Raw genomic sequence first — 72,089 nt, 5'->3', positions numbered from 1 at the left:
AAATAAGCAATTTTCAAAGGGGAGTATCGATACTCATTCATACAATATCGGTATTGGGGTCTCGATCTTTATATTGATCATATTGGTATCGTGATTGAAATTCCATAATGCAATTTTGGTATCGGTACTCACTTAAAGTATCGATACCAAGTCACGGGTATCGATACCAACAAGTGGGTATCAATACCAAGTGGCTCAGTATCAATATTGGGTTTCCATTATAGGTACTAACGAACATTTTTAATAACTAATTTAAGGGATTTTAGATCAGACCCGAGGTACCACAAACACCCGAGTAACAGTAAATAAGACTTCAAGCGATAACAATAAATAATATTAGAATAGTAGAAACAATAACATGTAGGTTTACATAAAACTAGCATTGGTTGACGCTCAGAAAACAATCAAGACACTTGAGTTCCCTTTAGCAGAATATGACAGTCAGTGGATCCTAGTCAGTGCTACAACACTTCTTCGCCGACTGGGCGCCAGATGCCCCAAGACTCGATGGAGTAAGTTGACGGGTGTATGTTTCCGATGCAGAATTTTAGACCTTACCCAAGTGTGCCCGTGGGTACATCGACAGTGCTAAAGGGGTGTACGAACTCCGAGATGCACAATCTCTTAGTCACACCTTGATGCCAGCCACAAATTAGTAGTTTAGTAGTTATATACTCAGGTTTGTGCCTTGTACCAAGTGAACACATATAGTGTCGTATAGTTATTAGTGAGGCACTGAGCTCATAAGCTACGCGTTCAAAATACATTTCTATGTGCAGGTTCTTAGGTGTAATTCGCGGGAAGTTATTGTCAGCAGACATTCTAGTACAACAGACTAGATTTCCAGAGACCTTCAGAGTACGTCTTGAGTCATCTTTAGAGGGCATATACTGTTATGAACCCTTTTTATGTATTTAGTCGTAACTCTTTTTGGAACTTGGTGTTTTGTATTATTTTGTTAATGTATTTTCGGAGCTTCTCATTATTTTCTAAACCCAACTTTTTACATTTTATTTTATCACTATGGATGATTTATTTTCAGTGATTATATACAATTATTAAAGAAAAAAAATTGGGTCACTATTTCAGTAGTCTCGTGTAACATTGTAATCTATGGATCTTTGGAGCAAACTGGATTAAGGTGTTACATTTAGTGGTATTAGAGCATCCAGGTTTAGTCGTTCCTTGGACCCGTGGGTTAGAGTCAATCATTATTTGTATTTATACATGCCTCTAGGGAGTTAAGATCACTATAGCAACTGGAATGATGACAATAACCCTTTTTTCTAATTTCAGAATAAAACCCATGACAGATGATTCAACCCATAGTTAGGAGGGCAGAGAAGAGAGTCACGCCTCACTAGCAGTAGATTCCGGTCACGAGTTCATCTCAGATACTGTTCAGAGATATGTACCAGTAGATGCGGGGATCGATGAGGTGTCATTTTTCAGGGACCTCACCTCCATACTTAGACAGATAACTAGGTCTCTCCCTAGCACTACAACTGCACCACCTACCATGCCAGTAACACCAACTCATCCAGTGAGCATACCCAAGGAGTCCTTAGTTGAGCAACTCCACAGATATAAGACCATCAAGTGCTTTGATTTAGAGGACGACGATCCCATAGGGACCGACTAGTGGCTCCGTAACACACTATGCACTCTCATGTTGTTGCATCTTACCCTAACAGGTAACCTTGAGTACTTCACTACCCTGCTAAAGGATGACGCGATAGAGTGGTAGAAGACTTTTGAGATGGCTATGGAGCTAGAGAGGCCGACGTGGGAGCAGTTCCTCTCTGATTTCAAAGATAAGTACACCGAATAGATCAATACCAATGATTTGGTGGAATAGATCTCGCACTTTAGTTAGGGTGATCGCTTAGTGTTGGAGTACGAACGAGAGTTTCTCTCCAGCTTAGCAAATATATCGCAGAGTTGATTTCGACCAAGGAAAGTCGTTGTTATCGGTTCAAAAAGGGCCTTAAGGGAGACATTTTAACTCACCTTGCAACTAATCCTCCCAAGGTCTTTGCTCAGTTGACCCGCTAGGCAAAGGCGATTGAGAGGGCATTGGATAGGCAGGCTAGACAGTCCAGTGAGGTGACAAGAGAGATTAAGAGAGCCATTGATTCAGTGAGGCCTTCACAGACTCTGACCAAGAGGGCCAAGGACAGTCAGGGTTCTTCAAGACCCCCAACAACAAAGTCCAGGAGGACCATATAGAGTTCAGATCATGGAGGTAGATCTAAATCAAGGTGGAGACCATTAAATTTAGCGTCGTGAAGTACTGCCAATGAGACGACTAGGGGGTTTACCTATATCACATGTTTAATACTCGGGATCGTGCCAACTAGGATTTGGAGGTTATTACAGTTGTGGCTCCATGAGTTATTTCTCCAGATACTGTATGTAGCTCAGGGTGCGGTATCAGCGGTGACTCAGCGTTCGGAACCATCAGTGCTTAGGGGCTGAGGGTCAACTAGGGGAAGTAGAATTGTGTCTGGATTGTAGAACTATAGGATTACTAGATTGGTAGCTGATGTAGAGTCAAGAGTGAGCTCCAAGTAGTATGCGGTGTGAACTCAAGATGAGGTTGACATGGCATATGTCATATCATGTACCTTTATAGTATTTTCCTTACCAGTTACCACTTTGATAGACCCTGGTTCTACCCATTCTTACATTTTCTCAAACCTAGTTCAAGAAATAAAAACCCCAGTAGAGAATCTTAGGATAAGTGTTTGGGTAACGAGCCCCTTAGGTCTATATGTCCTTCTGGACAAAGTCTTCAAACGCTGCCCAATGAGAATTCAGGATTACACCTTTCCAAAAAATTTGATCAAGTTACCTTTCAGGGAGTTTGACATGATATTGGGGATAGATTACCTAATCGAGCACGATACCAATTTAAGGTGCAAAGCTAGACAGGTTAAACTCAGGAGAGTTGACGGGACCAAGTTAGTAATGACCATCGAGAGATCCCTCTAGACAAGGATAATTTTAGCTTTGAAAGCCCAAAGGATGATCCACCGTGGGTGTGAGGCCTTATTGGCTCATGTGGTTGACAACCGAACCTTAGTCCCTATACTCGAGAATATCTGAACAGTACGATATTTTTTAATGTGTTTTTAGAGGAATTATCGGGTTTACCACCCGAGCGTGAGTTGGAGTTTGGCATTGAAGTAATGCTAGGTTTGGCTTCGGTGTCTATTTCTCCCTATCGAATGGCACCGATAGAACTAAAATAGTTAAAGGATCATATTCATGAGTTACTAGAGAAAGGTTTCATTCGACCGAGTATATCTCCTTGTGGAGCGTTGGTCTTGTTTATTAAAAAGAATGATGGGTCGATGAGCCTGTGCACCGACTACAGGCATTTGAATAAGTTAACCATTAAGAACCGTTACCCACTCCCTATGATAGAAGACCTCTTCGACTAGCTGAGAGGAGCATAAATCTTTTCCAAGATAGATCTATAGTCAGGCTACTACTAGTTAGAGGTCAAGGATGCAGATATGGTAAAGACAACTTTCATGACAAGGTACGATCATTATGAGTTCTTGGTAATGTTGTTTGGACTCACCAATGCCCCAATGGCATTCATGGACCTGATGAATCAAGTCTTATACCCATACTTAGATCAATTTGTGGTGGTGTTTATAGACGACATTTTGGTGTACTCTCTATTAGAGGACGAGCATGATCAACATCTTCGAATTGTTCTTCACACCCTCAGAGACAAACAGTTGTATACCAAACTTGGGAAGTATGAGTTTTGGTTATCATAGGTTTCCTTCTTGGGCCATGTCGTGTCAACGGACAACATTAGAGTCGAACCTCAGAAAATTCATGTTATAGTTGAGTGGGATCCTCCTAAGAATGTGTCAGAGGTGCGTAGTTTTCATGGGTTAGTTGGGTACTATCGTTGGTTTGTTCAGGACTTCTCGATGACAGCATCATCATTAACTAAATTTTTCTAAAAGGGAGTTCCTTTTGTTTGGAATGAGAGGCGACAGGAGAACTTCAAACAGTTGAAGATCATTTTGACCTAAGCCCCAGTGTTAACCCAACCAGAGTCATGTAAGGACTTCACAGTTTATAGCAATGCTTTAGTGAATGAGCTTGGATGCTTTTTGATGCATGAAGGTAAAGTTGTAGCCTACGTGTCCCATCATCTTAAGCCTTATAAGCGTAATTACCCTACTCATGACCTGGAGCTAGCAACAGTGGTATTCGCTTTGAAGATATAGAAATACTATCTTTTCGGTGAGAAGTGTCATATCTTCACCGATCACAAGAGCCTCAAGTATCTCCTCACTCAGTATGAGTTAAACCTCAGACAGCGCAGATGGGTCGAGTTGCTTAAAGACTACAACTATGTCATTGACTACCATACCGGAAAGGCTAATGTTGTAGACGACGCCTTAAGTATAAAGTCAATATCAAAGTTGTGAGCCCTTCTAGCACGGTTGAGTTTATCTAGTGATGGCGGGTTGTTAGCCAAGTTGTGAGTTAAACCATAATTGTTAGGTAAAACCAAGAGATTGTAGAGTTCGAATGACCAGTGGAAAACTCAAATTCAGTAGGTCATACCCGTAGACGCTCAGTTGCTCGGTAAGATTCTCCATAAGGTGCATTATAGTCCCCTTACAGTGCACCCAAGCAGTAACAAGATGTATCAGGAGCTTCGCAAATTATTCTTTTGGCCAAGCATGGAAAAGCAATTGTTAGAGTTTGTCGCTAGGTGCCTCGTGTGCCAATAGGTTAAGGCAACACACCAGGTTCCCTTAGGGTTTGCTTTAGCCTAAATAATTTCCTCAGTAGAAATGGGACAGGGTAACCATGGACTTTGTGACCGGGTTATCGATGACCAGACAGAGTCATGACAGTTTGGGTCATAATAGACTGCCTAAACAAATCAGCTCACTTCCTTTCAGTTAGGATGGACTACACCTTAAAGAGGATAGCTCAGTTGTACATCCGTGAGATAGTGAGATTATATGGTGAATCGATTTCCATCATTTTATACAGAGACCCTCAATTTACTTCTAGAATTTGGAAAACCCTACATGAACCCTTAGACACCAAACTACATGATAACTCCATAAAAGTACTATATTTTAGGTCTTTTTACTTAAGTTATTGATTTTCTAAAAGCCATTGACATAGCATTTTAGCTGCATATAGTTGCATTTAGGATATATTTTCATGTGGTGGATAAGTTTTACTAAGGAAAAGTTTATTTGATTAAACTGAGGAAAAGTTTTGCCGAGGTAAAATTTATCTTGCAAGTCTAACATGGATCTGACGAACTGCTAACGTCACCTGCCAGCTATCTGATTGACCTCACGTGTACATATGCCCTTTGACCACTTCTAGCTACTAAGTCAAGGAAAAAATGCGATTTGACTACAAGGATATTTAGGGAATTTTCAAGGACACGACCCTAGAAATTCCCACTACAAATACCCCATCATAAAGTATGTAGAATCATACAGAGAAAATACCCGAGGTTTGGAAAAAGACGGTCGTGGCGTCATTTTTTCCATCATTCCCTACTCGTATATCCTTGGTGCCATCCATAGACAGGCTTTGTCGGGGCAGCAACCAGGCCCTCGAGAGAGGCTCGTGCGCTGGAGCAATCATGGTGGTGGTCTGATGTGACGGCAAAGCTCCGTTCTGGGAGTTTTTCTTCCTCTTGTTCTTCATGTTTTATTTTTCTAAGGGCTTGTACTTAATGAATATTTTTGAGATGGTGTTAACCATACCATAAACTATTTTATTTGGTGTTGGGAATGCTTGGATGATATTTTATTTTACCGTTAATGAATGATTAAGTATGATTTTGTTAAGTGTTGTTTTGTTCACTATTTTAACCTTTTGCCTTGACATTGTAAGAGCTTTGAGAGATTATCTAGTGCCTAGGCGAAACATTTCTAGACCTTGTAAGAGCTTTCAAGATATTGTCATTTTCCTAGAAATTGATTCTTACCTGTCTGCCTTAGAGATTGTCTGGATCTACATGAGCAATGGAATAGATCCAGGATGGTGATTTTCTAACCTGTCTGTCTTAGAGATAAGGAGAGGGTTTCAATCGACTAAAATGGATAAACGCTTGAGTAGGATAGATAACAACTATAGTTCACGCTGAGGGGTATTGTCACAATAACAGTCTGACAAACCAAGGGTTTTAGCTCACGCCGAGTAGTATTGCCATAGCAACCGTATAAGAATACTCAGTAATCCTGTTAGGCAACCTAAGTATAGCATACCAAATCATTCTTAGAATAAAATAACTTCTCACCATAGCAAAACCAACCTAAGTACTCCGTTAGAAGTCTGATTGTGTGAGGTTTCCAGTCTATTTATAGTGTTTTGAGAACTTTAGCCTTACAACTTTTATTTGTTTACCTTTGCGTATTTCTCTTGCCTCGACAAAACTTTTATGCTCACTTCACTTTATAATTTTTCTTGCCTCGGCCATACTTTTTTTCATCTGTTCATACCATTTACCATTGCATATTTTCCTTGTTTATATCATTAGACTAATATACTTAGGATTAGTTAGTGACACCTATTCCTAGCTGTAGCAATCTTTTAAAAGACCTCTAATCCCTGTAGAGACGATAACTCGCTCTCTACTACATTACTTACATTGATTGTGTACACTTGCACAGATTTGCTTGCCTTAGCACATACATTTACAAGCGATCAAGTTTTTGGTGCCATTGCCGGGGATTGACAATTGGTGTTTTTAAAAGTTTTTGTTATAGCATTATCTTGTTTCTTTATTATTATATTGTTTATTTTATTTTTATGAATTTATTCACTATTTGTGTTTACCATTTTCAGGTGTTGTGTGATTGCATAACTTGTAGAAGTCCCAAGGAACCATTATCTCATTTTGAACATGAGATTGAAAAAAATTTCGACCGAAGAAGATATGTTCAAGGAACTCAAAAAAGCTATATAAGAAGTTCAAAATGAAGTGCAGGAACCTGAAGAATTAAATGCCATGTCAAATAAAAATGCGAATAATGTTGTGAGACCATAAACTATTAGAGATCACTTAGCTCCCACCTTGGATGACCTTAACCCTGCTATTGTAGCTCCCAAGATTCAGGCATACCACTTTAAGCTCAAACCGATTACGTTTAACATGTTGGACTTGATTAGACAGTTTGGTGGTTCTCCTCATGAGGATGCAAAGTAATAGTTTCGAGCATTTTTAGAGGTATGTGACTCTTTTCAACAACAAGGTGTGCATGAAGATGTGCTGAAATTGAAGTTATTTCCATATTCTTTTATAGATCATGCCAGGGCATAGCTTAATTGACTACCTTCCGGCTCGATAAGGTCTTGGGTAGACTTGTGCAAACAATTTTTGTTGCGGTTTAATCCACCCAATATGAACAGTCATTTTAGGAATATCATACCATCTTTTTACCAAGGCGATGAAGAGTCTATGTATGAGTGTTGGGATCGATACAAAAGTTTGCTTCGTAAGTGCACCAATCATGGATTCCACGACTGGACTCAAGTTGTGATGTTCTACAATGGAGTCAACGCACCCACTCGCATGATGTTGGATGCCTCGGCGAATGGCACTCTGCTTGAAAAATCACCCGAGGAAGCCTTTGATATCCTTGATAGAATAGCCAACAATGATTTTCAATTCCCATCTACAAGGCTAGGAATCGGAAGAAAAGTGTTTGTGGAATTTGAACTTGATGCCAAGGATTCAGTGTCTGCCCAACTTTCTGCCATAACAAATATGTTGAAAAATTTACAACGTTCCAGCGAGGTCAAAAAAGTCAAGTTAACCAGCTCAGCATGCAATTTTTGCCACGGTAACCATAATGAAAGTGAATGCCCAAAAAACTAGGAGTCCATCAATTTCGTGGGAAATTTTAATAGAAGCAACAACAACCCCTACTATAATACATAAAATCTTGGATGACGACAACATCCAATTTTTTTTTGTGGGGTAATCAAGGGACCAACAACAACCATGCATGTAACCTTAACATGCCACAAAAAAATATTTCTGAACTTACAAATTTTCAGCATCAACTGATGCCCTGGCAAAATATTAACAAGGGTTCAGCATTTGCCTCAAATTCTAATTCCCTCAAAGCTTCACTACAAGATTTTATGGCCTCGATAAAAGATTTCATGACTTCAACTAAGGCATTGTTATACGAACATTCTTCAACAATTAATAGCCAAGGCACACTGTTACAAAGTCATGTAGCTTTATTACAAAGTCATAGCTCATCTTTGAGAACATTGGAGAACCTAGTGGGACAAATTGGCACGACATTACATTCTCACCCGCAAGGAAGCCTCTCTAGTGATACTAAGGTCACCAAGCCTCATGAAAAAGAGCAATACAGTGCACTTAATCTGAGGAGTGGTACCCAAATTAATCTGTAACATAAGTTTGGGGGATGAAGCAAGAAATTTCTCATCACGACATTACACATGAAGAATTTGAAAGTCAAGTTGAAACTGTTGAACAAGACAAGTTGCATAAGGAGAAGAAAAATGATGAGGGTTCAACAAGTCATCCTACTGGTGGTGCAAAATTTATTGCTACAACAAAAGTTTTACCCCCACTTATAGCAGATGAAGTCAGGCCCCCCTCAACCCTTCCCTCAATGATTGAAGAATCATAACGAAGAGATCCTATTCCACTATAATTCAGGTTCAAACGGAGAGCACTTTAAAGGAGAGAGGACAACTAAAAAGGTCATAGGATTCAGATGTTAAAGACACAAACTGCCAGGGCAAAATATTTTGAAGGTTGAACTGTTATATGTGTGGGGAATTTTGGTATATACTGGTTCTCCAATCGAAGGCGACAAAAATGCCATATCAGTTCAGGATGTTTGGAGTTTGCATCCCTTCAACCCTATTTATTTTATTTGTCATGGTAAAATTATTTTTTTGTGTTTCTGCTTTTTCTTTACTTTATTTCTTTATTTCATTTTAATATTAGTTTTTAAAAGAACAAACTCTCAAGCATATGGATAAGGATAAAGCCCCTATAGATATTGCACCCAATTAGAAAGAAGACTAAATTGGTGTTGGCACAAATGATGACATTTCTGATGATGTCCACCTATTTGCACAAATGTCATGGCGAATTGCAATACCTCTGATCAAGCATCGCCTGAAGAGGAAAAATAATCAAGTTTGAACTTCTCCACCTAAGGAATCTGCGTAAAAAAAACCCCACCACCATAAAAGTAGATGTTAGTCAAGGTACCTTGCATTACATTTCATCTTTAGTTTAGTCTTCATGCATTGAGAACAATGCATCCCTCAAGTTTGGGGGAGGTATTGTTCATACTTAGTCATTTGCATTGATAATGTTTAGTAGAGAAATTTTTTATGGCATTAGTTAGGATTAGAATAGTTATTTGGAATATGTTAATGATGCCTGATGATGAAAATAATATATTGCCTAGGCCAGAATTATTGTACATGACTGTTGAGGAGGATAGAATCAACCTTATGACTTTATTTTTTGTAATTCTTTTAACACGAATGTATGTTTTCTATGCTTAAGGTACTTAGAAAATTTTTAGGATAGAACTTTTGCGAGTCGTGGCATTAAATTATTGAAAAGATTAAGTTGAACTCCTTAGTGTTATTAATTGCAAATAAATGCCTCGGCATAACTGTAGAGGGACACTCCTCTGTGCATCGGTATTACCCAGAGACCCCCTTAAATAAATGGTAGCCTTGGCATATGAGTGAATGGAAGCAGCCACAAGATGACTCTACCTGGCTAGCTCAGGGGTGGAATGTATGCTCCCTTTCACCAAGAGTGTGGGATGATAGGTGTGATAGGTTGACTCCCCTCGAAGCAGTGATAAAAAAAGAAGAAAAAAATCTCTCTAAAATTAAATGTTGAATAAACAGGAGTGACACTGTGCTTAATGAATAATTTTATACCTTGGCAAAATAAAAGAACTTACTTAGGAGTTTTCTAAATTCGTTAAGCATAGCTAGATACAATCATGCACACACACTGACAAAGGATCCTGACCTAGGGAAAGGTACTTGACTTCTCAGTTAGTCTATCATGTTGAGGCCAAACTTGTTGCTAAAGGCTGAAATTTTAAACCATGTGACTATCCTGATTTAGACTTTGCCATAGCATTTTATTTTTCTATTACTCATTATCCATTGCTTGAGGACAAGCAATAACTTAATTTTAGGGGTGTGATAACTCCATAAAAATACTATATTTTAGGTCTTTTTACTTAAGTTATCGATTGTCTAAAAGCCATTGACATAGCATTTTAGCTACATATAGTTGCATTTAGAACATATTTTCATGTGGTGGATAAGTTTTGCTGAAGCAAAGTTTATTTAATTAAATTGATGCTGCTGATAAGAAAGGTTGTTTGTTGATTGTGATGATGGAGGAAATGACTGAGGAAAAATTTATTTACCGAAACAAATTAACTTGTTAGGGTCTGTAGAACACAGAAGATGAAGACAATGAGGAACAAATTTTTCTTGCCGAGGCAAGATTTATCTTGTAAGTCTGACGCGGATCTGATGAACTGTTGACATCACCTGCCAGCTGTCTGATTGACCTCATGTGTACATATTCCCTTTGACCACTTCTAGCTGCTAAGTAAAGGAAAAAAGGGGTTTGAATTCAAAGATATTTAGGGAATTTTAAGGTCACAAAGCCCTTGAAATTTCCACTATAAATACCCCATCATAACTCTTCATAAAGTATGCAGAATCATACAGAGAAAATACCCTAGGTTTGGAAAAGGAAATCGCGATGTCCTTTTTTCCACTATTCTCCACTCGTCTATCCTTGGTCCCGTCCATAACCAGGCTTCATCGGGGTGGCGGCCAGGCCCTCGAGAGAGGCTGGTGCGCTGGAGCAGACATGGTGGTGGTCTGATGTCACGACAGAGCTATGTTCTGGGAGTTTTTCTTTCTCTTGTTCTTCATGTTTTATTTTTATAAGAGCCTGTACTTAATGAATATTTTGGGGATGATGTTAACCACACCATAAACTATTTTATTTGGTGTTGGGAATGCTTGGATGATATTTTATTTTTCCATTAATGAATGATTCAGTATAATTTTTTAAGTGTTGTTTTGTTCACTATTTTAACCTTTTTCCTTAACACTATAAGAGCTTCGAGAGATTGCCTGGTGCCAAGGTAAAACATTTCTAGACCTTGTCAGAGCTTTCGAGAGATATCCCTTTTTTCTAGAAATTGATTCTTAGATTCGAGAGAATTAAGATAGATTCGGGAAACAAAAGCTTACCTTGGGTTGAGCCATTACCTTTCCAGCAGCTTAGACAATCAGGTAACTCACTTGTAACTCAACTTTACTGTGTGTAACTCATTTAGATGAAATGAAGTAGAATTACATGAGCTTGAAGCATTTCCAAGGTAGATGCATGATTTGGGTGTTTCAACATGTTTTTAGACCTATTTATGACCCCTAATATCACATAAAAAACTTAATTATCAGTTGAGGACCTCACTAGGGTTTTGGGGTAGAAAGATAGGATCTTTTAAGCCAAAATAGGGCTTTTCATAGTATGGTTATCGATACTGTAAGAATAGTATCGATATTATTCTTCAACCAAGTTTAAAATAGGCTATTTTCAAATGAGAGTATTGATACTCATTCATAGAGTATCGATACTGGGGTCCCAATCTCGATACTAATCAAATTGGTATCAAGACTGAAATTCCATAATACAATTCTGGTATTGAACTCACATAGAGTATCGATACTAATTCAGGGTTATCGATATTGAAATTGAGGTCTCAGTATCGATACTAACAGACAGTTATAATAACTAATTCAAGGGATTTTAGATTAGACCCAAGGTACTCCAAACACATCTGAGTAACATCACTTCAAGTGATAACAGTAAATAATATCATAACAGTAAAAACTGTAATAGTTAAGTTTACATAAAACTGGCCTTGGTTGACGCTCAGGAAACAATCAAGAAATTCGAGTTCCTTCTAGCAAAATACGACACTCAGTGGATCCAAGTTAGTGCTACAACACTTCTTTGCCGGCTGGGTGCCAGATGCCCCAAGACTCAATGGAATAAGTTCGTGGGTCTATGTTTTTTATGCATAATTTTGAACCTTACCCAAGTGTGCCCATGGGTACATCGATAGTGCTAGAGGGGTGTGAGAGCTCCCAAATGGAGAATCTCTTAGCCGTACTATGATGCTGCCACATATTAGTAGTTTAGTAGTTGTATACTCAGGACTGTTCCATTTACCATTTCATTTAGTGAACACATATAGTATCGTATAGTTCCAAGTGAGGCACTGAGCTCGTAAGCTCAGCTTTTGGAATGTGTTTCCATGCACATGTTCTTAGGTGTTATTCGTGGGGAGTTATCGTTACTAGACATTCCAGTGCAACAGACAAAATTTCCAGAGACCTTCAGAGTACGTATTAAATCATCTTTAGAGGGCATGTACTGTTAAGGACCCTTACCATGTATTCATTTGTAACTCTTTTCAAACTTAGTGTTTTGCATTATTTTTTGGATGTATTTTGGGAGCTCCCCATTATTTTGTAAACCCAGTTTATTATGTTTTATTTTATCACTATGCATGAATTATTTTCAGTGATTATATATAGTTCTTAAAGAAAGAAAAGTTGGGTCATTATTTTGTTAGTCCCATGTAACATAATAATAAATAGATTTTTGGGTCAAACTGGATTAGGGTGTTACAATGCCCTCACAAATTTCCCGTGTTTTTACACTACCCAAAGAACAATATTAGTATTGTTCTTCCAGTACCAATATTCACGACCTGAAATGCCCTGTTCTGAGCACAAAATTGTATTTTAAACTTACTCATTCACTTCTCTGAGGCAAGTCAATCTTATTAGAGTCTTATTTAAGGTCTTAGAGTTCAAAAGAAGTCACATTTCATGCTTACAAACATCAAATGTATAATTTACCATGGATTTATTCTAGCATGCTTCATGAACTTAACTAACCATTTATGTATATTTAATGATCTACATGTGGTATGGATATGTTAGAAACATGTTACCTGATGCTAGGTTGGTCAAAATCGTCCTTGAATTACCCAAGGGTTAGCTTTTCCTTGCCCTTGCATTAGAGCTTTCATATTTTTCTTTCACTAATCAAAATAAGGAAAACAAGTTTGTTAACTCATTTAAGAACTTCGGATGATGGTAAAATGATTTATACAACTCAAGACTCTTAAAAAACAAATCGAAATCCTATTGTTTCATAAACCCCACTAAACCTACTTTTCGCTAACTCAACAAAAACTTTCAAAGGAGGGAATGAATTAAAGCTTGGGGGAGTAAAAGGTGGTTCTTACCATAGAATTAAAAAAGGATTCTTGAATTTCTTAAAGCTTCCACCTTTCCTTGGCTTGAATACGAAGAAGGAAGATGAAGAGAATGGTGAGAATGGGAAACTGTGGGATGAAAAAGAGAAAAAATGTTGTCAAAAGTGATATCATCCCATTTATTGGGTTTTCAGCTTTTATTTGAATAAATGGGTTAATTACTCGTCTAGTCCTCCTCATTTTAGTTCATAGTTAAAAGCATCCCTATTTAACTCTTATTGGGCTCATCTCAAGCCCAAATTAAATCCACTTAGGTCAAACTTTTCATAAGCTTAGGGAATTTATTCTAAGGCCCGATTGGATAGACCCGAAACTGCTAACCCATAATTCAGGGCATTATCTATAACACCATCTCTCGTATACCCGTCCGTACACGAGATATGGATGTCACATCACTTTAAAATAATGTTTTTCCTTTGAAAACCCGTAAAAATTTGTTTCAATTTGATGAACCATAAAATAAGATATTTTATTAAAAGCAACATATTAAAATTTTCACTTAATTACATTACAAAATGTTTACCATAGTTTAATTACATGCCAAATAAGTTCTTAATTCGAATAAGATTGTCCTACTGTTACTGATGAGAGTCAATTATAATTGATGATACCCGATGCTACTGCTACACTCCTTACTTAATTATCTCCGTCTTTACCTACGCGTGGAAACAACACACGTTAAGTATTTACTTAGTGAGACATATTATTATAAAATAACTTTTGTGTATACATAAGTACGTTCTTTTTATTTATTTTGTACTAAATCGTATATTCCTTAAGGATTCTATGATCCTCTTCATTTAAACTATATTTCATTCACAATTATTTTAAGTATTTTAGTATGCCTAACATACCTATCTTCCTCTATATTTTTCTACTCCATTTATCTCCTTAGTCCTAAAACTTTATTTTCATTGATAACATCTCATCATGCTTATAATACACCATTATACCATTTCCACTATGACATCCTTTTATGTTTTTATATACTATTATACATTTCATTTATGGCATTCTTCCATACCATTTATGTGTGGTTATACATTATATATATATATATATATATATATATATATATATAATCCCTTCATATCAGTTCTGCTCCACTCATTTCACAATACATTAAAATTCCTTTATTCTCTTACCCAACAGTGTTTAACCATTTATCTAACTGGAATAATTGACACTTTTCTGCCAATTGCATAGTTAAGCATTCACATCTTTTATTTTGGAATAATTTCTATTCTAATACTTATTTTTAATATCCATTAAATCACTTTTTAATTTATTATAAACCTTATACATTCGCACCCTTAGTGCTCACATGGTAATTTACAAACTTCTTATTTTTGTTCATTTATTAAGATGAACATGTAGTGCTTATACCGTTATTCCTCAACCATTTCTATAATCTATATGGTTAGCATACCCCTTACCAATATAAAGATCTATTTCATTATTATATATTTCTTATGTGTATACCCTTATGTTTCTCATACGAAAATTCATACACATAATATGAATTTCTTGTCCTTTAGCACCCAAAATGTCCAATACAGAAATTCATACACTTAGTATGAATTTCTTATCTTGTTAGAACACGAAGTGCCCTATCTAGAAATTCATACGCTTAGTATGATTTCTTAACATTTTAGCGTATGAATCGCCCTATTTGAAATTCATACACTTAGTATGATTTCTTAACATTTTAGCGTACGAAACACCCTATCTGAAATTCATACACTTAGTATGATTTCTTAACATTTTAGCGTACGAAACGCCTTATCTTAAATTCATACACTTAGTATGATTTCTTAACATTTTAGCGTACGAAACGCCCTATTTGAAATTCATACACTTAGTATGATTTCTTAATATTTTAGCGTACGAAATGCCCTATCCAAAATTCAGACACTTAGTATGATTTATTTATATTTTAGCATACAAAACGCCTTATCTGAAATTCATACACTTAGTATGATTTCTTAACATTTTAGCATACGAAACGCCCTATCTGAAATTCATAAACTTGGTATGATTTCTTAACATTTTAGCGTACGAAACGCCCTATCTGAAATTCATACACTTAGTATGATTTCTTATATTTTGCACACTTAGTACCCTTTGGAAATCACCAATTTACATTAATAAGTCATACAAATAAGTCCATCCTAACATATATGTACATATTTAAATGTACTCACCTGGTCTCAATGAACACTCTTAAGCTCTTGTTCTTTCTTGCGTATCTTACTCTACCGACCTATTCGAACTTTGCTTTCGATCAATGTCTACACAAACATGTATTGATACTTATCAGTATCCAATTGATATACTCTAATCTATCATTTCTTAAACTAAAAGAAATATTTATTTCCAAATACCCATAAATGCCCTTTTAAATCTTTCCTCACTACAATTTAGTCTAGCCTATTATTCTCATTCATTCTCATCTTTTTCAATTAATCAATTTAGTTCTCCATAATTTTAAATTCTTTCAATAAAGTCCTTAATTCAAAATTTTGGGTATTACATTACCTGCCCAATAGAGATTCAATGATATACTTTTCTAGCATACTTAATGGAATTACCCTTTAGGGAATTTGATATGATTTCGGGTATAGATTGATTATCCGAGCATGACGTTAGTTTCAAGTGCAAGGCCAGACAACGTAAGCTTAGAGTAGACCATGGGACCAAGTTAGTGATGACCAGTGAGAAATTTAGCCAGCAAGCTTAGTTTTAGCCATAAAAGCTTAGAGATTGATCGATAGTGGATGTGAGGCCTTCTTGGCTCATGTGGTCGACACCCGAATTTCAGTTCCAACACTCAAAGATATCCTAGCAGTACGAGATTTCCCTGATGTGTTCCCTGAAGAATTACCGGGTATATCACCCGAGTGTGAATTAAAGTTTAGCAGTGAGGTAATACTAGGTTCAACTCTAGTATTCATTACTCCTTATTGCATTGCACCGAAAGAACTAAAGGAGTTAAAACCTCAGATTTAAGAATTTTTAGAGAAGGGGTTCATCTAACCGAGCATCTTTATATAGAGAGCGTTGATCTTGTTCATTAGAAAGAAGGGTGGGTCGATGTGGCTGTGCATCGACTACAGGTAGTTGAACAAGTTAACCATCAAGAACCGTTATCCACTTCCTAGGATAGACAATCTCTTCGACCAACTTAGAAGATCGTGTGTATTATATAAAATTAACTTGTGGTCAGGCTACTACCAGTTGAAAGTCAATGATGCGGATATGGAGAAGACAACTTTCAGAACAAGATACAATCATTATGAGTTCCTAGTAATGCCATTTGGACTTACCAACTCCCCAGCGGTAGTCGTGGACTTGATGAACTGAGTCTTCCACCCAGACCTAGATCAGTTTGTAGTGGTATTCATTAATGACATCCTAGTGTACTCTCGATCAGAGGAGGATCATGATCAACATATTTGTATCGCCCTTCAAATACTAAGAGATAGATAGTTTTATGTTAAGTTTGGGAAGTCTGAGTTTTGGCTATCGCAGGTTTAATTCTTAGGTCATGTCGTGTCAGCAGACGACATCCAAGTCGATCCCCGAAAAATTCAAGCCATAATTAAGTGGAGCCACTTAAGAAAATATCGGAGGTGTACAATTTCTTTGGTTTATCTTGGTACTATTGTTAATTCATTCAAGGCTTCTAGATGATAGATGTCCCCCTAATCAAATTGCTCCAGAAAAAGAGTTTCTTTATGTTGGGATGAGAAGTGACAGAGAGACTTCAAATAGTTGAAGGTGATCCTATCTCAAGCTCCAGTGTTGACAAAACTAGAGTCGAGTAAAGATTTTATAGCTTTCAGTTATGTCTCATTAAATGGTCTGGGATGTATGTTGATGCATGAGGGTAAGGTTATAGCTTACGCATCCCGCCAGCTGAAACCTCACAAGCGAAACTACCCAACCCATGACTTTGAGCTAGTAGCAGTGGTGTTTGCCTTAAAGATTTGGCAGGACTACCTTTTTGGTGAGAAGTGTCACATTTTCACCGTAACAAAAGTCTCAAGTATCTACTCACTCAAAAAGGAGTTGAACCTCTGATAGCGCATATGGTTTAATTGCTTAATGATTGCGACTGTGTGATAGATTACCACCCAGAAAAGGCTAATGTAGTAATATAAGCCTTGAGTAGAAATTCAGTGACAGAGTTACGAGCTCTCTTAAAATGTTAAGTTTAATCGGTGAAGGTAAATTATTTTTAGGGGGTCGATCGTGAGTATCTATAGATGCTCAGTTTTGTAGTAAGATTCTCCATGAGGTACACTACAATCCACTTTTAATTCACCTAGGAAGTAATAAGATGTACTAGGAGCTTCATCAGTTATTTTGGTGGTCGGGCATGAAATGGGATGTGTCAGAGTCGCTAGGTGTCTAGTGTGTCAGCACGTTAAAGCGAAACCCCAGGTTCCTTCAGGATTACTCCATTATATTCAAATACCTCAGTGGAAATGAGATAATGTAACCATGGACTTTGTGACCTGGTTACCAATGACCAGACGAAAACAAGACACAGTTTGGGTCATAGTAGACCGCTTAACCAAGGTGCCCATTTCCTTCTAGTTTGGATGGACTATACCTTAGAGAGGTTAGCTTAGTTGTAAATCTGTGAGATAATGAGGTTGTAGGGTAACTGACTTCCATTATATCAAATAGAGATCCTCGATTCACTTCATGCTTCTGAAAAGCCCTTCATGAATCCTTAGGCACCAAACTACACTTCAGCATAGCTTTTCATCCTCAGATAGATGGCCAATCAGAGCGAGTTATTAGATTCTAAAGGACATGCTCCAGTGTATCATTATAGATCTAGATGGTAGCTAGGAAGACCACTTGCCTTTAGTGAAGTTTTCCTATAAATAACAGTTTCCAGTCAAGCATTAAGATGGCTCCTCTTGAGGCCTTGTATGTGAGAAAATGTAGGACTTCGCTATGTTGAGCAGAACTCGGTAAGGGTAAGATGATAGGTCTAGACTCAATCAAAAAACGTTTTGTTGATCCAGAACCGACTAAAAGAGGCTTCAAACAGACAGAGGTCTTACGTAGACCTGAAACACAAGGATATAGACTTCACAGTAGGGGACAAGGTGTTCCTTAAGATTTCCCTATGGAAGAAATTTCTTAATTTCGAGCGCAAGGGAAAGTTGACCCGGTGCTTCATTCAACTTTACGAGGTACTAAAGAGGGTCGGACCAGTGGCTTATAGGTTAGCCTTACCACCAGAACTAGAGCAGATCTATAACGTGTTCCATGTATCTATGCTTAGGAGATACCGTTATGATCCTTCTCATATCATACCCCTAGAGCAGATCGAGGTCAACCTAGACATGACCTATAAAGAAGAGCTAGTAAGAGTTTTAGCAAGGAATATGAATGAGGTAAGGAACAAGATGATCCCTTTAGTGAATGTGTGGTAGAGGAACCATGGTGTTGAGGAAGCAGCTTGAGAAACCGAGGAGAACATGCAGCTTCAATATCCTCACCTCTTATATACATATAAATTTAGAAGATAAAATTTCTAATTGGGAGGGGAGAGTTATAGCGCCTCAAATATCGGGTAAGTAGTTTAAGGTAACCCGAAATTATTTAGACAGACCTATTAGCTTTGTAAGGCAGGTTGGTCTATTTGGGATTTGATTTTGGCTTGGATTGAGCCCAATTGACCTATAAAGGATGACTTTGAATTGTAACCAAAGATTGAGGGACCAAGGAACTAATTATACCATTTTTGTTTTCAAAAGATGAAAACCATTAAGATTTGATGATATCACATCTGAAGCATTCCTCATATCTCTTTTTTACCATTCTCCTTGTCTTCTTCTTTTTCCCTTTAAAAGCCTCTCCAGTTTCCTTAACATCTCAAAAGAAGATAGAAACTTTATAATATTTCAAACCCAATTTAACAACCTAAAGGTAAGAACTTCAATCCCCTCGTTCCAAGCTTCAATTCAAGTTCTCTCTTGCAAGATTTGGCCTTAGTTTTCAAAAATGGGTTTTGTGGGGGTTTAAGGAACATGTAGATTTTGATCCATTTCCAAAGATATTTAGCCTTGAGAAGTGTTTTTAAACTCTTTTTAAACTCAAAATTTAGTTAGTAAATCAAGTGTTTTATTTCTTGCTTAGTGAGAAAAGTTAGAGAAAGAACCAAAGCTAGAAGGAAAGATAAACTTGTCCTGGGTTGAGCCTTTGACATTTTCAGCAGCTTAGAAATCAAAGGTTACACACTTCTACTTATCTCTACCACACATAGATCATTAGGTGTATTTTGGTAGGTTGCATGAGCTATGAAGCATGTCCATAGTAGATTGCATCATTTGACGTTTTAGCATGTTAAAAAGCCTTTTTATGATCCCCTTAATCATCTATAAGACTTAAATAACAAATGAGAACCAAAGTACGACGTTCGGGATGAAAGTTAGTATTTTTCATGCTCAAAATAGGGTATTTTTGGCACAAGTATCGATACTGGAAGAATATTATCATTATTTTTCTTCATATGTTAAAACAAAGGGGTTTTGGGCTTGAGGTATTGAAACTAATGTAATTAGTTATAGGTCAGGTATCGATTCTCTTGGGGTGGTATCGATACCAAAGTTACAAATCAGATTCCAATAGCCATTTTTGGTATCGGTACTCAAGGGAGTATCGATACCCAAGGTAGAGTATATATACTTTCAGTAGGGGTATCGATACTAAGATATTTTTCAAAACATCAAACCTAGTTTTGGTATCGATACTCAGGCTAGTATCGATACCCCATCACTAGAGTATCGATACTCAGCCAAGAGTATCGATACTACATTTCCCAAATCAGCCATATCAGTTAGTAGGTATCGATACCAAAAGGTGGGTATCGATACTCAGGGTTTAGTATCGAATACTGAAGGGATAGTATCACTACTAGCGGATAGTTTTGGACAAGTAATATAAAGATTAAGGGATTTGGCTCGAGGGGACTAATAACATCAGAATATCAGTAAATAAAACTACAAGTGAGAACAATAATTAATATCAGAACAGCTAGAAATAGTAACATCTAGGATTACATAAAACTAACCTTGTTTGATACTTGGGAAACAACCAGGACACCCGAGTCTCTTTAGCAGAACATGATAGTCAGTTGGATATCCAGTCAGTTCCAAGGCACTTCAGTAGCTGACTTGGTGCAGATGGACCAAGACTAGATGTAGTAAGTTAGTGGGTATACATTTACGATGCAGCTCCAGACCTCACCCTAGATACCTGAGGGTATCTCAGAAAGGCTAGAGGAGTATGTGAGCGTCGAGATGCAGAACCCTCAACTACACCATGATGCCTACTTCAACATGTTAGATCAGTATTAGCATGTCTTCATACCTATGCCACTTGCATTCTCATCTAGTGAATGTATTTAGTATAGTACAGTTATTAGCGTGGCACTGAACTCGTAAGTTCAGCATTCGGAATGTGTTTTCGTGTGTAGGTTCATAGGTAACTAGTAGCGAAGCATTATCGTTGAAAACAGTTCCAGACCTACTGAGGCATTTAGAGTGCGTCTTGAGTTATTCTTAGAGGGCATATACTCTTTATAGACCCTTAGGTATTCCATCGTAACTCTTTTAATTTAAACTCAGTATTGTACTATTTTGGTTATATTTTGGGAGCTCTCTATATTTTGTAAACTCATATTATTATCATGTTTTATTTTATTTACTATGGATAGATTTTATCAATTGGTTTTAATCATATATTTTAAAGAAAGTTTTTGGTTAGTCACTTTAGCGGTCCCGTGTGTCATCGTAATCCATGAATCTTTGGGTCGAACTAGATTAGGGTGCTACAGTTTATGGATGGTTAATAGTTTTGATTAGCCAAAATGGTCGGTTAACTGTTATAATCCGGTTATGAAAATTTTGTAACCGTAACCTAATTGTTAAAATGGGTTCACTGCTAACGGTTAATCGTTATTAACAGTTTGGTTACAGGTTTATCGTAGGTTAACCTATTATGATTATCATTCAAATTTATTTTTATAATTCATGCTACAAAAAATGTTTAACACTTAACATACACTAACACCGGTGTAAGTGAATAAAAAAAAGTGCAGCACTTAACACATACTTACACTGATGTAAGTGAATAAAATAAAAGGGTGTAGCACTTAACACATACTTACACTGGTGTAAATATATACATCTCCCAATATCTTAGTAACTAACAATAAACACATAATTATATTGGTGTAAATATGTTTCTATATTTTCAAAGAAATAAAAAATATATATTAAGTTATTTATATACAAATTTTATTAAAAATATATATATAAATTATGTACATCTCCCAATATCTTAGTACCTAAAAATAAACACATAATTATATTGGTGTATGTATGTGTAATACCTGATTTTTGTCCGGCCTAGTTTTCTTTTCCAAAGCCCAAACATTTTATTGAAGTAGATTTCGAAGCCAAAGACATCAACCGAACTGCAACAAATTTTCAAGCAAGATCCAAATATTTTTAGGACATTATATCTTCTTGAGATAGAACCTCCTTTCCGTCATCTTTCTAATGCATTTTGAAACACCTCAATCGTACATCAGAAACTCAAGATATGCTAATTTTAGCAAAGATAGTGCATGCAGAAAATTAGATACGGGTCCAATACGGGAATTTTTAATTTATTTCAAAATTTCAATTATTTTATTGATTATTTGTGAATAAATTCAGCTCTGTACTTTCCTTAATTTATTTAGGGTAATTTAGTATATTTCATTATGCTAATATTACTTTTCTTAATTAATGTATTTAACATTAATGAAAAGATTTTAGGGTTTTTTGCTATTAGGATTTTTCGGAACCTATAAATAGGCACTCTTATTTTTGAAATGGGGGGAGACGATAACCGGAAAAATACAAGCAATAAAAGAAAAACTTTGACGAAAGGCAATTCGTTCGCTTTATTTTTGTTTTTTCACTTTGTTCAATTTCGATCTTGTTTTTATTATCTTCTTTTTTTAAATTTTTTTTAGGAGAAAAACCAAAGAACAAGGAAAAAAGGTCTTTTAAAGTAACCTTTATAGATTTATCCTTACTTGAGCTTTATTAGTGAAAACCGATAATCTTTCCATTTTTTTACCTTTATTTTTTTCTTTTTATTTCAATCGATCACGTCCTTGATTTTACTTAAAAACTCCGTGGGACTAGAGAAAACCGAGGAATGAAGAACAAAGGCTTTTAAATCATCTTTATAGATTTATCATTCCTTGAGGTTTTTCGATGAAAATTAATGGTGGAACTTAAATGATTATTTATTTATTTATTTTGATCGAATTTTAATTTTTTTGGATTTTATATTCGATTAAATGACATGATCTGTTACCCTTAGAGGATTCACACTCTTTAAACGGGTAGGAGATATTTATGATCATAGTCCCTCGAAGCGTCCTTAAAATATCATTTTGATCCTTTTCTTTATATCTTAGTTTGTTTTAATTTGAATCTTTGATTTTGTTTTGTTTTATTCTAACCCCTTTGCTACTTTTAGTTTAATTTTTTGTTTTAATTTAAATCATAGAGTAGTTATTGTTTTACATTTCATAAATTTATGCGGGATTTCTTTTTGGTTTATTTCTTTCCTTTATTTTCTTTTTAAGTAATTTCTGTTTAATTTTAATGTTTTGTTTGGTTGCCGTATTATACATACATAACTCATGCATTTGTTCGTTTCCTGTTTTCTATTATGCTATGTTTTTTTTTTTTATTATGTTTCAATTCATGCCATGTTTTATTTTATTGTCATTTTAATTTAATTATTTTATTGTTAATTTTTTATTGTATGCTATCTGTTTTGATTTTGACACTTTGTTTTAATTTGTTAATTGCTCTACTTATTATGTTTTAATACAATTTGTCTTATTCTGATTCTTTGATTTTGATTTGTTTCTTTACTTTATAATTCATTTAGTTTCAACATTTTCCTTTTTTTCAGATTTCAAGTTTAGTCGAAATTATTTTGTTTAAATCACATTATTTATCATTTATATAATGGTACCCGTGACTCGTCTAGCTCATGTGTGCAGATCATATCCAAGTTTTCTCTCTCTTTATTTTATAAACCACTTAACTTATTTTATTTTAGAATAACCAATTCGTCATGGTAAATAATTTGAATCGAATTTAATTTTTTTATTTAAAGTTATTAATTTTCGTAATTAAAATGAACGGATAATCTTGTGGTACTGAAAGAGCGATTTGGGGGTGCTCATCATTTCCCGATCGTAAATGACTCCCAAATTCGACAAAATCACTGGTAAGACGCAGATTCGGTAAACAGACAAAATCAAGGTGTCCGATCCACCAAACTCCAAAGTGATCAGTAGCGACTCCATCATAATTCCAAGCAAAGGTGCGAACACAGGACCACCTGAAGGACCGTTACGACAGTATGTTTCTATATTTTCAAAGTAATAAATATATATATATATATATATATATATATATATATATATATATATTAAGCTATTTGTATACAAATTTTATTAAATATATCTATATATATTATAAATAATAAAAAATTATATTAAATTATTTGTGTAAAAATAAGAAAATAGAAATATAATTATAAATTTAATTTATTAACGGTTAACCATTTATCAAAATTCGTAACCGTTAACAATCATTTTTAGTTAACCGAAACATTTTAGTATTAACAGTTTGGTTAATTAATCTGTTAAATATAACGGTTATATCGATTAACGGTTACGAGTTTTTTTTTTTTTTGCACACTATAGTGGACATTAGCTTTTTCTAAAGCTGATTACTAATTGAATATAATAAAAAATTTTGATGATTATGTGATAAGTTAATATATAAATATGTAATTACTGGTAAAAAAAAGTAAAAAATAATTTAATATATCGTTAATTTTTTTGTAATTTTTTTATTTAATATATCGCAAACATAATGACAACAAATTATAATATAATTCTGCTTATAAAATAGTTCTTTTACGTTGTTAGTAAAAAAAATGTCTTTGATTAATGATATGATATTTACATAATTAAAACAATAAAATAAATATTCTTATTATAACATATAAAATAATGATTATTTAATCTCAGATAATATTATTCGAACATGAATCATCTAAAAAACATTCAAAACATAAACCTTTTATTGCCTGAACATTTATTTTTTTTTTCTCTCGAAATCAAAGAAATTTAAACCAAATTTTTAATTTTACCTTGGATCAACCCACAATCTTCAACGTTTAATTAACCTAAAAATTGAGATATATTACTTTTCATCGATATATCCATCATTCGAATTTGATTAAAAATATGGATGTGAGAAGAAAGTTTTAGGAGTCTCTTTGCATAAACTTACCAAAAAATGAACTTCATTAAAGACTTATAATAAAGTAAAATTTGATAGTTTAATGATAAAATTAAAAAATTTAAAAGTTGATGAAATAGGATCTGAAAATCAAATGACTATATGCGTAGTTTACCCAAAAGAAAATTTGCGTTTACTCTCTTCAAAATCAATATAGTGGTAAAATTATACTTTAATCGACACAAAAGAGTGCGTTCATTTTGACCCTGAAGGAAATTTCCAGCTTAGCCCCGGTTCCAAAGTTCTGGTTGTTGGGGTCTTCAGTTTCCACGCCACACCTCTCTAGTGGAGCTAAAAGCAAGAGGATTAATTATTCTTAGTTTCGCCAAGTTTTTGGGTTGGTAGTTTGGAGTGGACGGACGGCACTGGAATTTTCATCTCCGGTGGTCTCCTTGTTCTCCCTCGTCTGCTCTCAGGTCATCTCACTTTAAAGAGATCGAGATGGAAGTTATTGTGTCAAGTGTTGCTGATGCTGCGCTCTCCGCTTGCTTCCGCTCCCTATGCGAAACTCTGTCGTCCCCCGACTTCCTCAAATTCACACGCGACGAGCAGCTCGCAGCCGAAATGAACAAGTGGCAGAAGCTCTTGCGTCAAATGAATGCCTCGCTCGAGGATGCCGAAGAGAAGCAAATCACGAGCCTTGCCGTCGAACACTGGCTCGACGAATTACAGCATGTTGCTTTTGATGTCGAGGATGTCGTCGACGACCTCGCCACCGAGACTTTGCGGCGGAAATTAACGGAGCACACTCGGCAGCCTTCGGCAAGCACTAATAAGGTATGGAAGTTTATCGTCCCATCGTGTTTCCGTGCTATCAATATGAATATTATTAAGTTTGATGCCGAGATCAAACCGAAAATACAAGAAATTACTGCAAGATTGGATGAGTTGGTGGTACAAAAGAGGATTTTGAAGTTAGAAGAGATTGTTAAAGGTGGGTCTGAGAAGGTGCTTCAGAGAGTCACTACTTCTCTTGTTGATGAGTCTCGTGTTTATGGTAGGGAAAGTGATGCAGATGCCGTTGTGAACTTGTTGATGATGGATGGCGGAGAAATTGGTGAAGGCAAAATCGGTGTGGTTTCGATTTTAGGTATGGGAGGGTTAGGGAAAACTACTCTTGCTCAGTTAGTTTACAAGGATGTTCGAATCGAGGCTTCATTCGAGTTGAGAGCCTGGGTGTGTGTCTCCGAGGAATTCGATGTTCTTAAGGTGACAAAGACCTTGATTCATGCTGTTGCTTCCGATATCGATGAGTCGAAGGATTGGAATTCACTTCAAGTGCAGCTCGAGGAGGAGTTGCGGGGAAGAAAATTTCTGATTGTTTTAGATGGCATGTGGAATGAGAATTATGACCATTGGGATCTTCTATGCAGACCCTTTGCTGCAGGGGCTGCCGGGAGTAAAATACTTGTCACGACTCGGAATGAATCGGTTGCGGCTAGCTGTGGGGGATGCCGGCACCATTTGAAGAAACTGTCGAATGATGATTGTCTCTTGATATTAACCTGTCATGCTCTCAGAGCCAAGAATTTCGATGAATACTTGAATTTAAAAGCCGTTGGCGAGCGGATAGTGGAAAGGTGCAAAGGGTTGCCACTTGCCGCTAAGACCTTGGGAGGACTACTTAGGACTAAAGTGAATCAGGGTGAATGGGAGGACATTCTGACGAGCAAGATATGGGATTTGCCTGACAAAAGAACTGGCATAATGCCGGCTCTGAGATTGAGCTACCTTCATCTTCCTTCCCTTTTGAAACGATGCTTTGCTTATTGCGCCATATTCCCAAAGGATAACGAATTCGACAAGGACGAGCTGGTTCTCTTGTGGATGGCGGAGGGTTTCTTACAACAGCCAAGAGGAGGTGCACGAATGGAGGATTTAGGTTCAAAATGTTTTAACGAGTTACTCTCGCGATCGTTTTTCCAACAATCGAGCAGCAACCAAACGCAATTTGTGTGCATGACCTCATAAATGACTTGGCTAAATCCGTTTCCAGAGATATATGCTTTAATCTCGAGGACATGGATATGCTTGAGGGTGATAAGTTATGCATCGCTGTTGAAAGGATTCGTTATTTAGCATTCACTCGTAAACAATACGATGTCGCAAAAAGATTCGAAGTCCTCTGTCAGACGAAGAAATTGAGAACGTTGGCTGCATTACCTACTTGTATGCCGACTTGGGGAGCTTGTTGCTATTTGAGTGCTGATGTCTTGCAGAATATGCTGTCAAGGTTGAGATGCTTAAGAGTACTATGTCTGAGTGGTTATTCCATTGGTGAGCTACCGAATTCCATCGGTCATTTGAAGCAATTATGCTACCTGAACTTGTCTCGCAGTCGAATTAAACAGTTACCTCAATCTGCGGGTTCGCTTATCAACTTGCAAATGTTGAAGTTGCACGGCTGCACAGAACTTACTAATTTGCCACGAGTTATCGAAAATCTGGTGAACCTTCATGTTCTTGATCTTGCCGGTACTAGTAATTTACAGGATATGCCGTTTAAGATCGGAAAATTGAAGAATCTTCAGATTTTATCCAAATTAATTGTTGGCAAGGGCATTGGATCTGCTGTTAGTGAATTGAGGGGCTTGTTGAATTTGCGGGGGAAGCTTTCCATTTCGGGGTTGGAAAATGTTGCAGATTTCCGAGATGCTAGCAATGGGAACCTCAAGGACAAGGATGGCTTAACCGAGTTGGATCTGCAATGGAGTGACGAGTCCCTTAATTCTGAAAACGAGGAAGGTCAAATGCATGTTCTCGAAAGTCTGATGCCTGGTAAGAATATGGAAAAACTGAGAATTCTGTTCTATGGTGGTAAAATGTTTCCTTCTTGGTTAGGTGATCCTTCATTGACTAACATAGTGTGGTTAGAACTCCTTAATTGCAGAAACAGCATATTACTTCCATCACTTGGGAGATTACCCTCACTAAAAATATTGTCCATAGTAGGAATGGATAGAGTCCAGAAGGTGGATTTGACGTTTTATGGACATGGTTTTACATGTGTTAATCCTTTTCCATTTTTTGGAAATTCTACGATTTAAGGATATGTTGGAATGACGTGCTGGTCTTCTCCTAGCCGAGCTAATGAAGACTCGGGGGAAGAATTCCCTTGTCTCCGCGAGCTCACGGTAGAGAATTGTCCCAAGTTGATTGGAAAGTTACCTGGTCGTCTTCTTTCTCTCGTGAAACTTGTAATTAAGCATTGCCCGAAATTAGAATCTTCATCGATGAGTTTACCGTCTCTTAACGAGTTAAATGTAGAAGATTCCAATGAAGAGTTGCTGGGTAGTGTAAACACCAATTTTTCATTTTACTTAAATTATTATTAAAATTATTATTATTATTATTAAATATTATTATTATATATATATATATTATATTATTATTAAATAATTATTATTTATAAATAGGCCCAATGAAAACTGGACCGGCCCAGTTACAAACAAAACAGAACCGGCCCAGACCAACCAGAAACCCTAAAACATTTAGAGTTTCAGCTAGGATTTCTAAACCCTAGCTCCAACCGCCGCCTCAAGCTTCCAGAAGCCACAGCCGCCGCTCATTGCCATCTCCACGTTGACGCTTCAGCTATCGCCACGCCTCGCCACAGAGGATTCCAGAAGGCCAGCTGCCCCCCCCCCCACACGTCGCGGCTATGGGGTGAGTCGCCACATAGCTCGGTGACTCACTGAACTTCCCCCTCTGGACCGGTCCGAGCATGGCTCCGTGGTGGCTATAAAAGCCACCGGATCCTGCAAAACGAAAAAAAAGAGGACAACAAACAGAAACGGAAAAACAGAGAGCAAGAGTCCACAAAAAAACAACAAGCAACAACCACACAACCAGCAGCAAAACCAAAACGAAGAAAAAGCAGAGAAAAAGAAGAACTCACCTTAGAGGTTCCGCTCATCACTGGAAATCAAACGTCGCCGGAATCGTCACTAAATCGAAGGTAAAAAAACCTTCGGGTTTTTTTTAGATCTAAGACGATCTAGGTATGTTTAGGTAAAAAGAAGGCCATATCTGGCCTTAGGATCGAAAAAGGGATATTTGGGAGTGATTTCTCGAATTCCGGCCACTGTTCACGGTGACCGGCGGCGGCGATCGGAGCTGGAATACGGTGGTCGGCCGGGACTGGCTTCCCTCCGATGAGGGAAGCTAGAGAGAAGGCAGAGAATTCTAGTTCTCTCGTTAGAGAGAGAACCAGAAGAGAGAAAATGAGAAGTCGGCCCTTAAGGGCCGGCCTTTTGGGGATTTTAAACCCCTCCCCAAACGACACCGTTTTGGGGAGGGGTATATCTGTAATTTCTCGCGTGGGTAAACCATACCCGCTGCCACCACAGTTTTGTAACTTTTCATTTTGGTCACTAAAATCAAATCATGAACCTTTTAATTCGGTCTTTCGATTTTATTTAGTTTATAATTTAGTCCTAGCCTGTATACTTATATATATTTAGGGTAAATACCGTATTTAGTCCTTATAACTTTAATAACTTTTATTTTGACCTCTAATTAATTAATTAAGGATTAATTACATTAGTAACACCTAGTTTTTATAATATTTCAAACTAGAGCATTTAATCTTGATATGTCATAATTTAGTCACTAATTTTAATTATAAGTTTTATTACTTTTTATATTTAATTTTATTATTTATATTATAATTTTATATGTTTAAATTATTATTTTCATAATTATTTTATTATTATCTTATTCATATAAATATATACCTATATTCTTTTAAATAATAATGTTTATTTATTTTCAATATCAAAGAAAAGGGCAGTCTTAAAACAAGTGGATGTCATATTCTGGTATTTTAAATAATTAAACATTATAAAAATTATAATTTAGTTTTATTTAAATTATTAAAATTTTAATATTTATTTTTATTTATTAATATTGAAGAAAAGAGCTGTCTTAAGGTACCTAGAAGCTCTTTTCTTATATTTTTGAATAAATAAATATCTTACTATATTAAAATAAATTTTTATTATCTTAAGAAAATGTTTTAGTCATTTATTTATTTTTTAATATCGAAGAAAAGAGCAGTCTTAAAGCACCTATAAGTCATTTTCTGATATTTCTAAATAAATAAATATTTTTATAAATATATTTAAATTAATATATTCTTAAAAAATATAGTAATAAAATTTGAAATAATATAATTAAATATATCTTTGAATTTTTAAATTTCCAATAATAGAGATAATTTATAATTAAAAAGTATCAATTTTGGGCGTTGTATGGGTGCTAATCCTTTCCTAAACGTAACCGACCACGAATCCCTTTTTATTTCTAAAAAGAATGAATTTTTGGTTAAAACGCAGATCAGTTTATCTTTTAACTGATGTTTACTTAAAAACTCTTTTAAAAAATAATTTTTTAGGTATTCGACCTACCTGACCCAAAAGGCCGATGGCGACTCCCAAATTATTTTAAACCATTTATTCACATCACTTTTCCCGCCAAGTAAAAAAAATCGTGCCCGGACGAAAACCGGTTACGACAGCTTGGTGACTCCGCTGGGGATTCTTTCAAGCTTTTAAAATCAATTATAAATTGTCTCTATTAATTATAAATTAAAAATTCATATATTTAATTTATAATTCTTTCTTTTCAAATTTTTTTATATTTTTTTATTATTTTCATAGTATTTATATATATTATTTCATTTTATTTGCAAGCATTTTATTTCATTATTTATTTATCTGTTAGAGGTTTGAACATTTCTCCTCACACACAACACTTGCGTTACATAAAGCTCTATAATTGAGTTTGTCCCTTTTAAGTGGGAGTGAAAGCGACGTCTTCGTGAGAATTTATTCTCCGTGTCAGACCTAGCAAGTAACTTTCGGGGTTTATATGCTCTATGTCTTCGTGAGAATTTATTCTCCGTGTCAGTTATAGAGAAATGTGTCCCCTCGAATTGAACTCGTTCCGCTTAAAGTTTGTAATGGACTAGGATTGAGGGTTTTGACAGCCCAAGGGGGCATCAACAAGGACAGTTCGAGTACCTTTACTCCTATAACTGAAAACCTGCATATAATAAATCCTAGAAACTCTCCCGATCTGAAACCATTTCAGTAGGTATACACAAAGGAGAAATACGCTCTATCTTTTAATTTATTTTATTTCCTTTTCTTTTTCCTGAATAAATGCATGCGAACTAGAAATCATGCGGTTAGGTTAAATTTTCCAAACAAAACATGGAACTAGAAAGCATGAGGTTAGGATTTATTATATACCATGATAAATAAATTTTTTTCTTTCAATTAGTTGGTATTAACCATTTTATTTTTTCTTATTTTCCCATGCATGTTATTTTTGCTCTAATTTGTTTATATTGTTTTCTTTTGTTTGCATTGCATGATCATGACCAAAAGGTGTTAACTGAAAAGACTGTTCATCATATTGGAAAGAAATCGTAAATGGACAAAAAGTTTTATGATCAAACAAAATATGATGCGGCCAAGGAAAGACATCCTGAGGGAACTCTGAAGATAGAGAAGAGCTATGCACCCAAAGATCGTATGCCCATTGAAGAGCAAAAGGAGATACGAGAAATAAGAGAGCAGATGTCCAAGATGATGGATAGAATATCTGTTTTGGCCAAAAGAGAAGAGATTCCTGCACAGAAAGAGAGAAAGCTTAATGAAGATAATCCTGCAATTTCATATATGCAAGGGACTTCTGATCCTAACCAATTTGAAAAGTTGCAGACAATCATCATTTGTATTCACAAATCGTCTGGAGATACTAAAGAAATGGTGACCACTGTAAAAGCTCCCAGAGATGAGAAGAAATCATGTAATCAGAAATCATCAAAGTTTGGTCTGCTCCCGACGTCTAAAACTCAGGTTCAATCCAAGTCAAAAGGTGGTTCTCATTTTGATACTATCCCCATATCATATAAAGAGTTGTATGAGAAGCTACTTGAAGCACGAGAAGTGGATCCATATTTATATAAAACCGTTCCAACCTCCGTATCCGAATTGGTATAACATCAACGTTTATTGTAAATATCATGCCGGAGCTCAAGGACATACCATTGAGAATTGTCTTGCCTTCAAACGTCGAGTCCAAAGTCTTTTGGATCAGGGAATCTTGCAGTTTATGATAAATGATCAACCTAGTTTGGTAATTGAAGATCCTGCCAGATCAACACCAAATGTATTCAAAGGTAATAACATCAGTAGGGACGTCCAGAAGGAAGAAGATTTGCTGAGATTCGAAGCCCAAATATGTCATTTGAAGGATCAAAACAAGGAATTGAGCACCAAAATGAAAAACATGCATGAAGATTTCCAAAAGATCAGTCAAGCCTTTCGAAATGCTGGCATAGGAAACACCCTAGAAGAGTGGATCACAGGGGTCACCAAGCTAAAAAATAACTGTAACATATATGAAGGTCGAGTCAAGAAGTTTTCTCATGATTTACGATTTGCAGAAGAAAGACTCAATACAACTGTCATGAAATCGAGAAAATATCAAGTCGACAATCAAATGTTGAATAGTGCTATGACCAACATGGAAGCATCATATCAGATTCATCAGCATGAAATGGATACTGAATTAAAAGCCACTATCAACAAGAACAAGACATTAAAGAAATGTTTAGATAATTATGGAAATCTTGTACGAGAACTCTGTAACCATAAAGATTCCCTTACAAGGGAAAATGAGCAGCAGTGCCTACAGCTCCGGGAATTGATACAGAATATTAAGAAAAAAAAACACTATCATGAAGGAAGCTGCTGTTCAAGCAAACAATGTGGATCATAAGCTGGTGGACTTAGCTGGCTTCACAAGAGAATTAAAGCAGATGGATAACTCCACACCTGAGTATGAGTGGAAGTTAGTTTGGCTTTTAAGTGAAATAGAGAAATTAGGAGTGAAAGCTATTCCCTACATGTAAAAGTTTTGTTTGATGTACCGAAACTTTTGTGTTCAATGAAATCTGTTCTAAGATGATCACTCTTGAGTAACACCTTTTCATACATGCATTTACATTTTTGTATTTGTGCATTTCCATTTTGTATTCTTACTTTTTACATCTTTGTATTACACAGTTTGCATTCTTATTTTTGCATTTATGCATTTTCGCATTTACGTTACATTTTTTTAGTATTGTTATATACATTAATTATAAAAACATGTAAATAATTAATGAAAGGTTTTGTAACAGTAAAACCAAGATCATTCATTCATATTACTTTACTATCATCATGAAAACAATGGAGCAATCTTATAAGGGACTACAAGACCAGTGGCCAGAACAATTGATAGAGTTACCTCGGGATACAAGGAAAGAAGCGTCAGATTCAGTACCTGATGGATCAGATCAAATTATTCAGGGAATGGAATCTGATAAAGAAGAGATAACTGCTAAAGAGAAATCGTACTATCAGATTGAAGAGTCGAGAAAGATAACATACCCTGGGGCATCCCACTCAAACCCAAAGAATAGCCTCATTAATTATTCACAATATGAGGAGAGAGTCAAGAGGACAGAGAAAGCAATCAGAAACATGAAAGATGTTGATACTTCCCACAAAGAACTAGAAGCAAGAGAACTCAGCCTGGTTCCAGATTTGGTTATTCCCCATGATTTCAAAATGCCTGATTTTGAAAAAATATGATGGCACCAGTTGTCCCTTAATCCATTTGAGAATGTTTTGCAGAAAAATGGAAGGATATTTAAGTTCTGATGATCTGTTAATTCACTCTTTCCATGATAGCCTTATTGGCTCAGCAGTAGTCTGGTATAATCAGTTAACACAAGAACAGATCAAGAGATGGGTTGATCTAGCTTATGCATTTTTTTTGGATGATATCGGTATGTTAAAGGCTTAACTCCAATACGTATGGATCTTCGAAGAGTAAAGAAGAAAACCAATGAAAGATTTCAAGAATATGCCTTAAGATGGAGAGGAGTGACAGCACAAGTTCAACCTCCCATATTAGAAGAAGAAATATCACGTATGTTTCGTGATTCCCTTCCAGCGCCTTTCTTCGAGTTAATGCATGCAAATCTGACAAAGGAATTCGGGAATCTTGTGACAAGTGGAGATTTAATTGAGAATGTAATCAGTGAAGAAAACTCAAAAGTCACATCCAGGAGCCCGACGGATCAAAAAGCAAAAGCTGATCATGTGAATGAGTGTCGCATCCAGAGTCCTCGCAATTGCAAAAGAAAAAGAGCAAGTAACTGTTCGAATCGACCAAAGAAAGTCATGAGATCAAGAAAAACTTTGGAAGTGTTCCAAACTTCCATTTCAGACTTGTATCCTCATTTGATTAAAGGTCAATACATCACACCAAGACCAACGAAAGTGACACCAAACCCTTCTGCTCATAGCTATGATCAAGATAGTGTTTATAATTTCCACTTGGGGGTATCTGGACACTCTACTGGCAATTGTAGGCCACTGTTGAAAGAAATTGAGATGCTTGTTGAGAAAAGGGGTTTTGGCACAAGAAATGATCAAGGAATGGGGGGAAAATAAGGATAAAAATCATGGGCCAAGTACACACCCAACAATAGAGGAGTAATGATGCATAAACAAGTGGAAGTGTTATCTATCACTATAGTACTTTCTATTTTCAGCATCCTGTTTAAACTTGTTTTTGTTCATTTCTCCGCCTTTTGTGCAATAAATAAATTTGTTTTGCTTATTAAGGTTATGAGCATTGAGTCAATTTTGCAATCTTGCAGTTCTTTGAATATCAACTGGATTAAAAAGTTCTTCATGATTAGAGTTATAATCTTTGACAGAATATTAGGATTGAAAGCCAGAAAAACAAGGACCATTGACCTTACCTCAAAAGAAATACACCCAAACACTATCATATTACAAATATGAGATAGCCCACTCCTATTGAAAGGAATTACAAAAAGGCTTGGTATTTATATATAGGAGCGTACAACATGGGGCATCATTGATGTATTACATTACAAAACCGACTAGAGTATTTTTCTATTGATGACATTCGATGATGAACATAATTTTTACAAATAGGTAAATCTAGTTTAAGTAAGTTGCTTGAGAATTGAACTCTAACAAAAGAGATTTTATGAATTCCACCAAAACACCTAGACTATAACAGGTTAACAAGATTAAGAAATTGGATTTGGATAGCCATGTTATATTATTATATACAATAAAGCTTGAGTTGTCCCACTAGAGCAAATGGTTAATCGCCTCGGCTTTATGGATAATATTCAGCCAACCCATTATATTATTATATATATAATAAAGTTGTCCCTCTAGAGCAATTGGTTAATAGCCCCGGATTTATGGATAAGTTTCAATTAACCTGATAAAGGTGATTATATTATTATATACAATAAAGCTGAATTCAGCTAGCCAAAATGTCAAATGTGTTAACAAATGGACTAAGGGAGTTGTGAAACACCTGTTATAGTCAACTTCACACAAGCACTCAGAAATTTCATTTTTAGACCGATATTTTCGCACTGCTTTGATTAGATGATTCTAAATGAAAGATTCCAGAGAATTGAAATGGAAGAATTCTAGAAGGTCTAGTGATTGGCAATCCTAGTTGCGTCATTTTGTACGCATCTGGTTAAAATACCAAGTCCTTAAAGTGAGGCATGTGACAAAGTTCACAAAGAGATAGAGAGGAGTGACATCTTAAATAGATGTAAACATAGAAAATAGGAAAGCCATCCTGAAATCAAACCAAATCTTGATACTTGTCAAAGAATTATAATTCTCAAACATTATAGAGTTGTTGATTCTTTTGATATTATTTGAATTCATGCTTATGATTTGATTATATTGTGAACCTGAAAGGGGTAATACTTTACAAAATTCTTTCATTCTTCAATAAAGAAAGGAGAAAAAACATTTTCAAACAGGACAGTCTCAAATGAGGAAGGTCTTTAAAGCAATTGTTGCTTATTCTACCTCTGTTGTAGAAAAAGAATGAACGAGGCCAGAATGATGAAACACTTCACATTTTTGAAGGCAAGTGGTCCAAGAAGCCAGAAAGTATGGATAATTAAACTTGTGACACTCTCCTATGACATTATTAGTAGCTCATCAAGAAAGATTATCGTTTATCTCATGCTGAGGGCGATAAGCATCACCAGACAGATTATTTTCCCCAACCATCAATTCATGTTCTCTAGAAGATTACATCATAGAACCATGAACAAGTCACTACCTGCACTCTGGTTATACCGTGATGCTGGCTCAAGTCTTGATACATCATTGCTACTTCTTTCATGCCGATCATTTTCTTTGTCAAGATGATATCCATTATGCCCTTCAGAAGATTGCTGAATTTGAGATTGAGAACTTATGGCACAGAATAAGACATTGAAACAGATTCTACATTTGTATGCCTTTCATATTGGGTAACATTGGTTACATGATTCCAAAAGATGAGATAACCAGTTTTACTATTAGCCAAACCTTTCTATGGTTCGGGAAGAGTGAGATATTGCAGTACATATTTGGAGCATTAGAAAGACAGTCGTTATAGCAGTCATTGCAAGAAAATGCACCCAAAAAAATCTTCTATTTCATCCTGATGATGTTTATTTCTTCCAGTAAGGTTGTTACGCTGGATGCCATCGACAACAAGGTCGAATCCGCCAAATCTACTCATCAATTGCTCCAACTGATCACTATTCAGTTCTTGCACATCTGTTTTCAAAGGTATGCCAAGACAGTAGAAGGCAACCTCTGCATCATTGATTTTAGAGAAAAGAGACAGGACATTGATACCACTGGGGAACATGTCTCTAGTAGATCCTCCTCCTCGTGTATGGTTTTTAGGGAAAACTAGATGCATTTCCACCTCATCAGGTTCAAGTGGAACAACTTTATTCCTTTCAACCCATACCAGATTCCATTTTCAGCACTCATCAAGAACATACTTCTGGACACTCGAAGGTGGCTCATCGTCATAAGCTTCAAGATCCTTACAGATCCTTTCTGTCAATTTGGCACTTCCTGTACATGTTTGTAAACAGTTCAACTTTGTTCTTGGATCCCAGGAAGGCCATCATTTCTTTGTCAATGGAAAATATCATGTATAGTGTGTGGAGAAAACAAAGTAAGAGGAAAATTATTCTCAATTGGTAGATTATGAATATAGCCCCTTTCCAGTGTAGCAGCATGAAAATGTTTCGATTCTACAAATTCTGGCTCTACATCGAATAAGTACTGTGATATTCCAGTCCAAACATTAACTGGAGTAAGTGCCACGTTCTCGTAGTAGAAATAAGGAGACCTAATAGCATCTTCTGGAAGTGTTCTTTGAGTTATCTGATCTGATTTGGTATGAGCCCCAAAACCAAATCATTGGATTTGAAAGATGAGTTTGCTTATAGTATAAATAAGGAGACCCAATAGCATCTTCTGGAAGTGTTCTTTGAGTTATCTGATCTGATTTGGTAGGAACCACAGAACCAATCATTGGATTTGAAAGATGAATTTGCTCATAGTAGAAATAAGGAGACCCAATAGCATCTTCTGGAAGTGTTCTTTGAGTTATCTGATCTGGTTCGGTAGGAACCCCAGAACCAATCATTGGAATTAAAAGATGAACTGCATGATCGCTTTCATTAAGAAGCTTCTTTTCAAGCTTCCTCTGTTTCTTCCTTTTCAAAAATCATAGCCCAAGTTTCGCCTTTGCTTGTAATTGGGATCATTGCATAATGACTTCCTACCTTCTACCATAAGAAGTGCGTCAGTAGCCTTAGCCATTTGATCAGCACATATAAAATCTGTCAAATCTGCAATTGATTAATTTAGACCACATCTCTCCATGGCTATTGAAGCCTCAGCCTCTGAGAATATCATTTTTGTCAAGCATAACAGTTTACTCTCCTCATCAGAATCAGAATTCATGATTTCCTCGATATCAGAAGAACTATCAATATCTGTGAAATCATCCTGAAAGATCGCTTCATAATCAGATGAGTTGTTATCAGAATCAACATGTAGCATGAGTGCGGATTTTTGATGAGCTTGTACCATTGTATATGTAGTCTTGCCATTGCATCAGATTATTGTTCGCGTAAATTGTTTTCTCTCCCACAGAAAAGTATATTTCAGAGATGGCCTTCACTGAAAGATGATAAGCCACTGTGTCAGCCTGGAACGGATTACCAAGCTGTTTTTACTACTCTGTCTGATTAAATCCCTCCATATACAGAAAATGGTCACTTCATTCAAAAGAGGCACATATCTCAGACGTTTCTGTCAAAATGATTGATTGTTTCTTAAGTCTGTGACAAGGTGAAGAGAATTCCTCCAGTTACTTGACAACACTGCTTTTTAGTGACACCATAATGAGAGCATTCAAGATAAATAGATTTGGGGCACGAATAAATCCACATGTACCCATAACAATGCAATGTCAAAATTATACCTCATAGGGATCATGAGATTCAAGTCAAAACAGACATTGAAAATAAACCAGAATTAGAATGTTGGGGGCATTTTGAAGGTCCAAGTCAGACAGATCCATGTGGGACATCTTGAGGGCCAATTTCAACCAGTATGAATATTTGGGCATTTTTGAAGGCTCATCTCAACAAGAAGTAACGATTGAGCACGCTTTTAATATCTGTATCAGCAAATGTTGGGGCATTTTAAAGGTTCCTTCAGACAGATCCATGTGGGGCATTTTGAAGGCTCAGATTAACAAGAAACAAATGTTGGGGCATGCTGAAAACCCTTTTCAATCAGAATCATGAATGTTGATGTATCCTGAATATTTATGTCAGCAAAATGCTGGGACATGCTGAAGGCCCATATCATCATGTGTTAAAGATCATTGATTTGAGAAAATATTTCCAATGAGACATAAAGATATGAAGAATGAAAATGGTGAAACAGTGACAGTCGAGCTGACTATACATAATTGCTTCGTTCATCAGGCAGTTACATTATGATCATGTTGTTGAACAAATATCTAGTTAGCAAGTATGGTTTCAAATACCCAATCTTCTTGAACCATGTGTCACATGACAGTGTGTTCTTTGTTAAGCTACATCATAGTTGCATGAATAAAGAAGATGATCCCTTTTTAGACCATTCGATCCAAGGATCAGTTCCTCGAGACCTCGAACTCTGAATTTGGCCTTTTGTGTGTCGGTGATAATTGGAAATATTTCTTTGAGATTCCTGTCAGTTAGTTTCAACCATACTGTTGAGGTTACGAAGCTGTTTTTCACATCAGTTTTGTTTACTTGATGACATTGAAGAGAGAAACTCATGTATATTGCTCTTTCCCGTAGTTATTGGGGTTATCATGCAAGCCAGGAGGAATTGAGTTTTCATCTATTTTGGTTTTTATCATATGCGTTTCATCCCCAGCAGCAAGAATTCCATGGATATCTTTCTATGCATATATCCTATAGCTGAAGTGTTTCTACTTTCTACCATGCTCATTACAGAAGAAAATGTGATCAGTATTACACTTGCCCTTGCCAGAGATGATATCGAAATCAATTAGTGTCTCCTATTCAATTCGACACCAGCACATTTGGCGAATTTGACCAACTTTTTGGTCATACCAACATCACACTTGAATCCCCATTAAGTTTTATTCTCAAGTGATCTTGTGACATCATACAAAAACTTTGAACACCATGCAAAGAGATTCAATGATTGAGAAATTTTGGCATAAGCCACAAAAAAGGATGAATATGTTGTCAAATGCTTTACGAACATTTGAGCTGAAACCACATGAGATGAAGAATGTGTTGTCAAAGTGTTTTACGAACTATTTATTCTGATGTTGAACCAATGTTGTGATCATATGGTTTCCATTTTTGATCCAAGATGAAGTTTGTCTTCTTCAACTTCAAGATTATAAGTTGAGATATGATGAAGATTTCTTTCCGCAAAAGGAGAGCTGAAATTTTAACAACAAGAAACTAGTTGAACGACAGGTTGTTGTTAAGCATCTCGACATGATATGGTCCAAGTTGCCTTATTCGATATCTGATTAGATGTAAAGACGTGAAAGGAATTGAGATAAATTTTCCTTATGATGTGTTTCAAGAGTCAAATCAGAACAGACTCTACTCCCCTAATTAATCCTCGCTAAGTCACATATCTACATCTACACTCTTCAAAGATGATAGATTCTCTTTTTAAAGATGATAGATTCTCTTTTCAAAAATGAAAGCTTTATGGGATTTCTACACAAAGTCCAAGCAAACAAAGTTGGTTTTATCCAAGACAAAATGGAGCATCAGGGTCATAATTTTGACTATGACAAGAGTTCCACAAGTGAAACATTTCTTCTGAGACTTAAATGAAGCAAAGAAAATGCAAAGATACAAGTTGATCAGATGATTCTGTAGAAATGCAAGCTTGACAGCATAAGTTTCTACACTGATATCCAGAGGTAACCATGGCAATAAATGATGAAGTGAAGGAAGACCAAGTTCACCACTTTGAAGTCAAATGAAGATTGCATCAACATTCATGCATTCATAAGAATATCATTTACACAATAGAAAATGCATTACATTGATACATCTGAGTGCATTCAAACATAAAGTTTTACAGATCTTCGGAAGAACAAGAAGATTCATGGTAAAAAATACCTTACACAAAGAAGGTATTCAAAACCACAAATACAAGAATCATGCAAACATCTGAAGAAGAGATGGACGTAATCCACAAAAATGAGCATTATCTTCAGATTGGGTCATGTTACCCAATCAACATGTTATTTCAAAAAACAGAATGAGAAAACGATTTTCATAGTTTCTCATTTTATCTTTTCTAAAATGAAATTGTTGAAAAGTAAGAAAACGATTTTCTTAGTTTGTTTACTTAGTAAACTATTTCTAACAGCCTTATCTTGAGATTGGGGGATGTTACCCAATCAACATGTTATTTTGAAAAAATATGAGAAAACGATTTCCATAGTTTCTCATTCAATCTTTTCTAAAAATGAAATTGTTGAAAAGTAAGAAAACGATTTTCATAGTTTCTTACTTAGTAAACTATTTCCCACATCTGTAAGTCATGCAGTGCATGATGTTTCCAAAAAGCCTTCGGGAGCTTTTTGATGTTTTCAAAGCCTTAGGGTCATCTGTAAGTCCTGCAGTGCATGATGTTTCCAAAAAGCCTTCAGGAGCTTTTTGATGTTTTCAAAGCCTTAGGGTCATCTGTAAGTCCTGCAGTGCATGATGTTTCCAAAAAGCCTTCGGGAGCTTTTTGATGTTTTCAAACCTTCGGGTCATCTGTAAGTCCTGCAGTGCATGATGTTTCCAAAAAGCCTTCGGGAGCTTTTTGATATTTTCAAAGCCTTAGGGTCATCTGTAAGTCCTGCAGTGCATGATGTTTCCAAAAAGCCTTCGGGAGCTTTTTGATGTTTTCAAACCTTCGGGTCATCTGTAAGTCCTGCAGTGCATGATGTTTCCAAAAAGCCTTCGGGAGCTTTTTGATGTTTTTAAAGCCTTAAGGTCATCTGTAAGTCCTGCAGTGCATGATGTTTCCAAAAAGCCTTCGGGAGCTTTTTGATGTTTTCAAAGCCTTAGGGTCATCTGTAAGTCCTGCAGTGCATGATGTTTCCAAAAAGCCTTTGGGAGCTTTTTGATGTTTTCAAAACCTTAGGGTCATCTGTAAGTCCTGCAGTGCATGATGTTTCCAAAAAGCCTTCGGGAGCTTTTTAATGTTTTCAAAATCTTAGGGTCATCTGTAAGTCCTGCAGTGCATGATGTTTTTAAGACCTCTGGAATGATGTTTTCAACATTTCAGTTTTACTTAAAAGAAGTCAAATGAAAAATTATTGTTTTTTCTTCTTTGCTATATTCTTGTTAAAACAAGAATGAGCAAAGAGGGGCAGTTGTAAACACCAATTTTTTATTTTACTTAAATTATTATTAAAATTATTATTATTATTATTAAATATTATTATTATATATATATATTATATTATTATTAAATAATTATTATTTACAAACAGGCCCAATGAAAACTAGACCAGCCCAGTTACAAACAAAACAGAACCGGCCCAAACCAACCAGAAACCCTAAAACATTTAGGGTTCAGCTAGGGTTTCTAAACCCTAGCTCCAACCCCTGCCTCAAGCTTCCAGAAGCCACAGTCGCCGCTCATTGCCATCTCCACGTTGACGCTGCAGCTACCGCCACGCCTCGCCAACAGAGGATTCCAGAAGGCCAGCTGCCCCCCACACGTCGCGGCTATGGGGTGAGTCACCTCATAGCTCGGTGACTCACCGAACTTCCCCCTCTGGACCGGTCCGAGCATGGCTCCGTGGTGGCTATAAAAGCCACCGGATCCTGCAAAACGAAAAAAGAGAGGACAACAAACAGAAACGGAAAAACAGAGAGCAAGAGTCCACAAAAAAACAACAAGCAACAACCACACAACCAGCAGCAAAACCAAAACGAAGAAAAAGCAGAGAAAAAGAAGAACTCACCTTAGAGGTTCCGCTCATCACTGGAAATCAAACGTCGCCGGAATCGTCACTAAATCGAAGGTAAAAAAACCTTCGGGTTTTTTTTAGATCTAAGACGATCTAGGTATGTTTAGGTAAAAAAGAAGGCCATATCTGGCCTTAGGATCGAAAAAGGGATATTTGGGAGTGATTTCTCGAATTCCGGCCACCGTTCACGGTGATCGGCGGCGGCGATCGGAGCCGGAATACAGTGACCGGTCGGGAATAGCTTCCCTCCGATGAGGGAAGCTAGAGAGAAGGCAGAGAATTCTGGTTCTCTCGTTAGAGAGAGAACCAGAAGAGAGAAAATGAGAAGCCGACCCTTAAGGGTCGGCCTTTTGGGGATTTTAAACCATTCCCCAAACGATGCCGTTTTGGGGGAGGGATATATCTGTAATTTCTCACGTGGGTAAACCATACCCGCTGCCACCACATTTTTGTAACTTTTCATTTTGGTCACTGAAATCAAATCATGAACCTTTTGATTCGGTCTTTCGATTTTATTTAGTTTATAATTTAGTCCTAGACTGTATACTTATATATATTTAGGGTAAATACCGTATTTAGTCCTTATAACTTTAATAACTTTTATTTTGACCTCTAATTAATTAATTAAGGATTAATTACATTAGTAACACCTAGTTTTTATAATATTTCAAACTAGAGCATTTAATCTTGATATGTCATAATTTAGTCACTAATTTTAATTATAAGTTTTATTACTTTTTATATTTAATTTTATTATTTATATTTTAATTTTATATGTTTAAATTATTATTTTCATAATTATTTTATTATTATCTTATTCATATAAATATATACCTATATTCTTTTAAATAATAATGTTTATTTATTTTCAATATCAAAGAAAATGGCAGTCTTAAAACAACTGGATGTCCTATTCTGGTATTTTAAATAATTAAACATTATGAAAATTATAATTTAGTTTTATTTAAATTATTAAATTATTAAATTATTAAAATTTTAATATTTATTTTTATTTATTAATATTGAAGAAGAGAGCTGTCTTAAGGTACCTAGAAGCCATTTTCTTATATTTTTAAATAAAGAAATATCTTACTATATTAAAATAAATTTTTATTATCTTAAGAAAATGTTTTAGTCATTTATTTATTTTTTAATATCGAATAAAAGAGCTGTCTTAAAGCACATAGAAGTCCTTTTTTGATATTTCTAAATAAATAAATATTTTTATAAATATATTTAAATTAATATATTCTTAAAAATTATAGTAATAAAATTTGAAATAATATAATTAAATATATCTTTGAATTTTTAAATTTCCAATAATAGAGACAATTTATAATTAAAATGTACCAATTTTGGGCGTTGTAGGGGTGCTAATCATTCCCTAAACGTAACCGACCACGAATCCCTTTTTATTTCTAAAAAGAATGAATTTTTGGTTAAAACGCAGATCAGTTTATCTTTTAACTAATGTTTTCTTAAAAACTCTTTTAAAAGATAATTTTTTAGGTATTCGACCTACCTGACCCAAAAGGCCGATGGCGACTCCCAAATTATTTTAAACTATTTATTCACATCACTTTTCCCGTCAAGTAAAAAAAATTCGTGCCCGGACGAAAACCGGTTACGACAGGTAGCATTCTCGGCCCATCCTCTTTAACAGCTGTCACAACCAAGGGTCTGCCTGTACTTCTGCATCTTCAGAATGGGGTTGTCCGGTCTTCGGGAGCACTTAGAGTTCTTTCCATTTCCAGTTGCATCGGATTGACATCATTACAGGCGGCGGGTGATATTTTGTTGAATATTACTGCTATAGAGCATCTGAAAATTAAGAACTGTTCACGGTTTTCTGAGACAGGGTTCTTTCCCATGCTGAAACATCTTACGCTCAAAGATTGCCAGAGTCTAAAGTTTCTGCCTAGTGCAATTACGATGATTAGTTGTCCTCTCGAAGAATTGAAGATCGAAGATTGTCCGGCTCTCACATTTTTTGCAAATGGCAGGTTACCGACTGTACTTCGACGTTTGAAAATCAGGTTCTGTGAAGCTCTAGTTTCTCTACCACAGGGACTGATGCAGATCGATAACAGCACAAGCAACGTATCTCATCTCGAGAACTTGGAGATCGTCGGTTGCCCTTCTCTTATTTCATTTCCAGAAGGCAAATTTCCCAGCAGCCTTAAAATACTTAAGATATGGAGATGCTTTCGATTGGAACCCCTTTCTGATACGATGCTGCCCAAAAATGGGTCACTCGAGCTCATTAGTGTCTTTAATTGCTCGAAAATGACATGCTTGCCCGGGTGCATAAACTGTCTCACGCATCTGACTGAATTGAACTTACACAAGTGTACTGCTCTAAAATACTTCCCAGAAACCGGCTTGCAATTTCCCAACCTGAGAAAACTTGATATCTACGAGTGCAGCAGTCTCAATTCCCTTCCTGATCAGATGTTAAGTCGCACCTCCCTTCATTATTTAACAATCGGTGAGTGTCCTGGTCTTGTGTCATTTCCCAAAGCTGGCTGGCCTCCTAACCTATTGGCACTCAAGATCTGAAACTGTGAAAATCTTAAGCAACCGTTGTCGTAATGGAACCTGCACGATCTGGCCTCTCTCAGCGATTTGACCATTGCCGGTGCACCTGATATAGTTTCCTTTCCAGATGAAATGTGCCTGCTTCCCACAAGTCTAATGTCTATGTATATATCAAGACTTCATAATTTGCGATCTCTGTCCGTGCGGCTCTGTGATCTGACCTTGCTTAAAGAGCTGGAAATCTCCGAGTGTCCTAAACTTCAGTGCTTACCGAAGGAAGGCTTACCTGCAGACCTTGGAAGATTTTGCATCAGGGACTGTCAACTTCTGAAACTACATTGTTTGGATTGTAAAGGGGCATACTGGCCTATGATATCTCACATCCCATGTCTGGAAATAGAATCCACTGATGATTAAGGGTCAGATGTTCTAGTTTTGTATTTTTCTGAAATAGAACTGAAACTGTTCCCGGTCAACCACCGTGCATGGAGACCTTGTTTATCCAAACTCGGAGACGACCTCACCAACATCTCCCTCGGACTCCCAAATCTACCGGGTGGCTACCCTGTGAACCATTCTCAACCCCCCCCCCCCTTTCTTTGCATCGAGAATATTATATGATTGTATTTTTTAATTCTACTGCTTGGACTCATCCAAGTGTTTCTTTTTCATTTACTTTTGATATAGAAAGTAACAGTAGTGTTCTTGGGAGCGGAAAAAAAAGTATTGATTTCCATACAAAATTAACAACATTTTTCCTACGACAGACAGCAATCTAAGATTAAAAGTAGATCAAAGGTGATGGTTTCATGGGACGCCTTAACTATGAAACTAAAACATCATAGTTCAGCCCAATGATGCAAACTGTCGAATCGACACCCTTGGAACCAAAAAAGCTTATTGAAAAACTAAAACAGAAAAAGTGCAAAGGGGGACAAGAATGACCGGAGTTACTTGCATGTCAGACGACAATAGGTTGCTCACCTTCAAGCTCGGATATGACTATCAGTAAATCAGTCTTTTCTATGGAGAGAGGTTCTGTCTTTGGAGTTGGGTTAATAACCTGTGGTGCAACGAAGACCCGATTAAGCATTGAAGTAAAACATGTTTAGAATCGAGCAAGAGCCTTGGGCACCTATCGATTGTCCTTCACGTATCCTATCGCAACTTCTTGAGCATGCTCTCTTGGTTAGCTCAGAGAACGATGGGTTCTGTCCTTTCATGTAAAGACCAATATCCTGTCAAGAAACATAGGTAAGTAGCACCTCCACAACGTTTTTCTAAGGTCATTTTTACATGTATGAAGGATTAATTTATCGTTAAGTAACATTGTAGCAGATTACTTTAACGGAAAGTTGCCATTACCTTCACGTATATTTCATTACCTTCAGCATTCAAAATGTCTTTCCAAACCTCATTAAGATCACTGTGCTTGGCCACTGTTATGCAACACATACAGTTATTTTTAAAAAAAAGATTAAACATCGAAACAATATGAATATTGCTTATGTAACATCAAGACCTTGAGCTGTTGCGAGACTCGTTACTTCCTCGGCTGCAATATAAGTTAGATATAGCTTGATTCTCATAATCTGCAGGGTTTGATTGAAGCACTTCAACAATACGTGAAAAACCTCAAAAATCGAAGATAATGAAATAAGAAAAGTTCAAATTACTTGTTTGCCTAATTTCCAGTAGACTATCTCTGCAAACAAATTTTGCACCTGCAGAACACTCGACAACCATTCTCGAACTAGTTTGTCACGATATTAAAATTCAAGATCATGAGATTATTGAGGATTACAGTGAAACAAACTTACCGTCACTCCGAGTTTGTTGCAGATATTTTCGGCAAGAAGAAGAGAGTATGCAGATTGCTTGTCTGCTCTAGATGGCTCTGAAAAGTAAATAATTCCTTAAAGGATAAATTTACTGATAGAAACATCAACTATTAATGATCATTACCTCCTAGAAGACATTCTCTATCAGAAATCACAACAAGGGAAAGCGATAATGATTTCTTCAAGGGTACGATGTTTAGCTATCCGATAAATCGACAAGTCATATTTCTGTTCCAAAAGGAAAAGATTAAGTTTCGGTCCTGCAAACCACACAGTCCATCCTACAGAATTTCATCATCCTTGGGATGGAAGTATATCTGACCATCCCGATAAATACCACAAACAACTGCCTGAAAAGAAACCAACACAAGGAAACAGCACGGAAGTTCTTACCTCTACGAACACAAAGTTAAGCGGAAAGTGTTACCACATGGAAACCCCGTCTTATTTTTCTATAAGTCAGTCCTGTTAGACTAGGAAAACGGCAAAGATTGAATACGTTCTCTGCAATAATACGGCACTAGTTAGTGACGGTGAAGAAAGGTAGAGCACAACGACATGGACAACGATACCGAGTTTTATAGGTCGAGCTAAAAGAATCAGAACCATCCTGAAATATCTAAGAGTCGAGAAGTAAACAGGACATCATAATCGTTATGCACTTATGCTCTGTGTCTTTCCAACATCACAATAATAACAACTGTTAATGAGATCTTGTGCTTTACTTTTATAAATAAGTGCCTATATATCTTTCTGAGCCCCTTTTGCCGAGAACATTGAACAAATATTTTAGAAGCGACATTTTCTACTGGCTCGACTTTCAGTCCGGAGATTGACTTTAAGAGCTCACATGTTGTGGAATTTGAAACCTGCATCAGAAAAATGAAGGACCAAAATTAAACTCGACATTTCTCATCGAGTACTATTATTCCCATGGTTATGAAAATGAAAATACCTTGACAATTGTCAGTACAGATTCGACCTTGGGAATACGTTGAAGTGCTAATACAGATAGAAATGCATCAGAATCAATTCCATACCTAATCAGTTAACAGACAGTCATCACTAAACGTGAGCGTAGCAAAGCCTGGAATCATAATATTATTACGTAAATCTTCAACTAAACTTCGCAACATGGTTCTTTGAAAAGAAGTCGATAGAGGTCTTACTGGTCTCCTCTTGTAGGCAATATGACAATGGTGCGTGCCTTATTGGCTGCTGCTCTTTGAAATGATTTTGTCAAACTAAGTCTACAACTGCACAAGCAAAAGCCAATGTTTAAGAAATGGAAACTTAATGAAATGAATCGAATACACTTCGAATCAAATACGTTTTATGAAGTTTGTATGTTTGGTGAGGAGGACATTGTTCTTGTACCTCTTTGTAAGGACATCCATATGGTTAAGATCCTTGGCAACGTTGTCAGCTAGTTTGTCCATTTGCTTTCTCGGAAGATCTGACATAAGAAGAATTCTCTGCCTCCTATGAAAATATAATGTGTCGAAACGAATAATTATGCATGAAAAAAGGAAATAAAAATACGGTGGGGGCATAATGTTGACCTTGCTGTAGCAGTCCCTAAACGCACAGCGAATTCATGAGATCGATCTAGTTGCTTTAGAATGAAAGACATACAACCGTTTAAACCGCAAATGATAATATGATCAGACTCCAAAACTTGCATTTGTGCTCCTTCCCTGAGTTTTTGCATGTTTCTCTGTCACCAAAAATGAAATTTCAAAGGCATCTATGTCAGCTTATGTAAATGATGAGCTATTAGAAAAAAACGGAAGAGATAAAATGAGCTCTGGTAAGAACTACTTACTCTGAATTGTTCTGTCATTTTGCTTATGTAAATAATGAACTACTTTCATACAATTCATGGAGTTAGTTTATTCAACGAATTAGATAAGCAGGCAAAAGGTAAGCTTGTATCCACTTATATCTGATGTAGATGTCGAAATAAGTCATGGACTATCTTTGTTATTGAGTTGACAAACTCTAGTCGCATCAGTCTCGGTAAGAAAAGCGATGACAGAGTTCTAGAGACCAGTTTACTATGGTGATCCTTCACCTGCAAGGATGACAATCCAAGGAAAGACAGCATAATCATAAGAAGATAATGGTTGGGAAAAGAAAGATATCATGATTGCAGGTCTTCATATGAAGTCGAAAGAACATGTTATAGCATCAAGAAAGAAAATCCTTATTAACTATTTGGGAATTCAAGATTTAGGACTCACCGGAGAACTATTATGCAGGTCCTTCCTAAGGAGTTCATTATTTGAATTATCTGAAACACACTTTGTTAGTTGTACGATTGAATAGGTTTCCCTAGATTAATTCTAATTCTATTCCTAATAATTAGGATATTGTATTAGAGTAAGACTCTACAAGGTAATATAATTCTAGTAGTGAACTAACTCCATGAATTGCATAAAAGTAGGCATGTACTCCCGTAAATTCAATAACAATTATCAAGATAAAAGATAATTATTTTCTTCATATTCTATAGCTTTACGGTTATTTACATGTTATCAGTTGCCGGCGTCGATCCTAAATTTACTCCTACCACCGGGTGACAAACCTCCGATCATCAGCGCGTCTTCGTTGATGCGCCTTCTTCTTTGTTGTGCAGTCCCCATCGCAGCAACACCGTTGATGAATTCCTCGCTGGACTGCCACCTTTGCAGCATGACCCATCCTCCTCACAGCGCCTTCCTTGCGGTGTCTCCCTTACAGCGATGCCCTTATCACAGCGGCAACACTCCTGTTTATTACGGCCATTCAACAAGACCCATTTGCTTCTGCCGCCGTTTGGTAACTCTCCGACCAGCCCTGTCACCTCGCCGCATAGCCCATACGACAGTCTTCGTATCACCGATCTCCTCAATTCTCCTATTGTCACTTATAGCAGTGTCCCCTGCTAGTTCGCGACATATCTCAAGCCCTCAATTCACTTCTCCACCCAGCCAACGTCAACCATGACCGCTATTAACTCCTCGGATGATATCTTAGAGGTTTTCTCTCCCTTGCCTCATTCGATTTTTGCCGAGAATTCTTGTAACACCCCAAAAATCGGAATAATGACTGAAATGAAAGTTTATGAAATTTAGTGACTAATTTAAGAAAAATGGAAAAGTTCAGGGACTTAAATATGAATATTTTAGTATTGGATTAAATAATAAATATGGAAGGAGTGAAGGGCATTATGGTATTTTCAGCTTAAAGGATATTTTATCTCCTTTATTAATAGATAAACACGTGGGAGTTGAGAGAGATATCTGGAAGCTTATTTCTTCTTTCTTTCTTCTTCTTCCCGTTAGCTCCAGCTCCAAAGGTGAGTTAAGATTTAGCAGTTTATTTCTTGGATTTTAAGTTGGGTTTTGTTCTTTAAGTTCTATTTAAGCTTAATGAAAGCTTAAGTGGTCTTAAAATTAAAAGATGAATGAGTTAGGAATGATTAAAGATAAGAGGTTTATAAGTGAAATATTGGAACAGAGTTAGTAAGTAAAATTTGAGACTAAAATTGACTTGTCATCAGTTAAATTAAGAAGTATGAAGTGTTAGAATTTAAATTAGAACATGTTGGAAAATTGGTAGGATTCTTGATTTCAAGATATAGGATAAGATTTTGAAGATAAGGACGTGTTATATGAATATTAATTGATTAGAGTATGTGTATTTAAGTTTAGTAGTATGAAAGGAGTTAAAAACGGAAGGTATATGTAAGTATGAGTGAATTTTTGATGTGATCCTATCTAGCACCAAATTTTTGCTTGACATACTCATATCATTGAAGATCCATCAAGATCAATCTAAGGGAGTTCTTCCTTACTTTATATTATATTTACTCATTTATATACTATATATATTATTATGAGCATACATTTGCATCTTAAACTATGCTTGAATAATCGTATGTTATCATTCACTTGCATACTATATGATTTTCATGCATAACATATGTTTTCGCATCTTTACTTAGCTTTATATTATGTCTTACGTATGTTTTAGATTTATTTATTATGTTTGCATATCATTTACATATCATGGCAGCATGTATCATTCATTTATTAGTCCATGTCATGTTATTCTAGCTCATGTTATGTTTACATTAGCTCACTAGCTTTAAATCCATGTTTGTTTAGCTCATTTGCATGTATTCATCTATTTTCTAGCTCATTCATGATTTCTTAAAGATCATGAACATCCTATGCCTTCTATCTAGCTTATATACATGCTATCTTAGCTTCTAGACGATCATTCATAGCTCATATCACTTAAACACCTCACGATAACATGAATTTTACCTTAAATGAGCTCACACATTGCTTACTTTATTTTTTTGTTGATTCCTATAGGTGAAATGCAAAGCAAGGCATATTATGGTAGCTTGGTTAGCTAAAAGGACAAGCATAGCCGCTCACATTAGCTCATGAACGTTATGGCAGCTTATTTCATCATTTAAGGAGCTTCAACTTAGCTAGAGGAGCTAGCATATAGCTAAACTTAGCTGAAGGAGAGCTTTGGACCAAATTGTTGAAAAGTGGACTAAAGGTAGCTAGAAGTAGCTGGGAGAGTAATTGAGGAGCTGAGAAGAAACAAAACTAACTAGCTTGAGTTTTAAAAAGAAACAAAATTTCAAGGGATTAAGTACAAAAAATTTATGTAATGTTAATATAATATTTTTAAATAGTATTTCGAGACGTATACGAGCTATGGATGTTACAAGCAGGGTTGTCTTTCTTTTTGAATTCGGAATGGGAGTCGAAAGAAAGATTAATCTTAAAGTGTGATTGCAAGAATGTATTGGAGTGGATTGATAATCTTGCGTCCAGTCCTGCTAACTTTGCGACTATTGTTTGGGATATTGTGACGATGGTGATGAATCAAACGGTTATTGTGAGGTTTGTGCAGTAGAGTCCAAACTCAGAGGCAAATAAATAACTAATAAAGGAATTGAGTGATGATGTTTATAAATTTGGCTCAAAGGTGTAAATGCTATGTAACGTTGTCGTTGTGTACTTAAAGTTTGTTACTGTTGGTTGTATTGAACTATGTTTTTATTTATATATATGAGGTACTCTTTTCTTCCAAACTCATTCAGATGTTTGTAAGGGTTCTCATTTTGTAAGTTGTGGATGGTCGGTAAAAGTTGGATTAGTCCCATTTTTTTTTTAATTCAAACGGCATTTAACCATTCAAGAATGTGATGCAAAGAGACTGTTGTTCATTAGGTGTCGCAGTTAGCTCTTGGATCATTGGATCATCCATGCGTTATGATTCTTCTTCATTGTATGTGAATAAAGCCTCGGTTTTTTAGATTTCTCCTAAATATGAATCTAGTTTCAATTGGCGATGTTGTTGATGCCTCTTCGCCGAAGTTTTTCTCCAATGTAATCTCTAGGCAAGTGCTTCAATTTTAGGTTCATAGTTTGTTAATTCTCCTCGAAGCGATCTGGTCATAGATCAAAACAAAAAAATATATTAGTAATTTTTTGCCGAAGTCCCCGATCACACTGTCAATTTGACAATCGTCAAAATTGTCAAATAAAAATAATTCTTATTTATCAAATAAATAAATAAAGGTAGAATAGAGAAGTAGCGTTTATCTACAAGGACTGAGGAAGTTCGATGTCGTTTCGTGAATAAATTAACTACAAAAATAAAAGAGGTGGATTTATTAATAAAAATGACAAGGTAAAAATATAAATGATAAACTAAAAATATGAAAGGTTAAAAAGAAAGTAAGGATAAAATAATTCAATAATGATGATTTAGACTTAGGTTTCATTTAGACTCGATTTCGATTGATCATCAAAATAGATTTTGTCTTCTGGGTTCACGCCGATTACAGTCAATAAGGCTCAACCATTGCAGGTAATTTTTCTCTCCGGTTGATCGATACTTCCCATACTATATTTGAAATTCAATCTTTATTGAACTAACCATGTTTATCGCCGTTAGCACCAAGACAACTTTAAGTGTTGGGAAATCCCGGGTCGATTTATAGTGTCTCACCGAGAATCAAACCCGATCTTGATTCCCCTTAACGGACCGTCACTAAGTTTGTTCACAAGAAGTTGAATTATGACCAACCGATTTGTCATCCTAATAGTAAATAAAAACAATCTTGTAATTAACGCGTCTTTTGAAGTGAAGGAGTCGTGACAATTAAAGGAATGACCGATTGTCAATCCTAGTTTTTAGAAAATCGAAGAATGTATCCAAAGTTGTTAAGTGCTACTCACAACTGGATACAACCCGAGAGTTCTAATAAAAATAAAATAACTAAAAGATAAATATAAATATAAATATTTTAATCACCAATTTTCAAATAAGTCAAAAGCAACTTACCCACTACACCTGCTCCCATCATCCCGTGATTCCTGCAGAAACATGCGCAAAATCACCGAAACATTTATAATATTTTATGATTAAATTATGTAAATGTTTGGCTATAAAAGCCAAACAAAATGTATGATGAAGGGAAGGAGTTTTTTGGTTTCCGGTAGAAATAAAATCAGTGTTGCAAGGTAGTCGGTTCTTCAGTTTTTTTATTTTATTTTGAAATAATAATAATATGTATTTATTTATTTTGTTCAATTTCGAAATAATAAAAAGCATAAATAACATGTATTTTACAATAAAAAATAAAAGGAAGAGGGATCGAGGCTTACTTTAGCCAAAGAGGGCCTCGTCGGAGGTCGCCAGAATCTGGGGAAACCGAGCGGTTTCAGGGTGTTTTCGGGTACTTTAAGGCTTTATTTGGTAGTTTTAGCCCCGAGGAAGGTTTATAATGGGTAGATCTATTGTTTTGGGTGATTTAAGTCGATTTTAGAATTTCGGCCACCGTGTACGGAGGCCGGAGTGGCGGCCAGCCGGTGACCGGGGTTAAGCAAGGTGGCTGGCGGTGGAATGGTTGAGAGAGCTCTCAAGAGCTCTTTCCTTTTTTTGGGTAAAAATGAAACAAAAAGAGTAAATGTTGGTATATATAGGCTAGATTAATGGTAAAATTACATCTTAAATGCCTCTAACTTTCCCGTTTTTTAAATTTTAGTCACTGTAAAGACCGAAATTGATATTTCACTATTTCTCTATGCATGCTTTATTTTTCTGGTAAATTTATTGTTTCAGTGCCTTTAATTTTAGTGTGTTTTTCACACTTTGGTCACTGCACCTTTTATTTTTATTTTTGTATGCATTTTTATTTTATTTTGATTTAGTACTTATTAGTCTTAATTTAGTTACTGAATTTTATTTTCTTGCATTTTGGTCCATGTTTACTTTTTATTGAGTTACTTTCTTTTATTTTCTCGCAATTTGGTCATTATATTTAAATTTTATTACATTTAGATCCTTGTATATTTTAATTTTCTGTATTATTTGTAATTTTTATTATTTTGTTTAATTTTAGTAGTTTTTGCATTATACGCCCGAATACTCGAATCAATTGTTTGATTAAAAATTAATAATTAATATTTTTCTAAAAATCTTAGTTTAATATTTTAAGTAATAATTAATTTTTAACTAGTCCCTTAATTTTAGAAATTATTAATTTAGGTCTTTAGATTTGTAAATCTTTTAGAACTCCGATATTTTAGTCATGTGCTCTTTTAGTCCCTCAAACTTGGATTAGACTTTAAATATTGACATAATTAAATAGGTTAAATAGAGCCTCCATTTTAGCTTAAATTTCAAACTAGTCTTCTAAATTAAGGGATAATTCGAGTCGGCCTTCGCGTAAACGCTCGAGGGACCATCTTGGTTATTCGATTCAATAATTAATTAAAATCAAATAGGATTAATATTAGAGCCTACGTTCTTAGGCTTGAGCCCCTAGGTTCTTTAATTTTCATAATTTGACACCGTATGTTAGAAAAAGCCTTAATTTATTTTTAGTATAATTAGGATTAAATAAAATTTTGATTGATTGTATTTTTTTTAAACTTAAGGCACTGTTCACTTATTAAGGAGTTAATAGTATATCCTCCGCGATTGTGCTCAGGGGGTGACTATTGGTAATTCCCTAAATAAGTCGACATCCTTTTCAAAACTGCATCATGGTTTTCTAAAAACAAGGCAATGTTCGGTTATTAGATACAGTAGTTGATCTCCCGCATTTACGCTCGGGGGTGAATGCTATCGGTCTTAATAAACGAATTCCCTTTTCAACTTTGCATCATTAATGATTTTTAAATTAAATAAAGATCGAGTTCAAAATTTCTAATTTTAAATATAGGGTAATCAACTAGGTACCAATTTTTGGCGTTTGTGGGGGCGCTTGTGCGGGTGTTAATCCTTCCCCACGCGTAACCGACTCTCGAACCTGTTTTTTGGATTTTCACAGACTATAAAACTCGGTATTTTATTAAAATAAAATGTTTTATTAGAATCACCCGTTTTTTATGTTGTTCCAATCTCACCTTAAATGATTGGTGGCAACTCTTCACATTTTTAAATATTTTCAAAGAGAAAACCCCGAGTCGGTATCTGTCTTTTCCCGTCCGGGCGAAAAATGGTGACGAAAGCTTCGCGACTCCATTTGGGACCTTTGTTTTTCTTAAACAAATTGAGAGTCAACTCACGAGTTGATTAACCCATATTTATTATTTGGAAATTACGAGTTTGATCTTATTTAATTTATTGTTCATTATGTTATTTCAAATGAAAAAATAGATTTTCTCTTTGGTTAATGCTTACTTTTCCGTGACTATTTAGGACTGTTGCATATCATAAGCTCTAACCCGCGCTCAACCCGATTTACCTAAGTAGAGAGAAACGTCACCCCTCACGAGGAGCATTGGGCTTCCTTATGTGGGTATGACAAAGTATCTCTGGAAAGCACCCTAAGTTGCCTATCTGGATACCAGATCCGAGATACGCTTTAAGTGGTGTGATCCCCTGAGCTGAACCCGATTCGAAAGTCTATAAAGGGCCATAATCGGAGGCAGCCTTAGCAGGTTGTAAAGATGGCTTGGGAACCCTTTGCTAGAACCCAACCTCATATAAAGAATTTAGTAAGCCTACCCCGTTAAAGTCATGCGGATAAATTAGAAGAACTAGATTGCCTGATATTAGGATTTTTAATTTTTTGATTATTTCTCATTCGATACTTCAAATTTTTACTAATTATTCTTTTATCTTTTTTTGAATTATTCTAATATCACTAACTTATTGCTTTGTTTCCTGATTGCATGTATCATTATCATATCACATCATTTCATAAACGGTATTGATTCCCAGATTACCTAGTTATTATAAAAAAAACTTAAGGCAACAATGTCTTCCGATGGGACTGAGAATGCAATCAGTGTTCAGACCTGGTCTGAATATGGGCAGACACGATTTGGGGATAACCTTGTCACTACCGAAGATTCAGTTTTGCCAGAAAAGGAAATTATCTGAGTCAGACAAGCACACTGGGCTGAGTTATCAAGAATTTGGTCCACCTGGGATGATAATGAAAAGACACTGTTCAGAGGGATATACGACGACATCGTAGAGCTGCTGAGAGTACCAATAGATTCAGTGGTGGTTTGAACCCTTGCCGATTGTTGGAATCCAACTTACAGGTGTTTCACTTTCGGTAAAGTAGATATGACCCCTACCTTAAAGGAGTACATGGCTTTGCCGAACATCCTGAATGGTAGAAGACATTCCATTTACACCAAGGTAATCCAACCTAAAGGGTTCATAACCAAGATGTTCACGTTGACGGGAAAGACCAAGGAGTGGGTTGAAGAGTACATTCGTGATGAGGGGATCTCTTGGGCTCAGCTGAAGAGTTTATTTTATGAGCAAACTCCATCGAAAAAAGAAGAGATCACTTCACAATTACAATATATGGTTTGGTAATTTTCCCTAGGAACAAGGATCACTTCGACATCACCTTAATCGATTTCATCGAAGCTATGCTAGAAAGAATCCCACACCAGCCATTCTTGCAGAAACATTCTTGTCACTGAACCAGTGTAGATGATTGGGGGGAGGTCAGTTTTCCAGATGTGCCTTATTGTTACTGGTTTGGTGGTGGAGCCACTCCTGGATAGTCAAGAAAGGCTGGACTCGGAGACATCGATCAAATTTTTTGCCTCTAGTGGATTTCCTCAACAAATGCCAAATCCCAGAGCATCGCAAGAGGAAAGACTGGGTTGAAGCTCTCCGTAACATGAAAGATACTGAGATAGTATGGAAGGCTTACTGGTTACCCAAAGAGGACATACTTTCTAGGTGCGGTAATGATAGTTTTATAATGCTGCACAGATTATAGGGAGTGATCGGGTATACTCTGCTAATTGTACTCAGACAGTTCGGTACCCAGCAGTTCGTACAAGCTACCCATGGCCTGAAAGAGGCAGAGTTTTCTTTCTCTACTCCGGGTTACTGAGAGCGGATTACAAAGATCTACGCGGCTTGGCAGAAGCCTCAATGCATGAGCTTCAAGATGATAGAGCCTGTATTCACGTTGGCCTATGAGGTTTGGAGGTCACAGAGAATTAACATCAACACACCTAAGCCAAATTTAGAAGACAAGTTGACTATGGAGGAGCGATTGAGGAGGCTTCCGATAGAAGCAGAGTTGTTAAAAGAGGAAATGCGACTGATGAATCTGGAGAGAGAAAAAGAACAGAGAAGCTTCTCGGATGAGAAGACAATATGGGAACTCGAAATGATTAAGAAGGACGGAGTGATAAAACAATTGGCCAAGGAGAAAGAGAATGTCCAGGAGAATTTTGATGCGCTAAACTAAGATTTTCGGGCCTTAGAGAAGAATATGAGAGTCTAGGGTTTACATCATACTGTCAAGACCCTAAAGATAAAATTTGATAGAGTAGAAAGAAATGCAAGAAAAGGCCAAGAAGAAAAGAAACTAGCCCTATAACACGCTCGAAACTGAGAGAGCAAAGAGATGACGCTAACCAGGAATTAGCACAAAGGCGAGCACAGATTGAACAGCTCGAAGCACAGCTGCTTAGTATCGATGAGACTTTTTGGAACCGTTACAACAGTCTTCAAAAAGAAAATGAGATGTTAAAGAAGAAGATAGCGGAGCTAGAATGAGCAGGGTTGATCCACTCATCCGCACAAGAGGAAACCATGCAAGAAAACGAGGCCTTAAAAGCCAAGATTACTGAGTTAGAAGTCATAGTGAATAGGTGTCATCAACGAATCCAAAACCTATAAGAGATCCAACCATTAACTAATCCAGAGCTTGGAATTGCTCTATGGCAAGCTCACGACATCATTCAAAGGCAACATAAAGCAATGGAGAGAGCAGTGGATCAGGCCCGCGATGTAGCTCGCCAAGTCTATGAATTATCTGAAGAAGCAACAGCTTTAAGAGTTTTCATGATTCCAGAATCAGAGGAAGAACACTGCATCATGGGATTGATGATAGAGCTTGAAAGATTAGGGAATAGGGCAAGATTCTACATTTATATTCATGTCGATATAATCTTTTTGCATAAGTGCTTAGATGTTGTGTGTTGTTGAGTACTTTTTATTTAAACTAAGTTATTTTGGAATCAATATCGGGTTGCATTTGCATTTGTATTTTCATATGTTTTTTCTAAATTTTCATATTTTTTTTCTAAATTTTCAAAATCTTAATGATTACATTATAACAATTCATTCATTAAAATTCATCAAATAATAAAATACAATTTCCAATCATTTGTAGTTATCCTAGCATACACCTCACACTCATACGATACTCGTCAATTAACTAAGAAAATGGAAGACAAGATCGCACAAATCGAAAAAACTCAGCTTGACATGCAAGAGAGCTTTAAGAAAGTTTGGGAGGAGATGCATGAACAAATGATAAAATCCCAGAATGATTTGATGGAGAAACTTACGAGCATGTTACGAGGAAGAAATATTGAACGATAAGATACCCCAGCTATCGGTGCTACTATCGAAGAACCTTTGTACCCCCCGAGTTTTGTACCACAAGTGGATCGTGGAAAAGCTTTAACTATTGGTGTTACAGCTCTAACTATTGGTATTACCTCTGAAGAACCCCTATACCCCCAGGCTTTACACCACCTCATGTTAAAGCACAATAAAGAGCAACTTCACAATCAGAAAGAATACAAGTGAACTTACCTGGCTCTTCTATAAACCCTCAACCAATTGAAGACGTCCCCAATTTGGATGAGGAAGACAAAAAAGAACATGATAAAGTGCTTAGGAAAGAATGGGAACAAATGAAGCATGAATTACAAGCTATGAAAGAAGATGCTAGCCTATATGGAATCGACGCCAAAGAGCTAAGTTTGGTGGTCCCTGATTTAGTGCTACCACTGAAGTTCAAAGTTCCAGACTTCGAGAAATTTGATGGAACCAGTTGTCTGTCTTCACATATTACCATGTTTTATAGAAAAATGACAGGCTATGTGAGAGACGATCAGCTATTAATTCATTGTTTCCAAGAGAGCCTGGCAGGCTCAGCAATATGTTAGTACAATCAACTAAGTCGGGCTTAGATTAAATCATGGAAGGATTTGGCTAAGGCTTTTCTAGAGCAATATAAACATGTAAAAGATGTGAGGCCAAACCGAATTATGTTACAGAGTATGGAAAAAAGATCCAACGAGAGCTTCAGGCAGTATGCCCAAAGGTGGAGAGATATAGCTGTGCGAGTTCATCCACCGTTAGAAGAAGAAGAAACTAATATGTTTTTTGTAAATACTCTAAGGGCCCCATTCTTTGGACATCTCTTTGGAAATTCGTCCAAGAATTTTGTTGATATAGTCAACGCAAGATAAATGATTGAGATGGCGATCAAAAGCGGGAAGCTAGACGGGGGAGAATCTAGCCGAAAGCCTCCAATAAGAAAAAGGATAATGAGGTCAGTAATGTGAAGAAATATGATTCTAATAATATTACAGTATCCCGACCTCAAGCCACCACGTCGTCTGCACTAAATCCTGTTAAGCAAGGGTCGAAAGAACCAAGACAAGAAAGGGAAAGGGTTCAATTTGACCCCATCCCTATGACCTATAAAGAACTATTCCAGATCCTGTACGACAAACATGTGGTGTCACCTTACAACACTTCTCCAATGCAGCCTCCTTACCCAAAATGGTTTGACATCAATGCTCAATGTGAGTATCATGCGGGGGCATCGGGCATTCAATTAAAAATTGTCTGGCCTTTAAAAAGTTGGTGCAGAGATTAAGACAAAGAAATGTTCAACTTCGGTGACAGTGAGCAGCCCAATGTGGCTCAGAACCCACTATCGAACTATGAAGGGATAGGGGTTAATGTTGTTATTGAAGAAAGAGGGAACGGAGTTATAACCAGAGTCAATGAATTGAAGTCGCCCATACATTGGGTATGGGGGAAAATGGTCAAAGTAGGCTGGTTGACCTTTAATGCTAACCGGAATAAACATGCTTTCCCCTACCACTGTTGCGACGATCATGTCATTCAAAATGTGATGAGTTTAAGGCCTTGGCTCAAAGGCTGATGGATAGTAAAGACATGGAATTCTACCATGAAGCTACGAAAGAGAAAGAGGTAGAGATTTGTGCTTCCGAAGGCACATCCATGGGACTTTACAATACTAATTGCCCTTTAGTCATCACACCGAAAGCCCACTATGGAAAGGTTAATCCCTAAAGTGGTGATCACGCCTCCATCATCCTTTCCTTATAAGGACAACAAGCATGTCCCTTGGAGGTATAGATGCAAACTAGAGAATGATGAGAGTTCAGAGGCTGCTAAGAAAGAGGTAGATGAGGTAGGCCACTTCACCATAAGTGGGGGATGTTATTCTCCCAACCAGACCAATGAACCTGAGAAAAGACCAACAGTTAAAAAAGGGAAAAGGGTTGAGATATTGCTAAAGATGATGAGCCAACAATTAAGGAGCTGGTAACCGAGAACAAGGTTGTGGAGTTTTTAAATTTTTTTAGGCATAACGAGTACATCATCGTCGAACAACTACACAAGTTGCCAGCTCGTATCTCGATTCTGGCTCTACTATTAAGCATTGAGGCACATCAAAATGCCTTACTGAAAGTCTTGAATCAGACTTTTGTACCGAAAGATGTGCTAGTGGAAAAGATAAATCGATTTCTTACAAATATTCAGAGGATAACTTCATCTCTTTCTCTGATGATAAGATCCTGTCCGAATGATGGGCAATCCCAAAGCCATGCAAATTACCATCAGGTGGAAGGAAATGCGTTATCATGAGTACTAATCGACGACTCTTCCCTGAATGTGATGTCATTAGTGACCTTGAAGAAACTGCCGGTTGATATACACACATGAGAAATTGCCAAAGCATTGTTCGAGCTTTCGATGGAACAAAGAATGAGGTACTGGGGAAGATTGATATTCTTTAACCATAGGCCCATCAACCTACGAGGTTGAATTCCTTGTAATGGATATAATGCCCTCCTATAACTGCTTGTTAGGAAGGCCTTGGATCCACCAGGCAGAGCGTGCCATCCACTATGCATCAGAAACACAAATTTGTAATTGAGGGGAGATTGGTATGCCTTAAGGTCGAGGAAGATATCATTGCTTCCATATCTACTACCGCTCCATATGTTGAAGTAGATGAAGATGCGGTGGAGTGCTCTTTTAGAGCCCTGGAATTTATTAATGCCACCTTTGTTGCCAAAAGAAAGAAAATTCCAAAGCCTAGGCTATCCAACTATACCAAAATGGAACTGAAAATGACCCTGGGAAAAGGAGCCAAGGTTGGAAGAGGGCTAGGGAGTCGTTTATAGGGGAATATTAGTCCAATTTTTCTCAGTTTTAAGCAAGATCGTTTTGGTATGGGATATCACCCAACCTTAAAGGAAAAATTGAAAAATGTTCAAAAGAGCCATGAAAAGAGGAAAGCCAAGTTAACCGGGGAGGATATTAAGTGGGAGCCCATGATTTTCCCACCTTTGCATGACACCTTCATATCAGGGGGTCACATGTTTCAGGGGGTCGATCATCTAAAGAGCCTGTTATTGAAAATGCCCTGAGGGATTTGGATATAAATGTGATATTGGACGAAGAATCAAAGACGGAATGACTATGGGCGGCTTTGTGCTAAACAATTGGACTGTAGAAGAATTACTTGTAGTTTACAAAATTATTTCAGAGTAATACACAAAAACTTTCCCTATTGTCTAAACTCCGGGACAATATGTGATATTCTGTAACAGGTTAATCTATATGTTTTTTATTTTAATAAATGATACATTCATGTTAATTCACGAAATGCAACATCATCCCTTGCATTTTTTTCTTTATTTATTCATTATATATTATTATTTCATTCTATTTTGATATGGGATAGATTCTCCTGTATTTGTATATATATATCTCGTTTGTTATTCTTTCAGGACCTCCAGTATCAATAATATGAATGCTAATGACTCTGACCCGAAGATAGATTTCGAGCTGCCCATATGTCAAGGGAAGTGGGAGGTTATGATAATGATGAGGGAAGTGACTTACCTTATGAACTACTAAAAATGGTAGAGAGAAAGGATAAACAAATTATGCCTCATGCCCATTAAGATCTTGAATATGGGATCAGAGGAAGATAAAAAAGAGATAAAAATTAGCACCATCATATCTACTGAAGGACGACAAAGTCTGATTGAGCTGCTTCGAGAGTACAAGATGTGTTTGCTTGGTCGTATAAGGACATGCCAGGTTTAGATATTGAGTTAGTGGTACATAAGTTGCCAATAAAACCCGAATGTAAACTGGTACAACAAAAGCTCAGAAGGATGCGACCTGAAATGCTGCTTAAAATTAAAGAAGAAGTAAATAAGCAATTCGATGTTGGATTCCTGAAAGTAGCCAAATATCCGGAATGGGTAGAAAACGTTGTTCCAGAACCAAATAAAGATGAGAAAGTCCGCATGTGCATCGACTACAGAGATCTTAATCGGGCCAGTCCGAAAGATAATTTCCCTCTGCCACACATAGACACCCCGATTGACAATACGGCTGGAAACATTCTATTTTCATTTATGGATGGGTTTTCATGTTACAATCAAATAAAGATGCATCCAGATGATATGGAAAAGACTACGTTTGTCACCATGTGGGGCACGTTCTATTATAAGGTGATGCCGTTTGGGCTAAAGAATGCATGGGCAACTTATCAAAGGGCCATGGTAACACTATTCCATGACATGATGCAAAAGGAAATAGAGGTCTATGTCGATGATATGATTGTTAAAGCTAAAACGGAGGAAGAACACATCGAGAATCTGAAGAAACTCTTCCAAAGATTAAGGAAATGCAGTTAAAACTCAATCCAAGCAAATGTACCTTCGAGGTAACATCGGGAAAACTCTTGGGGTTTATAATAAGAAAAAAGGGATTGAAATAGATCCCGACAAGGTCAAATCTCTTTAGGATTTACCACCCCCACAAACAAAAAGAAGTTAGAGGATTCCTGGGAAGATTAAACTATATTGCCCGATTTATTTCGCATTTAACTGAGAAGTGCATCCCATTTTTTGCCTTCTCTGTAAAAATAACCCAAGGGTGTGGAACGATGATTGGAAATGAGCTTTGAAGCAATAAAAGGATATTTGTCGAATGCTCCAGTCTTAATGCCACTAATATCAGGCAAACCATTAATCCTCTACTTGTCAATCTTTGAGAATTCAATGGGGTGCGTATTAGGGCAACATGAATAAACTGAGAAAAGAGAAAGAGCAATCTACTACCTCAACAAAAAGTTCACTGATTGTGAGACGAGGTACTCACCAATAGAAAAGTTGTGTTGCGCTTTAGTTTGGACTACCCGAAGGCTCAGGCAGTATATGATGTATCACAATACTTGGCTGATATCTAAACTTGATACTCTGAAATATCTAATGGGTGTACCTTCTTTATCTGGAAGATTAGCTCGTTGGTAAATCTTATTGTCTGAATTTGACATCCAATATGTAAGCCAAAAAGCAGTTAAATGAAGTGATGTGGCCGAGTTCATTGCAAGTAGGGCTTCTAAAGAGTATGAACCACTGAACTTCGAGATTTAATGGTTGTTTCAATAGTGGAGGCAGTTTCCTCTACTAATGAACAGTGGAAGATGAATTTCGATGGTGCCTCGAATGCCTTGGGGCACGGGTCATCTCACCTGGTGGAAAACACTATCCTTCCACTAGCCGATTGAATTTTTATTGCACGAATAACATGAGAGTATGAAGCATGTATTATGGGTCTTAGAGCTGCTATTGAGCGTGAAGTAAGAATACTCAAAGTATACGAGGATTCAGCCCTGGTAATTTATCAACTCATAGGTGAATGGGAAACAAATGATACGAAGTTGGTGGAATACCATAAGTTGGTCCTAGAGCTCATTAAAGAATTTGAGAGGGTGACATTCCATTATCTCCCCAGAGAAGAGAATCAAATGGTGGATGCTCTGGACACTTTGGCAGCAGCTTTCAAAGTCAATGATTATTCAGGCATAATGCCTATTACGATGCAAGCTTATGGTTATCCAGCCCATTGCTATAGCATAGAAGAGTAAAATGATGGAAATCCCTGGTATTACGACATCTTGCAATACATTAAATATCAAAGCTACCCTGAGCATGCCATTGAGAATGACAAAAGAACTATTCGAAGAATGGTGGCAGGATATGTGCTTGATGGTGATATCTTGTACAAGAAGAGTCATGATCATGTATTGTTGCGATGTGTGGATGCCAAAGAAGCTAGAACAATCATTCAAGAAGTGCATGAAGGAGTATGTGGTACCCATGCTAATGGACATGCAATGGCTAAACAAATAATGAGATTTGGATATTATTGGTCAACCCTGGAAACTGATTGTATCAACTTCTCCATAAAATGTCACAAATGCCAGATTTATGGAGATAAGCTTCACACCCCTCCTCATCCATTACATGTAATGACTGCCCATGGCCATTCTCTATGTGGGACATGGATGTCATTGGGTAAAATTTCACCAATGGTTCTAATAGCCATCGTTTCATATTCGTGGCAATAGACTACTTCACTAAGTGGGTAGAAGTGGCCTCCTATGTAAATGTCACTCAGTCAACAGTTTGCAAGTTCTTGAAGAGAGAAATTATTGTCGGTATGGGCTACCAGAAAGGATCGTTACCAACAATGCCTTGAATTTAAATAATAAGATGATGAGTCAGTATGTAAATAGTTCTAGATTAAACATCATAATTCCACCACCTATCGCCCAAAGATGAAAAGAGCGGTAGAGGCAGCCAATAAGAACATCAAGAGGCTCATACAGAAAATGACTGAGACTTATAGAGACTGGCATGAGAAGCTACCATTCGCTCTGTTTGCCTATCGAAATTCAGTGAGGACGTCCACTGGGGCAACTCCGTTTTCTTTAGTTTATGGGATGGAGGCTGTGTTACCCATCGAGGTTGAGATTATGTCACTACGAGTGATGTCAGAGGTTAAGCTAGATGAGCATAATGGGTGCAAACTAGTATGATCAGTTGAATCTGATTGAGGAAAAAAGATTAAAAGTTATCTGCCATGGGCAAATGTACCAGAAACGTATGATAAGGGCACATAACGTATGAAAGGAATTTCGAGGTAAATGGATGCCAAATTGGGAAGGACCTTATGTGGTAAAGAATTCCTTTTCTGGAGGAGCTTTGATCCTCACCGAGATGAATGGACCAGAGTTACCTAACCCTGTGAATGCTGATGCAGTCAAGAAATATTTCGCCTGAAAAAAAGAAAAAGAAAATGAAAAGACTAAAAATGAAAAAAATGAAAGAAGAATAGAAAAAATAAAAGAAAAAATAAAAAGGGTTCAAGATAAAACCCGTAAAGGGTATCTTGAAACAGAGAAGGTCTCAGGTTAAAACCCCGTAAAGGGCGGCTTGAGAATTGTGTGAATTCAGAATTTGTGCATGGTAGAGGTTCTAAATTAGTTTTGAAATCTTGGAATGATAGTCATGGGTTAGGGTTGAAAATCAAAGCTTGGATAACCAGAAAGTAAATGAGATTCAAACACTGGCTTATGGTGTCCGACATTTGGGAATTTGGCAGTACAAGGGGAACTCCACACTCTTACGCATTACCACAATCCTCAAGATCCTCTTGACAGAAGCTAGACTCGGGTCCTCTTACGGCGTGCCAGTTCAAAAGCAATCATACTATCTGATGACGCCTATTGTATTTTATTTTGATTATTCTAGTTAAAAGTTTGCCATGTATTCACCCAAAAAAACTCTTTATTTATAAATAATAAGATGTTTTTAACCGCGTTGCAAGCATCTTGATTAAAAATAAAAACATGAAGATTAGCTCGGGAAACATGAGATCATTGTGCATTATTGTACAAAAAATTTTGGAAAATGCAGATATTCCGAAGCCGAAAATTGTTTTAGCATAAGGCTTACTCAATGTCAGGACACAAGAAGTTAAAGACTTGGGATACACGCGAATGCTCAACAATGTGGGATAACCCAAGAGGTTTTGTCACTGATTAAATAGCGGGTTATGAGAAGCACATGTGTTCAAAGAGTAAAGAAAATCAGAGTCAGGCTCAACCAAATAGTGTTCAACTAGGGTTATTGATCGAGATGAAATGTTGTTATTTTTTGTGCCCAAATCAGACTAAGTACAAGGTGTTAACAAAAGAAAATCCCAATTTGAAAAGAAAATACCCTCAAAATAATTGCATCATTGCACACATTTTAGGTATAAATAGGATCATGACATAAAATACATAATAATGAGTGCTTGCAGGTTCTCTTAAAAGAAAGTACAGAGATGTAAAGACCCAACATAGAAATAACCATTCGGATTTCCATGTTTGGTCGTGCAAGACAAACTTCCGCAAGAGAAATCTCTTCCAAAAATTATCATCCTGAGACTTTTAGGTATGATTTTTCGAATCCTCAAACACATACAAACAAAGGTTAATGTTTAATTTTAAGGTTCGATCCCGATTCAATGGATCAACCCCCACATATCTGATATTCCCTTTCAAAGAAGCGGAATAAGTCTACCTCGATTTAATGGATCAATTTTTCCAGATTTGATATTCCCTTTCAAAGAAGTGGAACAAATCCCTCTCTTCCAAGATTTGATATTCCCTGAGTGACAGCGGAACAAGTCTACCTCGATTCAATGAATCAATTTTCACAGATCTGATATTCCCTTTCAAAGAAGCAGAACAAATCTCTCTCTTCCAAGATTTGATATTCCCTGAGTGACAGTGGAACAAGTATACTCCGATTCAATATATCAACTTTCCCATATATGATATTCCCTTAGAAGAAGCGAAACATATCTCTCTCTGTCAAGATTTGATATTCCATAAGTAACAATGGAACAAGTCTACCTTGATTCAATGTTTCATGGGTGACGGTGGAATGAATCGACATTCCCAGCGAAGAGTTTGCAGCGTGATAAGAAGGGACCAAATAGATGAAAATTATGTTTTACGTCTTTCCTCTATTCTTGTTTCATATCAACAAGCAAAGAGGGGCAGCTGTAATCACCAATTTTCAAAATAAGTCAAAAGCAGCTTACCCACTACACTGCTCCCATCATCCTGTGATTCCTGCAGAAACATGCAAAATCACTGAAACATTTGTAATATTTTATGATTAAATTATGTAAACAAAATGTATGATGAAGGAAAGGAGTTTTTTGGTTTTCAGTAGAAATAAAATCAGTGTTGCAAGGTAGTCGGTTCTTTAGTTGTTTTTTTATTTTCTTTCGAAATAACAATAATATGTATTTATTTATTTATTTTGTTCAATTTCGAAATAATAAAAAAGCATAAATAACATGTATTTTACAATAAAAAAATAAAAGAAGAGGGTATCGAGGCTTACGTGAGCCAAATGGGGCCTCGTCGGAGGTCGCCGAAATCTGAAGAAATCGAGCGGTTGAGCAAGGTGGTCGGCGGTGGAATGGTTGAGAGAGCTCTCAAGAGCCCTTTTTTTTGTGTTTTGGGTAAAAATGAAAAAAAAAGAAAGTAAAAATTGGTATATATAGGCTAGATTAATGGTAAAATTACATCTTAAATGCCTCTAACTTTCCCATTTTTATACATTTTAGTCATTGTAAAGACCAAAATTGATATTTCACCATTTCTCTATACCTACTTTATTTTTCTGGTAAATTTACTATTTCAGTACCTTTAATTTAGCGTGTTTTTTACACTTTGGTCACTGCACCTTTTATTTTTATTTATTTTTATTTTCGTACGCATTTTTATTTTATTTTGATTTAGTCCTTATTAGTCTTAATTTAGCTACTAAATTTTATTTTCTTACATTTTGGTCCCTGTTTACTTTTATTGGTTACTTTCTTTTATTTTCTCACAATTTGGTCATTATATTTAAATTTTATTATAGTTAGATCCTTGTATATTTTAATTTTCTTTATTATTTGTAATTTTTATTATTTTGTTTAATTTTAGTAGTTATTTAATTTATTTTTAATTTTATTTTAATTAAGATTAATATTCAAATCAAAATTAGAAATTAGGACGACACTATAGTATAATTAAGGGCAATTCGAGTCAAGTTTTCGCATTATACGTCCGAATACTCGAATCAATTGTTCGATTAAAAATTAATTAATATTTTTCTAAAAATCTTAGTTTAATATTTTAAGTAATAATTAATTTTTAATTAGTCCCTTAATTTTAGAAATTATTAATTTAGGTCTTTAGCTTTTTAAATCTTTTAGAACTCCATATTTTAGTCATGTGCTCTTTTAGTCCCTCAAACTTTGATTAGATTTTAAATATTGACATAATTAAATAGGTTAAATAGAGCCTCCATTTTAGCTTAAATTTCAAATTAGTATTTTAATTTAAGGGATAATTCGAGTCGGCCCTCGTGTAAACACTCGAGGACCATCTTGGTTATTCGATTCAATAATTAATTAAAATCAAATAGGATTAATATTAGAGCCTACGTTCTTAGGCTTGAGCCTTTAGGTTCTTTGGCTTGAGCCTTTAGGTTCTTTAATTTTCATAATTAGACACTGTAGGTTAGAAAAAGCCTTAATTTATTTTTAGTATAATTAGGATTAAATAAAATTTTGATTGATTGCATTGTTTTTAAAACTTAAGGCACTGTTCACTTATTAAGGAGTTAAAGTATATCCTCCGCGATTGTGCTCAGGGGTGACTGCTGGTAATTCCCTAAATAAATTGACATCCTTTTCAAAACCACATCATGGTTTTCTAAAAATAAGGCAATGTTTGGTTATTATATACAATAGTTGATCTCCCGCATTTACGGTCGGGGTGAATGTTATCAGTCTCAATAAACGACTACCCTTTTCAACTTTGCATCCTTAATGGTTTTTAAATTAAATAAAGTTCGAACTCCAAATTTTCAATTTTAAATATAGGGTAATCAACTAGGTACCAATTTTTGGGCGCTTGTGGGGGTGCTAATCCTTCCCCACGCGTAACCGACTCCCGAACCTGATTTCTAGATTTTCGCAGACTCTAAAAATCGATATTTTATTAAAATAAAATGTTTTATTAAAATCACCCGGTTTTTTATGGTGTTCCAATCTCACCTTAAATGATTGGTGGTGACTTCTCACATTTTTAAATATTTTCAAAGAGAAAACCCCGAGTCAATATCGGTCTTTCCCCACCCGGACAAAAAACGGTGACGACAAATATAAATATAAAAATATCCAAAATAAAACCTAAATTGAAATCTAGAAGTTTATCACAATGATAAAGTAAAAATATTGAAATTTAACTCTATTTTAGCTTCTGATAACCTTAAATTTCTCCAAGCTTTTGTTTTCAAAATAAATTCAAAATTAAATCTCTAAGATAATTCGGTTTATCTTCTAGAAATGTTGATTGGACCGTCTCTATAATGAATTTGACTCTTCACTGCTGGTTTTAGCCAATTAATCCAAATAAAACTCCTTTGCGAAAATAAGCCTAAACAAAGGTAAATTAATAGTATTCAACAAAAAAATAAAGAGTAAATGACAACAAATACATGCATTATCAAACACTTATCAACGAGACACTAATTTTTTAAGTAAGATTAGAGGTTTGAATCATGACGATTGTGAATAGAGTAAATTGAATTGAGAGATCGTCTCCATAATGAACGTATTTAAAATTAGAACTAGATTAATTAATAGATTGAATACGAGTAGTTAATTAAAAAAAAGTGTTCGAAAATCTGAGTAATTTGCTTAATCTTTACCTAAAACCAATTAGGATAACCGAATTAGTTTAGTGCCCAACAAAAAGATCATTATGCTTTTTAGAAATTACATGAATCATATTTACTTTGTTTCTTATAGTCTTATACCCAACTGGATCATTGTTTATTCTTTTTTATTTTCTTACCTTTTTCTTTTGAGTAAATTGCATAAATTACCACCCAACTAAGTTTATGTCAATATGACCATTAAATTGTATAACTCATAACCCGTATAATTATACATATACAAATTATTGATGTCACCTGAATTTCTAAAAACATTTTCCATTTCAAAAGTGATTTAAAATTTATTTTCTTAAACTTATAAAAGATATTATTTAATATATATATTAATATGGATTTATGCTATCCATATTGAAACAGAGTAAAACCGCTTAGTTTAACCAATACAAACCAGTTGCAAAATAATTTAACAGAGCAACTAGGACATTAATAATTACATGCCACTAACAATGTCAAAATTACACCATAGAATGTCTTACTGATATTGTAGTTTATTCATGGATGTTTGGAGTGCCCTGCACTCTTTACTCTATTCTTGGCTTTTTACCTACGTGTGAAAATAATCACACGCTAAGTATATACTTAGTGAGGCAATTAAAAACAATAAACAGTGCAATACAACTCATCCATGAAATTTAATGTCATAAACAAATGCCATAAAATCATGTTACATGCATATCCAATATTTTACCATGATCAAAATAATATAAAATTTCTTATTTTACCAATATACTTACATTTATCCCATAAGCTCATATGCTTATTTTACCAATATATTTACCATTTATCACATAAACTTGTAAGCTTATTTTACCAATATACTTACCATTTAACCCATAAGCTCGTAAGCTTATTTTACCAATATACCATAAACATAGACAATAGCCCAGTATAAAATCCTGAGGACCCTGGGTACGCGAGTCAAATATATGTACCATAATGTAATCCCGAGTATGACACATAAGGTCGTGTCCACCATCTGTACTAGGTATCCTTAATTACAGTCCCGAATATGACACATAAGGTCGTGTCCACCATATACACTAAGTATCCTTTTGTGTAATCAATATGCAACCTGCTACTGGACTCTATGGCATGCCAACTATACCCTTTCCCTCAATGACTTACTTGGGCATATAATCTATTTCATTCATCCATGGTATCATATAACTATATATTTAATATTAGGGAAATTCATACCCAAAATAACATCTATGGTATCATATAACCATATATTTAACATTGGGCAATTCATACCCGAAATAACATTTATGGTAAAATATCACATTATCTATGATCAATGCATTATAATTTCATAATGTGGCATATCAATGTCATATCAAAGTTATAAAATGACATAATATCATGCTGATATAAACAAGGTTGACTTATCACAAGTCTTCCAGATGATGTATAAAACATCCCGATGATGTATAAAACATCTATGTACATGATGTATAAAACATCTATGTACAATGTCATGCATGTATTACACTCACCTTGACACTTTATATATTCCAAAATATGTGCCTCACTATGTTCCACAATAAACCATTTTATACTTGACTTGCTTCAATCACAAATCAATCACGATCTATATAAATCACAAATTCATAACGTTATATATGTTAGTATTATACTAACATAAACACATCCCAATACAACTCCATAATATACTTGAAACTCATTTTCTACCAAATATTTAACACTTAATAATTCTTTTAACATTTACACAAACTTTTCCAATTTACACAAAATGATCCTTAACCATTTTATCACTTAGATTCTTAATTCCACAAATTCTAGCATTGAAATTATTACCATTCAAATGCTTTAACAAATGCATAATTACATTTAAGTACCCCAACTATGAGAATGTTGTACTTAAATAAATCACCAATCTTTTTAAACTTCCAAAATAGTCATATTTCACATCTAAACACTCATTTCAATTCCAAAACAACATTTTCCAATGTAGTACATCAATTATTAAACAATTATAAAACTGTTCATAACTTTTCCAAAATTATTGAATTGGTCCCCCAACTTTTCAAAAATTACAAAAAGTCCCCAAATTTTTCTATAGCTTGCAAAATATTTCCTACATCATTTCCAAACCTTATACAATTTTCCATAATTTTTATCACTTAAATACATCATAACCGAATTTTTTATCCTTTAAAACTATGTTTT

At 35.9% G+C, this 72,089-nt stretch overlaps 2 protein-coding genes and 1 pseudogene across 2 annotated transcripts; 2 read left to right on the top strand and 1 right to left on the bottom strand.

Annotated features, from left to right (window-relative positions):
* The first annotated feature begins 25,048 nt into the window (after positions 1-25,048).
* Positions 25,049-26,803, top strand: LOC120151041 (putative disease resistance RPP13-like protein 1). The gene has a single exon (XM_039163598.1). It carries the CDS (start codon positions 25,274-25,276, stop codon positions 26,801-26,803), a length of 1,530 nt encoding a protein of 509 aa, XP_039019529.1. The 5' UTR covers positions 25,049-25,273.
* A 50-nt stretch (positions 26,804-26,853) lies between these two features.
* LOC120151032 (putative disease resistance protein At3g14460) lies at positions 26,854-45,231 on the top strand. The gene is made up of 3 exons (XM_039163589.1): positions 26,854-27,829; positions 27,881-28,123; positions 43,926-45,231. Exons 1-3 carry the CDS (start codon positions 26,854-26,856, stop codon positions 44,849-44,851), a joined length of 2,145 nt encoding a protein of 714 aa, XP_039019520.1. The 3' UTR covers positions 44,852-45,231.
* A 473-nt stretch (positions 45,232-45,704) lies between these two features.
* LOC120151020 lies at positions 45,705-48,523 on the bottom strand (annotated as a pseudogene).
* Positions 48,524-72,089: the final 23,566 nt, after the last annotated feature.

The sequence above is a fragment of the Hibiscus syriacus genome, unplaced genomic scaffold, assembly GCF_006381635.1.
Source record: "Hibiscus syriacus cultivar Baekdansim isolate YM2019G1 unplaced genomic scaffold, ASM638163v2 tig00002799_pilon, whole genome shotgun sequence".
NCBI lineage: Eukaryota > Viridiplantae > Streptophyta > Magnoliopsida > Malvales > Malvaceae > Hibiscus > Hibiscus syriacus.
The sequence above is the reverse complement of the archived record's forward strand: the minus strand, read 5'-3'. Positions and strand labels throughout refer to the sequence as shown.

What these genes read in the sequence shown, in the direction of transcription:
- LOC120151041 (XM_039163598.1), top strand. Translation starts at nt 25,274, where the DNA reads ATGGAAGTTATTGTGTCAAGTGTTGCTGATGCTGCGCTCTCCGCTTGC.
- LOC120151032 (XM_039163589.1), top strand. Translation starts at nt 26,854, where the DNA reads ATGGATATGCTTGAGGGTGATAAGTTATGCATCGCTGTTGAAAGGATT. An exon ending in TTTGACGTTTTATGGACATG is followed by an intron (nt 27,830 to 27,880) that starts GTTTTACATGTG and finishes CTACGATTTAAG; the next exon opens with GATATGTTGGAATGACGTGC. An exon ending in TTCCAATGAAGAGTTGCTGG is followed by an intron (nt 28,124 to 43,925) that starts GTAGTGTAAACA and finishes CGGTTACGACAG; the next exon opens with GTAGCATTCTCGGCCCATCC.